The sequence below is a fragment of the Brassica napus genome, chromosome C7, assembly GCF_020379485.1.
Source record: "Brassica napus cultivar Da-Ae chromosome C7, Da-Ae, whole genome shotgun sequence".
Classification (NCBI taxonomy): domain Eukaryota; kingdom Viridiplantae; phylum Streptophyta; class Magnoliopsida; order Brassicales; family Brassicaceae; genus Brassica; species Brassica napus.
Window position 1 is genome coordinate 12,396,944 of NC_063450.1, and position 72,089 is coordinate 12,469,032.

At 40.8% G+C, this 72,089-nt stretch overlaps 1 protein-coding gene, 3 non-coding genes and 1 pseudogene across 4 annotated transcripts; 2 read left to right on the forward strand and 3 right to left on the reverse strand.

The window, feature by feature from the left end:
- Positions 1-15,788: 15,788 nt before the first annotated feature.
- LOC125590831 lies at positions 15,789-15,895 on the forward strand. The gene has a single exon (XR_007326833.1). It is a non-coding gene; the product is annotated as a small nucleolar RNA R71 (small nucleolar RNA).
- A 2,165-nt stretch (positions 15,896-18,060) lies between these two features.
- On the reverse strand, positions 18,061-21,969 carry LOC106432247. The gene is made up of 5 exons (XM_013873097.2): positions 21,769-21,969; positions 20,682-21,693; positions 19,892-20,626; positions 18,632-19,499; positions 18,061-18,538 (listed from the first exon to the last, which is right to left on the reverse strand). The coding sequence occupies exons 1-5, from the start codon at positions 21,967-21,969 to the stop codon at positions 18,061-18,063; spliced, it is 3,294 nt and encodes a 1,097-aa protein (XP_013728551.1).
- Positions 21,970-22,099: 130 nt separating this feature from the next.
- LOC125590914 lies at positions 22,100-22,206 on the forward strand. Its single transcript, XR_007326914.1, has one exon. It is a non-coding gene; the product is annotated as a small nucleolar RNA R71 (small nucleolar RNA).
- A 2,411-nt stretch (positions 22,207-24,617) lies between these two features.
- LOC125590865 lies at positions 24,618-24,724 on the reverse strand. The gene has a single exon (XR_007326867.1). It is a non-coding gene; the product is annotated as a small nucleolar RNA R71 (small nucleolar RNA).
- A 22,329-nt stretch (positions 24,725-47,053) lies between these two features.
- LOC106432258 lies at positions 47,054-48,434 on the reverse strand (annotated as a pseudogene).
- Between the last annotated feature and the right edge of the window lie 23,655 nt (positions 48,435-72,089).

The window sequence follows — 72,089 nt, forward strand, 5'->3', positions numbered from 1 at the left end:
TTGTTACGTAGCGACCGAGCGTCGCTCGAGCTCGGTCGCTACGTAGCGGCCTGGCGGGACGGACGCTCGGTCGCTACGTAGAGACCGAGCGGGACGTGTGCTCGGACTGTGATTTGGTTGTTTCCAGGTTGAAGACTTGGAATATGTCGGTTCCGAGAGAATTGCCAGAAACGAATCCCGTTTTAAGACGACGTGCATGTCTCTAGGTTTTTCTCTCCTTAGGAAGCGAGCTTGATATGCGTGGCAATCGTTTCTCGATTTTCGGAGAGTTTAGATCGGTTTGCATGATCTGGACGAACAGTTATGGGACAATATATCGAGACAGGAAAAATCACCTAAGACTTAGTTTGCTAGACTATCCACCTAGGTTTTACGTTCCCTAAAGTTCTATGGCAGTCTCAAAGGCGTTTTTATTTCTTAGTAATTTCCTAAGAAAACTCCAAGTCTGATTTCAAAAGTTTCAAGTCGCAAATACCTTAGTTTTCTTGAAGATGCAGTTTTGTCTCTTCTCAGTTTTGCTTGCTCATTTCCCCTTCCTCTTCTTGTGTATGTTCGCCTTTTTTGATATTGGTGTTTATCCTTTGAAACTTGACATTTATCTTCCGAACTTGACTGATACGAAGTCAATAAAAAGGTTCAACGTAATCGTATAGTTGAGGCGGCTAAGGTGTTAAGTTAACCGTTGCCGTATTATACGATTAATCTGAATCCACGCGAGAAAACTAGTTTTTGCGGGTTTTTATTTATTTTTTATTGTAAAGTTTCAATGGTAACTCCAATCAAGACGAAACAAGAGACGTTTCGATCGAGATTTGAAGGAGAACGCAAAGATGGAGGTAAGGGCGAGTAGGAGCAAGCAAAGGAGTTTAGACGAGTCTTATTTGTTTTCATCGTAAAATCTCAACAGAAACTCCGATTGAGACGAAACGAAAAGTGTTTCGATCGGGATTTAAAAGAGAACACATAGGAGGAGCTTTTTGAGGCCTGACAGGTCGCTATGTAGCGGGCTGGAGGTATGACAGGTCACTATGTAGCTAGTAGAAGTAAGCCAAGAAGAGTCCTACTTGTTTTCGACGTAAAATCTCAACGGAAACTCCGATTGAGACGAAACAAAAAGTGTTTCGATGAGGATTCAAAAGAGAACGCAAAGGAGGACTTTTCTGAGGCCTGACAGGTCGCTATGTAGCGAGTGGAGAGTTGGCTTGAGCTCAGTCGCTACGTAGCGACCGAGCTGTGTGCGTGCTCGGTCGCTACGTAGCGACCGAGCAGTGTGCATGCTCGGTCGCTACGTAGCGACCGAGCAGTGTGCGTGCTCGGTCGCTACGTAGCGACCGAGCAGTGTGCGTGCTCGGTCGCTACGTAGCGATCGAGCTTGGCTTGAGCTTGGTCGCTACGTAGCAACCAAGCCGTGTGCTTGCTCGGTCGCTACGTAGCAACCGAGCCGTTTCCTGGCTCGGTCGCTACGTAGCGACCGAGCTGCGTAATCGATTTGTTGCGCTTTCTTTTTCCGCGATTAACCTAGGGGTTTTCTACGGTTTTTGGGAGAACAAGTTTTACCCTTCAGAAATGTTTTCGGAAAACGTGTTTTGGTAAAACCCTTACGCATTGAGATTTCTTTTGTTCGGTAATGAGCCAAACTTACGGGGTTTGATAAGATTATCGTTTCCCTTTATGTTTAAAAAGAGAAATCGCGAGCTCGTTTCATTACACTTCCTGTGGCGAAAAGTCACAGCAAGATTTTCAATTTTCTCAAGAACTGTGGCGTTTGCATAGGCGTTGGCCATAGGCGCAGTGGTGGCTGGAGTTTTCTTACCAGCATTGTTGCGAACTGCGATTTTCTCTTTCGTATTTCTAGACATTGTTTTGATCAATCATTTTGCGGCTATGAGTTAGAGTAATCCGTACCTCCCCTCCTTTTAGCGCTAAACTGTGGGAACCGAAATTCGCACTGTCGATTTACGTTTAAATTAGGAAAACCCTAATTTTCCAGAGGTCCCGTATCTCTGCGAGAGCCAACGGCAAGTGACCAAATATATGCGGAAATCATGAAAAGATAACAAACGAGTTTAGAGAAAACAATAGATCTTATTTCAAGTCCGCGTGAGAGTGTTGTGATCATTACAAGAGATCATAAAAGATTTGGGCGCAAAGGCTGTCAGCGAGTTACCTAGTTCTAGCGGCCTAAAAGCTCAAACCTAGTTGACTCGCAGCTCGATAACAAAAGACGAAGAAAATACAGAAAAGGTTTTTGATTGATTTCGGACTGACCCTTATGAAAGGCTGCCTACGTACCCCTTTTGAGGATCAAGCTGAACGTAGTTCAAGAGTGAACCAAGAGATCGAACTACTTGTGCACGTTCGTCTGGTAATCGGGTGCCAGTCATGGAAACAGCATGTCGAGAATAATGCCTCAGAGTTTCTAAGTGCCGAGAGTTCTGAGTCTAAAAAGTTGTCCCTCATGCCTCTCGCCTAGGACTCCTTATATACTCGCTCCTAGGTCGGTTTACGCTTTTCCCCTTCTGCCCTTAGGCCGTCATAGCCTAAAAATGGAGATATTGCATTTTTCCCGATCTTCGTAATTATCTTCAAAATTTCGTATTTATTACGAACTTTCCGCGTTTATTACGACTTCTTTTGATAAAAACGAATTTTCCGCGGTTTTTATCGTAAATTTTGATTGATGACTTCGAATGGCGAAAAACATGAAATGGGTTCGCTACGGTCTTCGGGAGACAGCATCGAAGGGTAGATGAGAATACATGGATTCGTGTAGTATCGACGTTTCGGAAGAGCTCGGTCGCTACGTAGCGACCGAACGGAACGCACGCTCGTTCGTTACTAGCGACTGAGATTGGCTTGAACGCTACATAGCGACCGAGCGGGACGGATGCTCGGTCGCTACATAGCGACCGAGCTTTGCTCGAGCTCGGTCACTACCTAGCGACCGAGGGGGACGGACGCTCGGTCGGTACGTAGCGACCGAGCGGGACGTGTGCTCGGTCGCTACGTAGCGACCGAGCGGGACGTATGCTCGGTCGCTACGTAGCGACCGAGCGGGACGTATGCTCGGTCGCTACGTAGCGACCGGGCGGGACAGACGCTAGGTCGCTACGTAGCGACCGAGCTTGGCTCGAGCTCGGTCGCTATGTAGCGACCAAGCGGGACGTGTGCTCGGTCGCTACGAGGCGACCGAGCCTGGCTCGAGCTCGGTCGCTACGTAGCGACCGTGCGACCTTTTTCGGGCTTTTCTTCGATGTCTTGTGTTTCTTCGGCAGGGCTCTTCGTAAGAATAAATCTTTTCCGAAAATTTATTTTTTGTAAAAACGTTCATGCCGATTTTTACGGACTTTCAGACATTGATTATGTCATGACCGATTTTGACCCCAACAAGAACTCGAAAATCCAACTGGATGAGAAGCAAGAATCACTTAAAAAGTGTGAGAATTTAGGTTTTGGTGATGGCTTCAAAATCGCAAGAGAGGGAGCAGTGTACGGCTGAGTGAAAGGGGAAAGTGAAAGGGTGGAGCCTTAAACACTTACCTAGAACATGCGATGGGTTGTTCTACTAGAAGAACAGTCCTTCGGTTGTTCTGACCGAAGTGTTCAATTTTTCTTATTTTTGACCTGCAAACTAAATCTGAAAAGAAATAAAATAGACTATAGAAAACAATATATACACTCACCAGTGGGTTGCCTCCCACCAAGCGCTTAGTTAAAGTCATTAGCTTTACTTGGCTCAGCCAATCAGGTTGATGGTGGATCGCTTAGGGGAATTTCTTCACCCTCTGTGATAGTGAAGTCAGCAAGGTAATGCTTGATGCGCTGACCATTGACGACGAACTCGTCTCCGTTTCTGTCCAGCAACACAACAGCTCCGTAAGGTCGGACTTCCTTAACGGTGAAGGGTCTTGACCATCTTGATTTCAGCTTGCCTGGGAACAGCCTAAGTCTAGACTTGAAGAGCAAGACCTTATCATTTGGTTCGAAACGTCTGGCAATGATTCGCTTGTCATGGTAGGCTTTGGTATTCTCCTTATAAATTTTTGAACTCTCATAGGCGAGGTGCCTTATCTCTTCCAGCTCATGGACTTGGATCATACGCCTCTCAGTTGCTGGCTTGATGTCGAAATTCAGTAACTTGACCGCCCATGCAGCCTTGTATTCGAGCTCGACAGGAAGATGAAAAGCCTTACCGTAGACCAGGTGATAGGGGGTGGTCCCTAGCGGCGTTTTGTAGGTTGTTCTGTAGGCCCAGAGGGCATCGTTCAGCTTAAGCGACCAGTCCTTGCGCGAGGTATTGATAGTTTTCTGGAGAATGTTCTTGACCTCCCTGTTGGAAACTTCAACCTGTCCACTCGTCTGGGGATGATAAGCGGTAGCCACCTTGTGTTTCACCCCCATTCTTCTTCAACAGGCCCTGAAATGCCTTGTTGATGAAGTGTGTTCCGCCATCGCTAATGACCACTCTAAGCACCCCAAATCTCGGAAAGACGATGGAGCTGAACATCTTAGTCACCACTTTTGCATCATTAGTGGGACTCGCCACTGCTTCTACCCACTTGGAGACATAGTCAACGGCGACGAGGATGTACTCGTTCTTGAAGGACGGAGGGAATGGCCCCATGAAATCGACTCCCCAAAAGTCGAACACCTCAACTTCTAAAATATAATTCTGAGGCATCTCATTCCTTTTGCTGATGTTCCCAAGTCGCTGGTTGATGTTAGGAGTTTTCAAGGCTCCTAAGACAAATGCTGTAGTATAAATGATTGTCGAACCAGTTCTGAGGGATATCAAAGCACTGAGAATGCAAGTACTCACTTAATCTAAGTGCAACCAATGATTTAGATGGGTTTTAAGCTATGACTAAAACTAGAAAGCAATAACAGAATGATACTTCTTGACTAAGGGAAAAGAGAACTCATGGGCATAGGGATTAGACCTTGGGTGATCAAGTATCGAACTAAGGATGGCAAATGATCAATCAAACTATCAACCTTAAGCCTAGACACAATTCTAAGCAAGCTCTATGTCTAGATGAATGCTCATTTGCTAACATATCTCAAACATCAAATGTCTTTGGTTGAATAATATGAAAGCAATCATAACTAGCAAGTCCAATGGCTATCTTAGCACCTCTAACAACAAATGTCTTTGGCAAAGTATGCTAAAAGCTAAGAAGAGTTGTCTCGGGCATTTCCTCGAACACCTTTCGGGGGGGAAATGCCTAAGGTTCAACTACTCAGTGGCCAACTCAGAAGATGCTTTATGCTCACTCTACTAGCAAGGAAATATGAATGATCTACACTAAAACATCCTAGTTCTAACCTAATCACCCTCAATCTCCCTAACCCATGAATTCAAAAGGTGATTACTCACTAATCTCCATGATTCCTCTTAAACCCATGTTGGATTTCAGATTAATCATGTAGAGAAACACAGGAAATAGATAAGAACACAGAATTCTCAATAATAAACTGATCAATTGATTCAAAGAGATGACTTTCCAAAGGTTTTTGGGTGGTTTTTCTAAGAACAAAGATGATCCCCCTCTTGGTGGCTCCTAGAGTATTAAAACATAGGTTTAGAAAATAAAAACGTGCATAATGAAATGACCAAAAGGCCCTTGAGAAATCACAAGTTCGAGTAGAAATAAAACGCGCAGCGACCTCAGCCCGTCGCTCCGACAAGTCGCTCTAGGCTTCGGGAGCGACCTCGCTGTGTCGCTGCGAGAGGTCGCTCCGGGTTCCTTCTCGCGTCTCTGGGTGATGAAACCGCGAGCGACTTCTCCCTGTCGCTCCCATAACGTCGCTCTCAGCTGGAGCGACCTCGCTGTGTCGCTCCGAGAGGTCGCTCCGGGCTCGTTCTCGCGTCTCCGAGTGATGAAACCGCGAGCGACTTCTCCCTGTCGCTCTGGTTAGGTCGCTCCAGTAGGGTGATCAGAGCGACTTGGTGGTGTCGCTCCAGACTGGTCGCTCCCATGCCTTGCTCGCCCAATGACCACTCTAAACACTCATTTTTGAGCTCCAAATGCCTCCAAGTGCCTCCAAGAACTCCATGTGGTACTCCAATACCTGATAAGGACTCATGTATGCAAAATGCAACCTAAACATGGCTAAATCCTAATCTATATGATCAAAATGCACATGGATAAATGGATAAAACAATAGAAATATGCAAGATATCAACTCCCCCAAACTTGTTCTTTACTTGTCCACAAGTGAACTTTCTAGAACTCATAGGGAGAGAGGTTGAAGGTGGGAGCTCATAGCCAAAAGAAACACCACTAGCAAACACAATTAGCCCACTCTCTTATTACACTCTAGCTTCTCTAGGCCTATCTCAACTCCTTTTGTCCCTACACTCATCATCAAGCATCCACACATTCAAATCTGCCAACTCTCACATTCATTAAGCATAAGATATCAAGTGAATTCTTGCAAATGGTCAGTTGGTCCAAGTCATTTGGTTGGGTAAGGGAAGGTTTTTATTCAAGTGATTCAAGAGGTTCAAAACATATGATCTTTAAGGTGGTTTACTCTCAAAACAAGTAGCCTTGACATTGCACATAATATATCTAAGAAAGGGACCAACTCATGCATACAATGCTCAATCTCCATTGTTCTACCCTTTTCCCAAACATATAAGTTACACATTCACTCTCAAATGTCAAACCCAACTCACACCTCTCACCAAAAGATTCTAAAAACATCAGCTCTTTTTCCTTGAAATCTATAAGGGATTTTTCACAACCTCAAAATGTCTCTCAGCTCCTAACAACTTTGCTAGCCCCTTTTTCTTTTTTTTTTTTTTTTTTTTTTTTTTTTTTTTTAGGTTGGGAGCCAAGACTTTTCAAAACTAGAGCTGGAGGTTCTCTACTTATCCCAATAAATCAATTCACTTGAGCACAAAATCTATCCTTTTTATTTCTCCCAAATCATGATTACAACGCTCACCCTCCCACCTATAGCTAGACAATAGAGTGTCCAATCCAGCAAAAATGAAGATCAAGCATTGTCGTTCCCGATACTCTCAACATTATGCACATGTAAAACTTTCCGAAGAAGGCCTCACTCATCAAACAATGAAAGCTTAAAAGGAAGGAAAGGTTTTGGGAGTGGTCTACCACTAGAGTTTGTCAAAAAGAATGGCATAAAAGATGTGACAACTCAAGTGTGTATAGCCATGACTCAGTACACAAGAGACCCTAAGCAAGAAGCATTAAGTTCATTCAGTTCAAATAAGGTTGTAGCTGGCTTCAAAGACTGAGTTTCTACAATCAACAAGTTTCAAGAAGAGTTTTCAAGGCTCGAAACATACAAGTCTTTTCGAGAGGTGCATGGCTACTCAGGTGCAACGTAGTGTTCTTTACAAGGCATTTAAAATCATTGCTCCCAATGCAAGTGAATGCAACCTATATGCTCTAGACTCTCCTAATGGTGCAAATGATGCAAACTAAATGAAAAATCTTTTTTTTTTTTTTTTATGCAAATAGGTGTGCAATGCATGACTCAAATGAAACACAATCAAAGCAAACATGATCAAATGCTTGGTACCTCCCCCAAACTTGAGATACACAGTCTCTGTGTGGTCAAGGAAAGAGAGAGATACCGAGAAGAAAAATAATATGCAAAAATGAAATGGTATATACAAGGGAGAGAAAGAAGTACCTCCTATGGATAGTAGGTGGGGGCAGATGCCCCAGCATCGTCGTCGTCAGGAGGGAAGGTGGTGTAGTAACCACCAGATGCTGAACCGGAGCCTCCATACCATGGTTGGCTCTCAACCTCGTCAATCTCGTCCTCACTGTCTGAAGAAGCGAGGGATGGGGATTTGTTGCCGGAAGTGGAAGGTTGAGTGGGTGGGTTCCTCCACTTACGCTGAAGCTGCGCAGCAGTGAGGGGGAAGCCAAGAGCATCAGGCGGGGGTGGAGGCTGGGGGTTTGAGGTGTTCGCGAAAGCGAAATCGGCTGAGCTACATCCAGCTATTCCTCCCCTAGTTAAGACATCAGCTACTTTCTTCATGAACTTTGCTGAAGTCTTTGCCTGCTTCTTCACAGTCTTGCTGAGCGCCTTGCACTTATCCTTCAGCTTTTCTATCGTTCTGTCCTGAGCTTTGTTCCACCTCTGGAGACGACCAATGTGGTCATGAGCATCACGGAGAGCTCCAGGGGGAAGGACTCCGTCATGGGGCTTGAAGTAGTAGCGCGGAGGTCCATAGATATGCTCAGATGTGTCTGCAACAGGCGAATCAGGTTGCGTAGGGACACTCCTTTTCCTTGATGGAGCTGCTTGAATTGGATCGAGAGGCCCGTGTTCTCCGAGAAAGTACTCCTGGGGAATGTTGAAGCTGACAGCTCCAGGTATCTCTAAACTCGTCAGGTTCCGGTTTGGAAGAACCACCTCGACTGGCTTGCCCTGCAAGTAGTAGTGGTAGACGTAGTCCTTCCCATACATCCCACTGAAATAGGTGGCAATCCTCAAGTAGGTGCCATCAATGAACCTAGGCCCCGCTGCGTCCTTTCCCAAGGGAACATTCAGAAATTGGAGCAGTGGTGTGATCATTCCGCCTATCCCCATCTTTGGGCGTGAATCAGTGGTGTACCACGCCCAGTCTCTGTAGTGCTCGAGACGGCCCACAAAGAAACTGACCATCCCAAAGGTAGCATAGATGTCAGTGCTGGGAAGGGGTAACACTCCAGGTTGAGCGTAGGGACGGATAGCCGGACAGAGCAGTCGCATGTCTTCCTCAGTAACCGTACCAGCTTGCTTCCGTGGGTAAAAAGCATGGACTAGCAATCTGTGGAGGTAGCGTACAGACGGGTGTCGGATGTGTGAGTTCTTGTCCGCCCCGGTAGAGTGCTTGTTTCCAGTGATCAACTTCCAGAGCTCTGTGGGGAGGTTCTCACACTTGGGAAGTGAGTGGTCTTCTAGGTCTTGGAACCCCATGACCCTCCCAATGTCCTTGAAGTTCATGTTGTATTCTCTTCCATTGACCTTGAACCTGATTTTTCCCCATCCTTGTCTCACATGCGCCGTGTCGTGGTAAGTGACCACAAGAGAGGATAGGAACTGACAAGTGACATCCTTGTAGAAAGGATAAGCCATGGTGAGGAGTTTTGGCATCTTCAAATGTCCCAGCATCGCCTCAATATCAGACTCTAGACCCAACTCCTTCAGCAAATCGAGGTCGGCAAACCTGGTTGGAGCCCAAGTGACTCCATTCTTCAAATGATCATATAGCTCCTCCACAGATGGAGTTTTCGCTCTGTCTCGATCAACAGCAACCCCTTTGCCCTTTGACATCTTGGCTTTCTTCGTAGGTGCCGGCTCATCTTCACTCTCAGTTTCACCTTCCTCATGGGTGGGAACTGGTACACTTTTCCCTGCCCTCTTCTCGTGTTCTTTCGATTTCCTTGCAGCCAACGTCTGCTGTCGCACAGTCCTCTGCGTCCCTGAGCCAGTTGGCTCGCTGGTTAAAGCTTTTCCTCTTAGGGCAAACTCTTGACTTTCGGCTTCTTGCCTCTCAGCTTCCAACCTTCCCTTTGTCTTCTTAACCATTTTCACCTGAAAAATTACAAACTTGGAAATGGATAAGTAGATGGAAGTAAAGAAAAGCAAGACTTTGCAAGTGAAAATTTTGCAAAAGTGAACTTAACAGGTGAATTTTTCAGTTTAAACTCAAGTTCAACACAATGCAACAATGTAACATCTTAACGCATCTAGTCCACCCACAAACACACCCAATTAAGATCAAATTCGAAAACCCCCAAATCCATGAACCCTAATTTTGCCAAAGTGCAATTTAAACTCAATTTCACCATTAATTCAACAACCCAACTTGATAGATAAACTTTCCCTAGTCTATTTCACCACACTCTAGCAAGAAAAGGACCAAATTTCGACTTTCAAATTCTAGGGTTCATGGACCTACGAATTTGAATTTTAAAACTCAATACCTTGCTCTGGATGAAAGGAAATGGTGAATGGGTAGTGAAGAATAGACTACAGGGGCGAAAGCTTGGATTTAGAAACAAGAACTAGTTGATTTGGGTGAGAATTGAGAAGGTTTTGGGAATTTTGGTGTGGGTGAGTTTGAGAGAGTTTGTGAGTTTGTGAGAGGAGGGGAGAGTGATAGAGATGGAGTCGCAGGGGTTGGGGTAGGTTTAGGGTCGTCCGGTTCGGTCTAGGGTGGTTAGGGTCGGTTTACTTGAATTAAACCGGGGTTTAGAGTTAGGAAACTTACCTGGACCGGTTCGGGAGCGACGTGAGGGTGTCGCTGGGAGAGGTCGCTCCCGAGTCGTTTCCTCGCGTCGTGTTTCGACTAAACGCGAGCGACCTTGGAGTGTCGCTCTAGAAACCTCGCTCTGAGCTGGAGCGACTTCAAGGTGTCGCTCTAGGACGTCGCTCCGGGTCAGTTTTTTTTTTTGAGCTCTGTTTCGTCGAAACCGCGAGCGACTCCGAGGTGTCGCTCCCATAACGTCGCTCCCATCTGGAGCGACCTTTCGACCTCGCTCCGAGACCTCGCTCTGAGGCGATTTTTCTTGATCCGGCGACGAAAACGCGAGCGACCTTGGAGTGTCGCTCTCGAAACCTCGCTCCCAGCTGGAGCGACCTTGAGGTGTCGCTGTGAGACCTCGCTCCCACGCACGACTCCTGCTCAAAACTGAACCGATCAAGCACCTGCACACAACTTCTCTCTTTTTTTTTTTTTTTTTTTTTTATGCAATAAGATGAAAAATGAAAATACCAATGCAATATATACAAGGATACGCATGGGACTTCCTCCCAAGTGAGCTTGTTTTAAGTCCCGAGCTTGACTTTGCCTCCTTTTAGATTAGGCCGGGGTAGGATCAGACAGTGGAGTTGAAACTCCATCTTCCTCTGGTGCAGTAGCCATGTAGAGCTTAACCCTTTGTCCATTGACTGTGAAGTCTCTTCCATCAGTGCTCCACAAAACTATTGCTCCATATGGCCTAACCTCCTTGACTTTGAAAGGACCGGACCACCTTGACTTAAGCTTTCCTGGAAACAACTTCAGCCTAGAGTTGTAGAGAAGAACTTGATCTCCTTCTTTAAACTCTCTCTTCAGGATATTCTTGTCATGGAAAGCCTTAGTCTTCTCCTTGTAGATTCTTGAGTTCTCAAAAGCATCCATTCTTATCTCATCAAGCTCGTGTAGCTGAAAGAGCCTTTTCTCCTTGGCACTCTTGATGTCAAAGTTCAGCAACTTTATTGCCCATAGTGCCTTGTACTCAAGCTCCACTGGCAGATGGCAAGCTTTCCCATACACTAGGTTGAAAGGTGTGGTGCCCAGTGGTGTCTTGTACGCTGTCCTATAAGCCCAAAGTGCATCGTCAAGCTTATTGGACCAATCCTTCCTTGTAATCCCCACAATCTTCTCCAGAATAGATTTGATCTCCCTGTTAGAAATCTCAACTTGGCCACTTGTTTGGGGATGATAAGGAGTTGCCACCTTGTGCTTCACACCGTTCTTCTTGAGAAGTCCCTCAAGCAGTTTGTTAATGAAGTGGGAACCTCCATCACTGATTACAACTCTTGGAACTCCAAACCTTGGGAAGATGATGCTCTTGAACATCTTGATTACAACTCTAGCATCATTGGTGGGGCTTGCAATGGCTTCCACCCATTTGGAGACATAATCAACAGCCACAAGGATATATTTGTTGCCAAAAGATGATGGAAATGGTCCCATGAAGTCAATACCCCAGACATCAAACACTTCAACTTCAAGGATTGGATTTTGAGGCATCTCATTCCTCTTGGTGATGTTTCCTCTTCTTTGGCAAGAATCACACTTCGAAACAAAGTCTTGTGTATCCTTGAACATATGTGGCCACCAGAATCCAGCTTGTAATACTTTTGCAACTGTTTTGAAGGTGGCAAAGTGACCTCCATAGGATGATCCATGACACTGTGCAAGGATCCCATCAATCTCCTCATTTGCAACCACTCTCCTATAAAGCTGATCCTTGCAGAGAATGTAGAGGTAGGGCTCATCCCAGTAGTATCTTTTCACATCCTTATAGAACTTCTTCTTGGCATAGCCCACAAGATTCAGAGGTTCTTTTCCTGTGGCTAGGTAGTTCACTAAATCGGCATACCAAGGTTCTTTCTCCTCTGTTGCTTGGACTTCTTCCAGCTTCCTACCAGTCTCACAGACTGCTATCACTGCTTCGATAGCCATGATCTGCTCCTCAGGAAGTCCTTCGTCAATAGGGATACCAGACTCTACCCTCAACCTGGACAAATGATCAGCTACTCCATTCTCAACTCCGGGTTTGTCTTTGATTTCCATATCAAACTCTTGGAGCAAAAGGATCCACCTCAAAAGCCTGGGTTTTGCATCCTTCTTGGCCAAAAGGTGTCTCAAGGCAGCATGATCGGTGTAGACAATGACTTTAGACCCAACCAAGTAGCTCCTGAACTTCTCAAAGGCAAAAACAATTGCCAGCATCTCTTTCTCTGTTGTGGCATACCTCATCTGAGCATCATTGAGGGTTTGGCTGGCATAGTAGATCACATGGGTTTTGCCATCTTTCTTCTGCCCCAAAACAGCTCCCACAGCATAGTCACTGGCGTCACACATGATCTCAAAAGGAAAATCCCAATCAGGTGGCTGGACAATTGGGGCACTAACGAGTTCACCTTTTAGCTTCTTGAAAGCTTGTAGGCATTCCACATCAAAACTGAAGGTAGCTTCCTTGCACAGCAGCCTGGTCAAAGGTCTAGTTATCAAGGAGAAATCCTTGATGAACCTCCTGTAGAATCCAGCATGGCCAAGAAAACTCCGGATGTCTTTCACTGTCTTTGGTGGAGGCAGACCAACCATAACATCGATTTTGGCTTTATCCACCTCAATCCCCTTCTCTGAAATCTTGTGTCCTAGCACAATCCCTTCCTTGACCATGAAGTGACACTTCTCCCAATTCAGCACAAGGTTGGTGTCTTCACATCTCTGTAGGACCCTGCACAAATTTGACAAACAAGCAGAAAACGAAGATCCATAGACAGAGAAATCATCCATAAATACCTCCACAACATCCTCAATCAGATCAGAGAAAATTGACATCATGCACCTTTGAAAGGTGGCTGGAGCATTACATAGACCAAATGGCATCCTTCGATATGCAAAGGTACCATATGGACATGTGAATGTCGTTTTCTCTTGATCATTGGGATGTATGGGGATTTGGAAAAATCCTGAATACCCATCAAGGAAACAATAGAATGGGTGATTTGCAAGTCTCTCAAGCATCTGATCAATAAATGGTAATGGAAAATGATCCTTTCTAGATGCAGAGTTTAGTTTTCGGTAATCAATGCACATTCTATGACATGTGATGGTTCTTGTTGGTATCAATTCATCCTTGTCATTCTTAATCACAGTGATACCACCTTTCTTTGGTACAACATGCACAGGTGATACCCATTTAGAATCTGAGATAGGGTAAATAACACCAGCATCTAGGAGTTTAAGAATCTCTTTCTTTACAACATCCTTCAGGTTAGGATTTAACCTTCTTTGATGCTCGATAGAAGTCATTGATTCATCCTCAAGATGTATCCTATGCATGCACAGAGAGGGTGATATCCCCTTGATGTCATCTAGTGAGTAACCTATTGCCTTTCTAAATCTTTTAAGTGTTCTCAAAAGTTCAGATAGCTCACTTTCAGTAAGTTCACTACTCACAATGACAGGGTAAGTTTCATTAGGACCAAGAAATGCATACCTTACACCATGGGGAAGAGGTTTAAGCTCCACTTTAGGTGCCTTAAGTTCACTCCAGTCATCTTGCTGGTTGTCCTCTTGTTGAGTGACTGAGACTTCTTGGTGAACCATCTGGGGAAGCTCCTCGTACTGATCCTCACTGAAAAACCCCTGGTGTGAATCCAGCATCATCCCATAGGCAGTACTCTCCAGGTTCTCAACCACCTCAGCCTCTTTCTCTACAGTCAAAGCATGCTGTAGAGGGTCCTCTAGTGACAACTCTTCAAGGATTTCATCAGCAAGGGCGTCCATCTCTTCAATGTAGAACACCTGCCCTTGAACTGTTGGCCTCCTCATTACCTCCTTGATGTCGAAATGGAGAACGTGCCCTTTACCCAGATGGAGATCAATCTTGCCTTCTTTCACATTAACAATGGCTCCAGCTGTGGCTAAGAAAGGCCTTCCAAGGATTAAAGGGTCTTGAGCTTCTTCACCCATTTCAAGCACTACAAAGTCTGTAGGGATCTCATAATTTCCAACCATCACTGGGAGGTCCTCTAAGATACCCACAGGGTACTTAACTGAACGATCAGCCAATACCAGAGAAAGTCTACACTTCTTGTACTGAGTGAAACCGAGCTTCTTAGCAACAGATAGGGGCATCAAGCTGACACTAGCTCCCAAATCGCAGAGACACCTATCGAATACCATAGGCCCAAGAGCACAAGGTAATGTGAAGCATCCTGGATCTTCTAGCTTCTTTGGTATGACCAGCCTCTGAATGATAGCACTGCACTCATGAGTGAGAATCACCATGCCCTCCATCTCTTTCTTCTTTGCAGCTACAGCATCTTTTAGGAACTTACTGTACTGAGGAATCAGCATGAAAGCATCAATAATGGGCATTGTGACCTGGACTTCACTCATTTGCTTGTCAAACAGAGCTTTGTACTTCTCTAGCAACTGCCTCTTGAATCGACCTGGGAATGGAAGCTTAGGTTCATAGGCAGGAGGAACAAAAGAACTTTCACTTGCAGGAGTGACAACTTCACCATCTTTAACTGTTTTCTTCTCTTCTCCAACCTTTCCTTTTCCTTTGGCTTCCACTATCTTTTCCAAGATCTCGTCATTGGTCTTCTCATCAACAATCACCACTTCATCATCTATGGTGATGGCAACCCCCTCACTTTGTTTCTCAGCATCCTTGGTGAGAGCTCTCTGAGGTAACTCCTTACCACTCCTGAGAGTGATAGCTTTCATGGTTTCCTTGGGGTTTTGCTCAGACTTTCCAGGTAGAGAACCTTGTTGGCGATTTTGTTGAGTGTTCATGGCAGCAAACTGGTTCTCCAAAGCTCTGAACTTGTTGTTGAGCTCATTGTAGCTCCCATCAATCTTTGAGTGAAGATTCTTCAACTCATAGCCAACATGCTTCTCACTTCTTGTTTGAGATTCCAGGATTTGTTTCAGTAGAGCATCAGTGCTGCTGACTTGAGGGGTGGAGGTAGAGGGATTAGATTGTTGTTGGGAAGAATTGTTGCCTTTGTTGTTGAAACCAGGAGGAGGGTTTTGCTGTGGTTGATAGCTGCCTTGCTGATTGTTTCGAGGCTGGTAACCACTCTGATGGTTGTTGGAATAGGATTTCTGTTGGTAGTTGTTGTACTGAAAGTTGGGCTCTTTCTTGTACCAGCTACCATTGTTGTTGATGAAACACAACTCTTCCTGACCTTCCAAACCTTCAACTTCATGGACAACAGCTGGTGTCTCTTGGGTTGGGTTGCCAACAAAGTGCAGCTGCTCTTGGGTAGCTTTATCAGCAAGGAGGATGTCTATCTTATCTTGTAGAGCTTTCAACTCCTTCCTCGTTTGCTTATCATCAGATCTACTGCCTCTGTCGTGGTCTCCACTGTAGACTGCATCACTCTTAACCATGTTGTCAACCAGCTCCTCTGCATCCTCCTCAGTTCTCCCCAAGAAGAATCCATTACTAGCTGTATCCAGTCTGGCCCTGTACTTAGGAAGAGCACCACGGTAGAATGTGCTCAGCAAGCTCTCTTTAGAGAAACCATGGTGTGGGCATTGAGCTTGGTACCCCTTGAATCTTTCCCAGGCTTCACTGAAACCTTCCAAGCCCTTCTGTTGAAAGCTGGAGATCTCGTTTCTCAGCTTAGCAGTTCTTGAAGTAGAGAAGAACTTCTCCAAGAATGCTTTCTTGCAGTCATCCCAAGTGGTGATGGAGTCGCTTGGTAGAGACTTCTCCCACTGACGTGCTTTATCCCCTAAAGAGAAAGGGAATAGCTTGAGCTTTAAGGCATCTTCGGAGACACCATTGGTTTTTGACAACCCACAGTAGCTGTCGAACCTGTCCAAGTGATCAAATGGATCCTCTAGAGCCAAGCCATGATACTTGTTGTTCTCGATCACGTTGAGGAGTCCTGACTTGATCTCAAAGTTGTTGGCTGCCACAGCGGGTGCTCGGATTCCCAATCGATAACCATGAATGTTTGGACGGTCGTAAGTGCCAATGGGCCGAGCTGCTCGCTGTTGGTTAGGTGGACCATTGTTGTTAGCGCCATTGACGCCTGCATCTTCTTGATGAACGTCTCCCATGTCAGTGTTCAGTCTCTGCAATTGAGCCTGATGTTCTTCTTCTCTTCTCTTTCTAGCACACTCTCTCTCTAAAGCTCTGATGTCTGCTGCTCTTGGAACTAGGTTTGATGGACCCCTGCTCCGCAAGTTCATACACCTGTAGATTAAAGGGAGGTGAAGAAGAGTCAGTAACAAAAGAAAATAAAAATGACTTAGTCTCAAGCAATTGACTAAATCTCAATGTTTAAATCTACTCAGAAATTGGCAACGGCGCCAATTTGATGTTAGGAGTTTTCAAGGCTCCTAAGACAAATGCTGTAGTATAAATGATTGTCGAACCAGTTCTGAGGGATATCAAAGCACTGAGAATGCAAGTACTCACTTAATCTAAGTGCAACCAATGATTTAGATGGGTTTTAAGCTATGACTAAAACTAGAAAGCAATAACAGAATGATACTTCTTGACTAAGGGAAAAGAGAACTCATGGGCATAGGGATTAGACCTTGGGTGATCAAGTATCGAACTAAGGATGGCAAATGATCAATCAAACTATCAACCTTAAGCCTAGACACAATTCTAAGCAAGCTCTATGTCTAGATGAATGCTCATTTGCTAACATATCTCAAACATCAAATGTCTTTGGTTGAATAATATGAAAGCAATCATAACTAGCAAGTCCAATGGCTATCTTAGCACCTCTAACAACAAATGTCTTTGGCAAAGTATGCTAAAAGCTAAGAAGAGTTGTCTCGGGCATTTCCTCGAACACCTTTCGGGGGGGAAATGCCTAAGGTTCAACTACTCAGTGGCCAACTCAGAAGATGCTTTATGCTCACTCTACTAGCAAGGAAATATGAATGATCTACACTAAAACATCCTAGTTCTAACCTAATCACCCTCAATCTCCCTAACCCATGAATTCAAAAGGTGATTACTCACTAATCTCCATGATTCCTCTTAAACCCATGTTGGATTTCAGATTAATCATGTAGAGAAACACAGGAAATAGATAAGAACACAGAATTCTCAATAATAAACTGATCAATTGATTCAAAGAGATGACTTTCCAAAGGTTTTTTGGTGGTTTTTCTAAGAACAAAGATGATCCCCCTCTTGGTGGCTCCTAGAGTATTAAAACATAGGTTTAGAAAATAAAAACGTGCATAATGAAATGACCAAAAGGCCCTTGAGAAATCACAAGTTCGAGTAGAAATAAAACGCGCAGCGACCTCAGCCCGTCGCTCCGACAAGTCGCTCTAGGCTTCGGGAGCGACCTCGCTGTGTCGCTGCGAGAGGTCGCTCCGGGTTCCTTCTCGCGTCTCTGGGTGATGAAACCGCGAGCGACTTCTCCCTGTCGCTCCCATAACGTCGCTCTCAGCTGGAGCGACCTCGCTGTGTCGCTCCGAGAGGTCGCTCCGGGCTCGTTCTCGCGTCTCCGAGTGATGAAACCGCGAGCGACTTCTCCCTGTCGCTCTGGTTAGGTCGCTCCAGTAGGGTGATCAGAGCGACTTGGTGGTGTCGCTCCAGACTGGTCGCTCCCATGCCTTGCTCGCCCAATGACCACTCTAAACACTCATTTTTGAGCTCCAAATGCCTCCAAGTGCCTCCAAGAACTCCATGTGGTACTCCAATACCTGATAAGGACTCATGTATGCAAAATGCAACCTAAACATGGCTAAATCCTAATCTATATGATCAAAATGCACATGGATAAATGGATAAAACAATAGAATTATGCAAGATATCACTGGTATGCATCACATCGAGCTATGTAGGCGTGAGCATCCCTGAACATAGTTGGCCACCAGAAACCTGCCTGGAGGATTCTGGAAACCGTTTTGAATGTGGCGAAGTGCCTTGCGTAATGATGTAGAATCCCTGGAATATCTGCCTCTGGAACACACCTTCTGAATATGCCATCCTTGCAATGTTTGTACAAGTATGGTTCATCCCAAACATACTGCCTCGCTTCTCTTAAGAATTTTCTCTTCTCGTTTCCAGTGAACTTAAGTGGTTCCTTTTCAGCAGCTAGGAAGTTCGCAATCACAGCAAACCAGGGGAGGTGAGAGTACTGCTTTTGGATCACGGCTACTGGTTGTTCCGGTACGCGAGAACAATCAGATGTTATGCTCAGGGGTTGTTCCGCGAAGCGCAGACCAATCGCGTTGACGTGTTCCACTGTGTGTTCTTCATCAAGAGATGAGTCATCCTCAATCTTCATTCTGGACAAGTGGTCTGCAACCCCATTCTCGACTCCCTTTTTGTCTTTTATCTCGAGATCAAATTCTTGGAGAAGAAGAATCCACCTCAACAACCTCGGTTTTGCATCTTTCTTTGTGAGCAAGTACTTAAGAGTAGCATGGTCTGTGTGCACAATCACCTTCGATCCCACCAGGTAGGATATGAACTTCTCGAATGCAAAAACAATAGCCAGGAGTTCTTTCTCAGTCGTAGCGTATCTGCATTGAGTTTCATCCATGGTTTTCCTTGCGTAATAGATCACATGAAGTTTCTTATCCTTGCGCTGCCCAAGGACTGCTCCTACTGCAAAATCGCTAGCATCAGTCATGACCTCAAAGGGGAGATCCCAGTCTGGCGGTTGTACAACAGGTGCGCTGACTAGAGCTCCTTTGATCGTATGGAATGCAGCTAAGCACTCGATGTCGAAATCAAACTTGATCTCCTTGCAGAGCAGTCTGGTGAGTGGTCTCGCTATTTTTGAGAAATCCTGGATGAACCTCCTGTAAAACCCTGCGCGACCCAAGAAGCTTCTGATAGCTTTCACAGTTGGTGGTGGTTGCAAGCTCATCATCACCTCGATCTTTTCCTTATCCACCTCAATGCCTTTCTCGGAGATCTTATGCCCTAGAACAATCCCATCTCTGACCATGAAGTGGCACTTCTCCCAATTTAGCACCAGATGTTTCTCCTCACACGTTTTGAGTACCCTGCACAAGTTTGACAAATAGACACTAAAGGAGCTTCCATAGACACTGAAATCGTCAATGAAAACCTCCATAATGTCTTCAATCAGGTCAGTAAAGATCGACATCATGCAGCGCTGAAATGTTGCTGGCGCATTGCACAGGCCGAATGGCATTCTCCTGTATGCGTACGTCCCATATGGGCATGTGAACGTCGTCTTCTCCTGATCGTCTGGATGGATAGGGATCTGAAAGAAACCTGAATAACCATCTAAAAATAGTTATATGGGTGGTTAGCCAATCTCTCAAGCATTTGATCAATGAAGGGAAGTGGGAAGTGATTCTTTCTAGTGGCTGCATTTAATTCTCTGAAATCAATGCACATGCGATGTCCTGTCACTGTTCTAGTAGGGATCAATTCATTATTTTCATTTGTGATAACAGTGATCCCACCTTTCTTAGGTACTACATGAACAGGGCTAACCCACTTACTATCAGATATGGCATAGATCACACCCGCTTCAAGAAGTTTCATTATCTCTTTCTTAACAACATCTTTTAGATTCGGGTTTAACCTCCTCTGATGTTAAACAGAAGTCATTGATTCATCTTCTAGGTGTATTCTATGCATGCATAAATCAGGTGACATGCCAGGTATGTCAGCTAGTGAATATCCTAATGCCTTACGATACTTCCTAAGCTCACACAAAGGCAATGCAGTTTCCATATTATTGAGTTCATCGTTCACAATGACAGGGTAAGTGGAATTCAGACCTAAGAAAGCGTACCTGAGCCCCTTAGGAAGGGATTTTAGCTCAACCTTGGGAGCCTTCAACTCGATCCAGGGATCATCAGGTTGGTTCGGCGGAACAGGCGAGTTCGGTAAAGGGGTCGCTCTAGTTGGAGTGTTCTCGTCCTTGTAGCTCTCTTCTCTAAGACTTAGACTCGCCACCATTCTTCCCATACTCCTTACGGAGTCAAGCATCTTAGCATACCCATCTGCGTCAATGTTCTCGACACTCAGCTTAGCCTCAGCTCTTACTAGTGCAAGCTCGAGTGGATCTTCTGTAAGAATCTCCTCGATCATCCCTTCGGGAGGTTGCAGTGGATCAATCCCTTCATCCACCTCGAAGGTCTGTCCATCCAGCATCGGCTTCTTCAGCAGCTCATCCATCTCAAACTGCATGACTATGTCCCCCAGATGGAGATCAATCTTCCCTTGCCGCACATCAATGATGGCTCCAACAGTACATAGGAACGATCTTCCTAAGGTGAGAGGGTCTTTGGATTCCTCTTCTAGCTCTAGAACTTCGAAGTCTGCTGGAACAGAGATGTTCCCGACTTTTACTTGGAGATCCTCTAGAATACCAACCGGGGACTTATGATCTATCCGCGAACACCAAGGACATCCTAGTTGGTTTAAAATGCGTGTATCCCAGACGTCGTGCTACAGAGTAGGGCATGAGATTTACGCTGGATCCCAGATCAACCAAGGAGCATGAGAAAATTGTCTTCCCAATCTGGATAGAGAGGACGAACTTGCCAGGGTCTCCTCGCTTCTTTATCTGCCTGTTCTGAAGCACTGCGCTGCACTCCTTAGAGACAGTCATGAATTCGCTCTCCTCTGATATTTTTCCTGAGATCAATCCCTTCATAAAGCTGCTCATAGAGGGCATCATCTGGATCGCATCAATCAAAGGGAGTCGGACGGTTAGGTCCTCCAGCATCTTTCTGCACTTCATCTCTTCTCGGTCCTTACGAGTAGCCTTTGCTGGAACAGGATAAGGGACTTTAAGAGTGTATTCGCGAGCAGGAACAGGCCCTGGAATCGGGCGGACAGTCTCAGCTGGTTGTTCTAGTCCTGGCGAATTGGTTCCAACTGTTGGTTCCCTCTCCTTCTCAGCTGCCGGGGCATCGGCTGTTGGTTGTTCCGACTCTTTCTGCTTCCCCTTCTCAGCCGCAGTGAACCTCTTCTTTACCGGCTCAGATAGTTGCTTTCCACTTCTCAACTCAACCGCATTGCACACCTTAGGGTTTTTGTCGGTTTTCCCAGGTAGAGTACCTTGTTGTCTTTTGACGCTCTCAGCAGTCTGAGCAATCTGAATGTCCATCTGCCTCATATGACTCGCGACATTTTCGTATTTGGTGCTCAAATCGCTGAACATATGGTTCATTCTGGTATTGATCTCAGTAGTAACCTGGTTTAGAGCCTTCCCTTGGAGATGTTGTCCTTGGAGCAGTTGCTGCAACATAGCTTTTGTCTCATCTTGCGGAACAACGACAGGAGCGGAGGTAGCTGGCTGAGTGTTCTGGTGTTTCTGCATCTGAGGTGGATTGTTCTGCGGTTGGCTTAGAACATAGTTCTGGGGTTGGTAGTTCTTTTGATACCTAGCATACTGACCTTGGTTACTCTGTGCAGGATCAGCTAGTTTGTCTTGTTTAGGCCAGAAAACCTGTGGGTTTTACCTCACGTTAGGGTTTGGGTGGAAGTTTTTGAGCTGCCATCCTTGCCCATTCACGTAGCTTACCTCTTGCTGTTCGTCTCCTGATATTTCAGCATCAAACGCCAGGTCACCGGCACTCTTCTCAGGAGCTGTTTCTTCCATTATGAACACTTGGCTTTGGTTTCCCTTAAGCAGTTGGTCCACCTTTGCAGCGAGATCATCTATGCTGCTAACACTCTTCGAGCGGTCATGCTCCTTGTTCTTGTTTAGTGAACTTGAAGTCATGTTCTCAATCAGCTCGAACGCACCAGGTGTGGTTTGAGTCATGAAATCTCCATTACTCGAAGAATCAAGGGTGTTTCGAAACTCATAGCTCACTCCATCATAGAACACCTACAATATATAGTCATTGTCAAACCCATGGTGCAGGCATTCTCTCTGGTACTCCTTGTACCTCTCCCAAGCTTCATGAAAAGGTTCATCGGACTTCTGCTTGAAATTGGAGATCATGTGCCGTAGAGCCGCGGTTTTAGACTTCGTGTAGAAGTGGCTCAGGAACGCTGATCGGACCTGGTCCCAAGAGGTAAGAGAACCGGTCGACAGAGATTGGAGCCAGCGAGAAGCTTTCCCTTCAAGAGAGAATGAGAACAGTGTGCATTTGACATAGTCTGGTGGCACTCCGTTAGAGCGAGAGAAATTGCAGATTCTCTCAAAGGCTTCGATGTGGTCCATCGGGATGTCAGTAGTGAGACCGCTGAACGTGCTCTTCTGTACCAGACTTATCAGTGCAGGTTTGATCTCATAATCTTGCCGAGTGCAAGGATGAGGATTGATGGGGGAGCGGTTAGTAGCGAAGTTCCGCGGAAGATTCCGCTCCCCAATAGGAGCACCACGCTCTTCTCGCGCGGCGTTCTCAGCTGCTTCTTGAGCAGCTTGTTGCTGATTTTGGATGGTCTGCTGCATCTGCAACATCTGTTGTTGCTGAGTCTGCATTTGTTGTTGAATGATTGCCATGGCAGCAGTGAGGTCATCCTGATTGCCGTGATCACCCATGTTGGTGTCGGTTGTTCTCAGTTGTTGACGGTTCTGTCTTTCTAATCTTGCGAGTTCGTCGTTGGTCAGTTGATGTAGTGGTCCTTGTGCGTTGCTCCGAGTATGTCTACTGGTCATGCACTTGGATCATCTTTTCCAAAAAGAATTAAAAGCAAGTTAGATATCTCAGACTAAATATTAAACCGAAAAATAAAGGTAAAAGCCTGGTCCCCGGCAACGGCGCCAAAACTTGATACACTAAAAATGAATCCTTGCTACTGTCAAGTTTAACAGTTGTAATTGTAATATTTGAGATTCAATCCAAATGACCAGTTTACACTTTACTCTTAATGAGTTTGATATTAAGCTAAGAAACAAGTGGGGTTTTGATTTGCAATAGTGACGCAAGTAACAAGTAAATTAGAGATTTAAATTCAATTCAATTAAAAATCTGGCTTAGGGTATTTCATCGGGTGTCAATGTTGAGCGAAACATTTATTCAAGCGCATTGAAATGCAGTCTAGAATTCGGATCATTCAGCTGGAACAACCCATTGTCGTGGTATTGCTCCCTTTGCAGATCGATCATGTTTCCTAAGCTCTCGCTTGGAACAAGACACGATAACAAGCCTTGCGAGATCAGGTCCGATCTGTTCACTTAAAACCCTAATATCTACTCTCGCTGATTAGGGATATGAAGCTCATTCAATATATATCAAGCTATCTCCTACGCGGTTAGCTAGGTGATTAATCTTAAAATCTAACATTAAGTGATCATTTTAATGCAAGCAGTAAGAACAATATGAATGAAGAATAAATGAGATCGCTTATTTATGTTTAGCTCACACGAATGACACCCTAAAACCCTAAGCAAGCTTAGCCGACTACTCGATCATTATGAAAGGTAACACAGACATGATTTCTGAATAATACTGCATAGAAAATAGAGTAGAAAGACAAGGGTTCATGATGGTTTTCTCGTGATGAGAGATGAGGTCTTCTCCCTTACAAGTTGCTAAATCGCCCAAATAGAGTTCTAGTTCTCTTGACAAACTAGCGTCCGAAATTAGAAAATGATAGCATGGGCTTTTTATATGGAGGCGCCAGTGGTAAAGAGAAAGGAGAGAAAATATAGGGCGAACCCCTGAAATCTTGGAGGTTTCCTTAATAGTCGGGAACAATCAGTCGCTTGCTCTCTTTGGGAACAACCTTCGGATTGATCTGACGAGCTGTTGTGCGTAAGATATTCCAAAATGTCATCTTCCTTCATGGCACTCTCTTCTTTACTCTTTCACCTGCTCCAAACCTGGAATGATATCAAATAAGCATGAATTAGGACTGAGAATTAACTCAAAGAACACATATAATGATATTAAAAACACCATATATCAGTGATCACGGAGGCCAGGATGATCTCACTACTGCAATGGCGCTCATGCAACAACATATGCAGCAGATGCCACAGACCATCAACACACAAGAACCTGCTCGCCAAGCAGCAGCTGAACTCGCTGCTCAGCAAGCTGAGCAACAAGGCGCTCCCATCGGAGAGTGGAACCTTCCGCGGAATTTCTCTACCAATCGCTCTGCCACCAACCCCCCTCCCTGCACTCGACAGGATTATGAGATCAAGCATGATTTGATCGACTTGGTGCAGAAAAACATGTTCAATGGTCTCGCGGCTGAAATCCCTTTGAACCACATCGAGAACTTTGAGAGAGTTTGCAACTTCTCTCGCGTGAATGGAGTGCCACCAGACTACGTCAAATGCACATTGTTCCCATTCTCCTTGGATGGGAAAGCATCTCGCTGGCTAGCCTCTCTTCCGACTAGTAACTTACTACATGGGAACAAGTCAGAATAGCGTTCTTAAGCCACTTCTACACGAAGATGAAAACCGCAGCTCTGAGGCATAAAATTTTTAATTTTAAGCAAAAGACCGACGAGCCTTTCTATGATGCTTGGGAGCGTTACAAGGAGTACCGAAGGGAATGCCCTCACCATGGGTTTGAGGATGACTACATACTGGAAGTGTTCTATGATGGAGTGAGCTATGAGTTTTGCAATGCCCTTGATTCCTCGAGCAATGGAGATTTCATAACCCAAACAACACCAGGCGCATTCGCACTGATCAAAAATATGCCGTCAAGCTCACTCAACAAGAACAAGGAGAATGATCACTCCAAGAGCGTAAATAGCATAGACGATCTAGCGGCAAAGGTTGATCAGCTGTTGAAGGGCAATCAGAGCCAAGTGTTCATCATGGAGGAAGCTGCAATAGAGAACAATGTTTCAGACGCCACACCTGAAGGGGACAATACCATGGATGATCAGCAAGAAGTGAGATACGTCAATGGACAAGGATGGGAGTACAAAAACTACCACCCGAACCCCAACGTGAGGAACAATCCTCACCTTTTTGCGTATCCTAAGACGGACAAACCGGTTGACAACGCGCAGAACAGTCAAGGACAGAACAGCGGCTATCAGAAACCGTACCAAGGAAGAACATATGTCCTGAGCCAGGCGCAACACAACCAGTTCCAGAACCAAAAGCAGCAGACTGCTGAAGAAACCGCTCCTTCGCCAACAACTGCTCCCCAAGACGAGATGAAGGTTCTAGCGACGATGATGCAGCAATTACTCCAGGGTCAGCAATTCAAGGGAAAGCGCTGAATCAAGCCACCACAGACATCAATTCCAGGATGAACCACATGTTCAATGACCTGAGTACCAAATACGATAATGTAGCCAGCCATATGCGTCAGATGGACGTTCAGATCGCGCAGACAGCCGAGAGCGTCAAGAGACAGCAATGTACTCTACATGGAAAGAGTGATAATAATCCTACGGAATGCAGTGTCGTAGCACTAAGAAGTGGAAGAACACTACCAGAAGCAGTCCCTAAGAAGTTATCAGCGGCGGAAAAGGGCAAGCAAAAGGAGGGTGAGCAACCACGATCTGAAGCACCCCCTTTGTTCGACGAGGAACCGGAACACGAGTTTAGAATCACCCAAGTTCTTTAGCCTTAGATTTTATCGGTAAGAACATATGGGTTTGATGAGATCAGTTTGGCTTGAGCTTCAGTTCTTGTTAGGTAACCAAAATGATTTGGTATGTTTTTGATCTTAAACCTATCATGGATATCTTGTCCTGATCAGGTTAGACGTGTGTTCAGCTTGAAGTTTATATCAACAAAGTTCATCTTAAAGCTTGAGGAAATCGGTAAGCCATAGCTACAAGTTCAGAGAAGTTTTCTATGGAACAAGTGGACTGATTTGTTAAGCTTCCTGTCCAGGTTAGTTTTTAAGCCCTTATGTGGATTGATCTCTGTTCTGTTATGTCGCTTAGATATTTTTTTTAAGGGCCTAGCTCAACTGAATTATCCTTGAACCGAACTGAACTGCTTTGAACTAAGCTGAGTACAGTTTCTGTTGGAATCGACCTTACTGATCTTGTATCCACACGTTCTGAATCAGGAGTGAAATGGAGTGTTATTAGTTGAGCTCGAGTCTAGTCTTCCCTAGCCAATCTCATAGAATCAAAGGTGAGTCTAGATAGATGATTAAAGAGGTATGAATTAGTGTTGCATGATTGAAAATGTAGATGATTGATAGGCTTTGTCTCTTGATCAATATTGAATTGGTGAAGTGTTTACTTAGTGTAAACACTTAATAAATATTTATGAATGTTCGTAGAGGTTTATTCTGAACCTTAGTACTTGTTCTCAAGTACTAATATATTATATTATTAAATATATGAGTATAAATGATGTGAAATCTTATTGTATACTCACTCTCCCGAAAGTTCCCGCATTACCGTGAATTGTTCATGCGATACGGAACAAGGTCACGAAGACACGATGATGGGGTCGCATCCTGGAGGCCGTGTAACTGCATGCAGCGCTAGATGTTGGATCTTGGAATATTTAATGGAGATGGTGGTTATATTCATTTCCTCGCTAGGCTCGGTTATCCTTTGTGGTTTTCCGGGTTTAGTCTATATATATATTATAAGTATGAGTGAATCGCGGGTGTCGTGGAGGTGATGTTTAAGATAAGATTCACGTCAATGGAAGGATAGGCCTTAAATATGTATTTTTATTAGTTATGGAACATATTTCCACTGCATACAAATGGAGTTGATTTCTTGAGATATTATTAATATACATTGGGGTGGGGGACTAGGCTCACTGAGTAAACTAGTTACTCATGACTCATTTGTGATGCAGGTAACCAGTAGACGGGAGACCTTACTCTAGGACTGGAAGGAACATCATTAGAAACCGGTAGTTTTATTATCCTTGCAAAGGCGTTTTGATATTTCTTATATATAAGATTTGTTGACCGAAAACCTCGAGGTTAATTTATAACAATTTTTTTAAGATGCTTTTGAATGATATATAAAGAATGTTTTTAAAGTACGGGTTCCATATGATATTAGTCCTTGTCCGGATGAAATAACTATCAGGTATTGCTTTTTCGGGTTGAAAAGCCTAGAGTGATATCTGATAGGAGCGTTGGTGTTCTTTGGTTGTTGGTCTAAAGTGATAGGAAGTATTCTGAGAACCTCGGATCAACCATCGAGGAACATCGACCGTGTCATTTCCGGTCATCTACGATCGGGGGTGTCACAGATTGTATTATAGATGCTGAAGTGGATCATCATGCCAATTATTCACACTTGCTGAGAATGTTTGAAAGAACCAAACTGACCTCCAACCTAATTGAGCTCAACTTGCTTGTCTTGGGCTCGGTAAACATTGGATCGGAATCCTCTTGCAAGTCTGGAAGGTATTAGACTTAGTGTCCCTGGTTTTTCTTCCACTTCTCTTTGGCATTCATATATATTTACAAAAGATTGAAATGATTTCTTGCGGTGTAGAAGGGTAGGAATGTCTCCTGTGACCCCATTATTTTACATTAATAAAATGATCACACAATGTTTGGAAGCGAGGGGTAGATACATTAGCGATGACCCCACTATTCGCCTACAACTTTTCCAGTAAAAAAAAATTGGATTCAGAGAAGAGAGAAGAGAGCAGGGGAACCAGAAAGGTTACATGTAGTTACAGTGGTGAAAAATTATAAGGACGATCTGGAGATTAAGCTAGGCAGTAAATTAGAAATAAATAAATAAGTAAAGCAGGGTGAAGGCAATCATGATTACAATGATATAGAATGCTTAAGGTATGCAGATAACAATCCTAGAACTTGATGTCTAATGGATAAGATGTCCAGCTTTCGCTTCAAATCAAATCTGTTACTAAGTCCAATATCTCAGCTTTCTTTTGTTGACATAGATCGAGCATTGATCGATGCTATTGAGTTAGCGTTCGATCGATGCTACCTTCGAAAAATGTAAGTGAGCTGATCGATATATTCACTAGTCTTAACTAAATCAGCAGTCTCTTGTTTCTAGCAATCCTAATGATAGGCCATGGATTTTAAGCAATTTTAGCCATGGTTTATAAAAGTTTTAATAACTAATTACTATGCTTTAGAGTCTATTTAGTATATTTATAGGTTCATGAGTTATTTGGAAGAAAGTGATGATTTTGGAGCATTTTTGGAGATAAAAGGAGAGGACATCCGAGCTGACCATCGAGCAAGACCAGAGGTCGAAATTCAGAGGAAATAATCAATCGATGCACACCTTGTGACATCGATCGACAGTGAAACGCGCAGAAGCCCGTTTGGTTCCAGCCGACTTAGAGCCCAAGACTTCACCAAATTACAAGATTGCCCCGGATGATTTTTAACCTAATATTTATAGTTTGCCAAAGTTTTTTAGGCAAAGTATGCTTTCTTGTTTTCTAGTTTTGACAGCAAAAAGGTTTTCTAAGATTTTAGTAGAGTTGGAGAGAAGATCCAAAGAGATTTGTTATTGGAACTCCATTATTATCTATTATATATCTATGCAGTTTTTATACATTACTGTTGTTATGAATTGCTTAGCTATGTCTGAGTAATTCTACTGTTAGATTTAGGGTTCAAATAGGTTATGAGGGATTAACACCAACTATAGATTGCTAGTGGTGATATTCATCATTAGGATTGTCATTAATGCATGTTTCTCGTTTAGCTAGCTATAACCTTGACCTAGGAGTTCTAGGCACAAGTTAACACTTGAATCTTACCCTGAATCCGTCCTAATTGAGCTAGGATTGTTAGAGTAAGGCGAAAACTGATCTAGTAAGCCTAGTGAGCATTATTCCACCCGCGCGTAAAGCTTGACTAAGAGCGCATTGATCGATATTCCTATAGAATAATCGATCGACGGTGCAAAGATGTATCGATCGATATTCCTCTAGAATCATCAATCGACGCTTATATCTGGTCAATAGACATACTTAGAAAGCGAACGCCGATCAGTTGTTCATAAGTGATTGAGCTCTATAATATCATGCATACAACTGTTAAGCATCTGTAGGATTATAATCCTAATTACCTTAATAGAAACCCTAAATCTAGCTATTTCATTTAAGTGTAAAACACCCAATCAAAGCAATCGAGCAACAACCTTGCTCACAACCTGCTATTTACATTTAATCATAATCAACCTAGCTTAATCACTGTGATTAGATTTATTAGGTTCCCTAGCTCCTTCTGGATTTGATCCCTAAATACTACAATTGAACCTCTTATTCGAGAGAGCAATTCACTCCTTAGGGTAATTTGAGTGAGATCAAATTTGGCGCAGTTGCCGGGGAGCTTTGATTGCCTATAGATCTAGTCTGATTTAGTCTAGGTTACTTATTTAAACCACTTTCTGGCATAATTTTTTTTTCTTGTTTTTTCAGGTGCATGCCTAGGAGTACCAGAAGCAACAAGGAAACACCACTGCTATTCTCATCAGATCTTGCAAGTTCGATCCGCAAAGAAAGACGCTCCTCATAGATCGACAACAACACTAGTTTATTGATCGACGCTCGCCAACCAACAACGACCCCGACACCAATTTCATCGTCCGACATTCGCTGACCACCACCGACCGAAGCTACTCTTCCGTCGACCGATATCTTCTATACGACATCGATTGATACCTTATCCTGAACATCGATCGATACTGAGCCGCGAGACATGGTTGCGACTTTAGTTCTTGTGGGAGATGAGAATGGAGACCTGCATGACCAGGTGGGTCATCTGCGTAATGCAGCAGGTCAGAGGATAGATGCTCAGGGGACTGTAATCCCTGAGCCTGATACTGATGCTACAGGAGCTGCTCACCCTGTAGATGAGGCTGCTCACCCTGTAGATAAGGCTGCTCGACCCAGAACGTTGGCTGATTACAACTATCCAGATCAGTTATATGCCAACAGATCAGCTATTCGTCCTCCAGGTATCCAGAGCGTCGATTTCGAGTTGAAGCTGTAGTACTACACACTCGTGGGACAGACACTCTTACATCCAAGGCCGACATCAAGAACGCATTCATGCGTAACTTCTTTGATGAGACACGTGCTGAAGACTTGAGGAACAAGATTGCTACATCCACGCAGGAGCCTACAAAGTCATTCAGAAGCTCTTGGATCAGATTCAAGTCTTATCAAAGGGATTGTCCATACCATGGATTCAATGAAGTGCAGTTACTCATCACTTTCTTCAGAGGCATCGCAGTACAGTATCAGATGTCTCTTGATGCGTCTAGCGAAGGAAAATTCAACAGTAGGAATGCAGAAGAGGCTGTGAGACTCATTGAGAACTTGACATCCAGAAATAGCACCCTGTAGATGAGGCTGCTCACCCTGTAGATAAGGCTGCTCGACCCAGAACGTTGGCTGATTACAACTATCCAGATCAGTTATATGCCAACAGATCAGCTATTCGTCCTCCAGGTATCCAGAGCGTCGATTTCGAGTTGAAGCTGTAGTACTACACACTCGTGGGACAGACACTCTTACATCCAAGGCCGACATCAAGAACGCATTCATGCGTAACTTCTTTGATGAGACACGTGCTGAAGACTTGAGGAACAAGATTGCTACATCCACGCAGGAGCCTACAAAGTCATTCAGAAGCTCTTGGATCAGATTCAAGTCTTATCAAAGGGATTGTCCATACCATGGATTCAATGAAGTGCAGTTACTCATCACTTTCTTCAGAGGCATCGCAGTACAGTATCAGATGTCTCTTGATGCGTCTAGCGAAGGAAAATTCAACAGTAGGAATGCAGAAGAGGCTGTGAGACTCATTGAGAACTTGACATCCAGAAATAGCACCAAGAACATTGATTTTGAAAGAAGGAAATCTGCAGCTATCCTTGGGAAGGAGCAGATGGATGTGGTGAAAGCAAAGTTGGAGAGTGTTCACAAGCTTCTCAGGAAGCAGGCTTGCTTAGTAGAGGATGTAGATGTTGTAGATACAGATGATAGAGTAGGAGTAGAGTAGGATGTGAACTTCATCAGTGGAGCTGGATTCCAGAGGTCTGGAAACCATAGTGGAAACGAGAACTTCTATGGCAATGGACAGAGGAGTAACTTCAACCAGAGTTCGCAGTATTTGAAACTGTATAGCCAAAACTACAACAGCAACAATAACAGGAGTTATGGAAACTCATCTTACCAGAAACCACCACCACAGACTCAGGAGAGAAAAATTGAAGCAATGCTTGATAGGGTCCTTGAAGGACAGCAGAACCTGATGGTGGACTTCAATGGGAAGATTGATTTTGTCTACAACAACATGAACACAAAGTTTGAGACTTTGAGCACTCATGTGAAGAAGCTGGAGATGCAAGTAGTTCAGACAGGAGAAGCTGTTAAGAGGCAAGAAGCCTTAGCAATGGGGGTAAGAGATGATGCAATGAAGCACCACGTGAATGCCATCATAGATGATGATTTCTGGCAAGTGGTGAAGCATGAGAAGCTGCAAGAAGGTGATTTCGAAGTAGAAAGTTTGATGAGTTTTGGCGGATCACATTGGTGTCGATCGGCATCAGACTTCGAACATCGATCGACGGGCTTCAACCAGAACCGAGCGACACGCTTTCCAGAGCATCGATCGATGACACCTACAGAGTCGGCTGCATCGTGCAATGTCGTGAGGATCATGACCCACGAGGAGTTTGCAGCAAGACACCCACATCCGCCCAACCCTATTCATGTCAACATTGATCGGCAAACTGAGCCAGCCATCGATCAACAACGAGAGACCACCACCGATCGACAACCTCCAGTACCCATCGATCGACGAGCACCTCTCACATTCCGAGTGCAGTTGCCAAAGATCGATATCGCACGAATCATTGCACTCAGGCCACAACCAAAACCTTCAGCTAACCCACCAGAGACCACCAGTACACATTCAGAAGATGCACCAGAGCCTATGCATGTTGATAAGAATCCGATGGGGGAGAATCTTGAGGAAGAGAAAGGAAGAGGTTGCTAAGCATCTGAAGAGGGGAGCTAATGAGAAGAAGATGGACAGTTTTCTTAAGCGAGTCCTTAGGATTCCACTGGAGAAACCATTCGAGGAAGTCTACTTCACCCACATATTGTGGATGTTCTTTAGAGAGACCAAGGAAACTAAAGAGGACATTAGGAGAATGTTCCATGAGGCAAGAGATAAGATGAAGAATAGGATGCGACATGCATGCATGATCGCTCATGCAGAATTAAGAGGTGGCATTCTTATCATGTGTGATATTGACGCGTTGACGTATTTATTCTTTACGTATATATGCACCAGCTCCTTCACATTACTAAAACATTTCAAGAAGACATATAATTAGCTTACCATGTCTGGTGAAGGGTACTGAGTTCCCACATGCATTATGCGACACAAAAGCATTAGTCAGCATTCTACCTAGGATTATGGCAGACCATCTAGGTCTGAAGGTAGATCCCTCCAGGGAATCGTTCACTTTTGTGGATTGTTCTCAGAGGAACTCAGGAGGAATTGTCAGAGACCTTGAGGTGCAGATTGGTAATGTCCTAGTTCCCGTAGATTTCCATGTCTTGGATATCAAGTTGAACTGGAACTCTTCTATATTACTTGGAAGAGCTTTCTTATCAACAGTAGGAGCAGTATGCAACATGCAAACCAACAAGTTATGCATGACGCTCATAGACCCTCACGTCTACTATGATCCAATTCCAGTCATAAAGCCACAACGTCCTCCAGAAGAATCGAAGATGATCAAGGACTCATAGCAGCATGTCACTGTGGAGCTGAGTACGAGACAGACTATTCTGTGTCGATCGAAACTCACACCCCACATCGATCGATAGTGCCAATCAGAAATCGATCGACAATCACCTCGAAGAATCGATCGACAGTACTCCAGACGACGTAATAGAAGATTTCAGAAGGTCCTATTGACAGTTGGAAGAATGACTACTACAATCCCACTTTTGCAGTAGACACTGCAACACCTTCAGACAGATCTAATCTGCAGGAGAATCGATTTTCCAGAAGAATCGAAGATGATCCATGACTCTTAGCAGCATGTCACTGTGAAGCTGAGTACGAGGCAGAGTATTCCGCGTAGTCATTTTGTTAACGAATAGCAACCAAACACAAAAATGTAACGTTCGTAGCTAAAACGTAGCGCTTTTATAGCTATCTAGATATGGATGGGTTCCGTAGCCATTTTGTAACAAATAGCAACAAATTAACTAGGAATGGGTGATCGCCAAAAAATATCTATCTTTGAACATTTCCATTGTTGGTTGTATACAAAATCTTAACTATCTTTTTACTCAATTCACATCTCAATTCTATCTCCTAAACTACATAAATCAAACACTATTATATCCTAGCCATATATTTCAAACGCCAAAACCACATCATATCACATTTCATATACACTTTCCTAAATTTCAAATATTTTTTTGCAAACTTTAACTCCAAAACTTAAACTTGAAATTATATACTTCAAACACTAAACCCACCTCAAACCTTATTTCCAAATACTCAAACTCTATTTTCAAACTCCAAACCCTATAATTTAATACAATCTTTAAACTTCAAACTTAAAATAATTTTTGAACTAAATCATAAATCATAAAACTGAAATGTAATAATTAATATATATATATATATATATATATATAATATGCAGACAAAATCAATATATTTTAAGTTTCGGCAAAATCAGTATATTTATTTTCCCTGATTTTTCACTTTCCCTCTTAATAATTTGCATTTCCCACTTAATAATTTACCCTTTTCACTTTCCCTCTATTTCCAGTTACCCCCTCGAATTTCCAAACCCTAATTTTATCTCATTCGTTTGCGACACGAGACAGAGAGACATTAGAGATGGAGAGAAGAGAGAAGAGAGGAGACGGAGAGAAGAGATGACAAAAGAAGATGAAGAGTCGACGGCGGGAAGAAGCTAGACAGAGCTTGGAGATGACAGAGGAAGAAGAAGCAACGAGCTTCACAGAGAAGGATTCAACCTCCAATTTCTTTCCCCCTCTTCACAATGTGTCTCTTTCCCTCTGTCAGGTCTCGCTCATGTGTAATTGGTGGCGGTAGAGGAGAGGAACCGAAAGTTAAAGAAGAAGAGACCTTTTGTGAAGCTCAAAAGCCACAAGATAAGGGTGGTGGATTTCTAACGCCGTAGCGAGAATTCTGGGTATGCTCCATCTCTCTGACTTTATTATTTTACTTTCTTGGGTTATTCATAGATTGGTGAAACTGGCAGGTTATTTGATATTTGTCAGCGAATTTGAAAGCGGATCTGAGAGAAGCAGAGATAAGCTCGTTAAAGTGTTGGCAGGTATTAGATCTTGACTTCAATTACCCAAAACCTTATAACGTTTAGTTCCGAATCTGGAAGTAACTATCAGATATTCGGATTCTAATTTCTCTGGTTTCTTAGCCTATCGGAACCAGATGCTTAAATACAAGGAGAATACAGTGAGCCCAACAATTATCTCCCAGCACTTTATCTATCTTATGTTGTAAGAGCAATCGACACAATGACTGGAATGCCATGGGAACTCCCGATTTCAGTCCTGGGTATATTCTGTATGTTCCATTGCTAGGTGAGATCCACACTTCCTCTCCCTTTTATTTGATTATAAATTTCTGTTTAACTATATTTGAAATCATCTTCCGAGTTATGAGAGGTCTAATGTCTCAGTCAATAGATTGTATTTGCTATCTTAACTATGTAATGAGTCTATATTCATATCTCATTACCTTTATTATAACTTATCTGGTCCTTGGTGGTGATTTTTGTTGAAATACAGATATTTACCCACTACATAACCAAAGGGGATCACTTGACCTACAATTACCTGTAAGAACATTTCCTTATTACATTTTCAATATCACTGGCTATTATGTGAAGTAGCTGTGACACTTAAGGAAAGTAGCAGGTTTTTCAGATTATGGGCAGAACAGCCACCTCGTCCGTCTCAGCTGCCTCACATCTAGACAACTCCAACTGAAGCGGCAGCTACACATGCCTTGAACGACCTTTCCCTATCCCAGAACCAACAGTCATGTTTTCAGTTTTAACTTTGGATGTCTTATTCTTCTTTTCCTTGTTTATCTCTTTTGTGTAAGTTGTATTATCCATGACGATTTTATTATGTTTAAAGATTTAAGTTTTCTGTTATGATCTAATATATATTATGAAATAGTTTAATTTATATAATTGAAAATTGCAAAATCTATAATCAAATTTGTGGCAGATGTAGCTACAGATTTGTTATGGAATTGTTGTTAAAATTGGTAGCCACATGTCCACAGAAAATTTGTGGCTAAAGTTGTCACTAATTAGCAAAGAAACAAGTCATAGCTATATTGTTGCTATTAGCTACATAAATCGCTCTCACTAATCCGTCGCTAATTGGCTACGAATTGGAGACAGAACGAAGTTAGCGTCGGCGCTGAGGCCAAAGAATTGATCCGTCGCCATCCGTCTCTAACTTGATTTTAGCTATAGATTGTGTCTGATAGCTACAAAATAATCGGTAGCTAATTTCACAATTTCTTGTAGTGTTATCAAAGATTTTCTTGCATCTAGCATCGTCCAAATAATGTTTGGCTTTCTTTGGTTTCTTAGGATAAGGAATTTTGGTTTTATAGACTTTCTCTACAGCTTGTTTTGAAATATTAGATGGTTGAGGATCCGACTAAGTAGGGCGTCGATCAAAGTTTGTATGTCGTCAATCGACGCATTCGGAAAATTTTGGCTCCGCCTCATCCTCATTGTCTGGTTGCGGAGTTTTGGACTCTTCAACATCATTTAATCTTTCTTGTTCAGGGTATGGCGTCGAACGGTGCTCTTGAGCGTCTAACGGCGCTGGCTAAGGTTATGCGTCTCCATCATTTTCGAGCTCAATAAATTCATCTATAGTGATGCCTTTGCCTAAGTTTGGAGCTAGTTGTTTTCCACTTCTCAAGGTGACAACACTTGCAGTACGTCTTGGATTAGTGTTAGTTTTCCTTGGAAGAAATCCTTCTTCCCTTTTGAAAGAATCAACAGTTTGTGCAACCTGATTATCCAACATGTTGACGTGGTCACTTAAGGATTCAAACTTCTTTGTCAACTCGGAGTATATGGAACCTATCTTCCAATCGAAGTAGACAGCCATCTTCTGCTGTCCTACAAAGACTTGATTTATCTTTGATTCTGATTTAGAACCGCGTGAATTCATGTTTTCTTCTCGCTTATCAAACTACTGACTTTAAAAAGGGAACTGGTTGACATCTTCTTCTTCTTCATGCGAGGAAGTCTTAGCTTCATCAGCTGGCTGGAATCGAACTTGTCCCTCCAATAGAGCCTTAACATAATTTAAGCAAGCCCTTATTTCAGCTATTTGTTCTTCAATTCCTCCTTTAACCAACCCTTTCCTTCTAATATAAGACTTTGAGACCATCGTTAGAAGTTACGTTTTCAATCAGGGTCTTAGCTTCCTCGGGGCTTATGGTATTAAAATTTCCTTCATTGGGGACATCAAGATGTGTATGATAATCCATATTGAGATATGGTTGGATTGATTTTCCTCACTTAAAAATCAACATGTTGGGAGAATCACAACTCAGATATAAGATCACGATAAGTTTGCTTGTATTTGTTTAATGTGAAACCGGTATAACCGATTAATCGAAATTAAGCTTTAAACCATAATTGGTTACATTCTCAAACAGAAGTATGGTGAAAGGCTAGATTGGGAAGTGGAGCAGAGATAAGAAGAGATTTTTAGTTATAAGTATTATTATTTTATAATATAATATAATTGTTAAATGGCGTCATAGTTCAGTGGTTGAGTTACAATTTGAATGTTATATGGTTGTAGGTTTGATTTGATTATCTCCAAGTTAAAAAATGATTTTTTTTAGTTAAACACCAAAATGACGTTGGTTTAATATCAATTTAAAAAAAAAATGGAAGCCAAATCAATAATGTTTGAAATTTGATAGTGATAATAGGTTTTCTAGCATAATGAATAGATTATGCATGAAATTTGAATGTTATGAAAAATGAAATATATTTTTACACCGCCATATACGCTATGTATAAATTGAACACATGGTTGTTTTCTCAAAACTTCACGCATAGCAAATGGTTATAATTAAGGATCGGCACGAATCAGATATCCAGATTTTTGAAAGTATTAGTAATCTGATCCGTTTTTTCCAAATAATCAACTATCAAATCTGTTTCGACTTGTTGCCATTCGGATGTTCGGTGTCCTGTATACCTTGAAAAATTTATATTTTTAACCGGATATCCGATCCGATCAGTAAAAATAAATTAAAAATCTAAACTAATATAAAATAATAATAGTTTATTACAAAAAAAAAAGTTATTTACCTTTAAAAATTCTGAAAAGTAATATATAAAGTTAGTAAATAACTTAAATATATAATTCTTTAAATCTATGTATATATATATATATATATATGTGTGTGTGTGCATATAACGGATCAGATCAAATATTCGTTTTTTTAATATTAATATTTTTTATTTATTTCGTTTCATACGTATATTGCATATTAGTATTGGTTTTGCTTCATAGAGTGAAAAATATCATATTTTTCTGTTATCTTTTCTTTTGGTCACGCTTCAATACTTTATCCATTTTTGCATTCAGCTCTTGGATGGCATGGGTGTCCCCGGCCAGAACCACACGTGCAAGTTGGGAAAGATAGCATGTCCCAAGAGCGAGGCGAGTTTTGGAACCCTACAGCGAGAGGGATGCCTCGCGAGCAGGATCAAAGTAGCTTCAGTTTCACGTCCTTCTTTGCCAAATAAGTATCTCAAAGCCGCGCGGTCAGTGTGCACGAACCGAATCAAAAATTACGTATATTTTACTTAGTCCTAGTTATAATGGAAAGTTGTATATGTGTTTGAAATCATTTAAATGAAACAAAAAGACGTTACTGAAAATATTGGTGTCAGAAGGATGTGGAAGAGTCAGAAACGTGGGTGCGTGGTATTGAAGATACTGTTTCTGCAGTCTTCCACAGTTTCTTCTGCTCCGTTTATTTGTTTTTTCCTTTCTCTTTTTCTTTTTGGGGTTTTAGGTTTCATGTTGCTCTCCCTCTCTCTCTCTGCAAGGATCTCTTTAAGATTCATCACAAACTTTTCAGAACATCTTGAGTCAATTGATTATTATAAGCAAATTACATATAAAAAGAAAGTAGCGTTTGCATTGTGTGAGAAGATTTAAATCGAAACCAATGTCTTATAAAATTTACTTTGATGAAAATGATAAGTCATCCTTCTATCTCTTTGAGTCAGAGCAAAAAGCTTTTGATTTGGTGTGGTGCTTTTCCAGACCTGACAAATGTCAGAGAACAGAACTCAACTCAACTCAATGCAACCCTGTTTTTTTCTCATCACTCCTGACTCTCACACAATCATTTCTTTTTCTTTTCCTTTATTATGTTCTTTATATTGTCTTTTTCACTTAATATGTAGAAGATTTCTATTTATTGTTATTAATTTGGAAAGTACAGTGAATAGCAAACTTATAAATAGAATTACGTGTACGTATTAATAGGTAATATGAAATTTACGTGTGATTTAACCAAATAGAATGTTAATTCAACAGACAATATGCTTACATGATACCATTATACTTATGATCTTACATGATACCATTAAACTTATGATTTCTGCACCAACCTTTTGTTTTGGTTTTTCCTTATATTTTAAGCCAATGAGTCTCCCCATTCTGCATCATAATTATAGTAGGTAGATATTATTAGTTTACTTCGCAAGCAATAAATCATGTATATTTGTATCTCATTGGTACTACAAGCATCAGTCTGAAATCATGTATATTTACTGTTTTATCAGAGAAAAAAAAATTCTTAAGACCAACTCCAATGAAACACCAAAATAACAAATTTGGTATAATTATTTTGTTTTAATGAAATTTCAAATTTATTGATCAATTAAGCATTTACAAGTACAATAATAAGAGTTTTGACTTAGAGAATGGCTACCTATCTATTAAAAATCGCACGAGACTAAGAGAAAAACTTTCATCATCCAAACATTTCAAACAACCTTCTTAAGAGTCCCTCGAAATTTGTTATAATTTCATCTCTAATAAAACACGGAAGTTACATATTTCCACCAATTTGATGTTAGGGAATTTACCAAATATGACTCAAAACTTGATTTTAAATGCAAATTATACCCAAATTTGAATCAAATGCAAAACTAATCTAAAAGCTTTGTGAAATTACAGTCAGCCCATTGTGACCAAACAAAAAAACAAAACTCCTTTTTACGAATATAGCCCCAGAAAGTCTTCTGGGTCTTCTTAGATAATGTAAGTTATCTAGACGACGTCCAAGGAAGTCTTCTGGTATAGTTGATCTTAAAAGTAATTTATAAATTAAGTAAAAAATATTTTGATAAGTGAAAAATTAAAATCATGTAATTATAAACAGTTTTAAATGATATAAATTAAGTTATAATAAAATTGAATTGTTTTCAACATAGATGAGTGAAAGTAGTGAATCCACTACAAGAAAATAGAGGGATTCTGATGGCCGAAATCGTCAGAAATTCGTCGGAATAGACTGATTCCGACGAATTTCTGACGAACCAATTTGTCGGTATCTTTTTGTCGGAAAAAAAGTATTCGTCGGAATTTCGTCAGACCTTCCGACGACTTTCTCACGAATACCGAGAAACGTCATTCTGACGAACTTCCAACGATATTCCGATGCGGACACACGAGACCAGAGTTCATCGGAAAAACTATATACCGACGGAGAACGTTCCTCGGACTATTCCGACGAACGTAGTCCTCGGAAAATACCGACGGACTATGGTTCGTCGGAATTTTTCGAGGAATCCTCTCCGTCGGTATTTTCCGACGAACCATAGTCCGTCGGTATATTCCGACGCCCACAATTCGTCGGAATATATCAATTTTAAAAACGAATTAATTTTGCATTTTTATATATTTTTTATATTAAAAATTAATTAATAAATAAATAAAATCTGAAATTTAAAACTAATTATATTATAGAATTTAAATTCATACAAACCGAAATTGAAAAAAACATTCAGAAAGTTTAAAATTCATACAAACCGAAATAGAAAAAAAACATTCAGAAAGTTTTAAAAAGCAGAAAAAAACTAAGAACTCGAAGACATCAAACGATCTAGCTTCTGCATTATCTCGGTGTTGAACTTCTTCTGGGATGCCAGCTCAGCAAGGATAGTGGCATTCTCCGAACGGATAGTGGCATTCTCAGAAAGGATAGTGGTGTTCTGCTCCTCCAATGCCCCAATCCGTTCATCTTTGTCATGTAGCTCCTCGAGAATCATGGGATCGACATACGGAGCTTGCGAAGAAGATGCCGGATACGAAGAAGCACGGCGGGCCAACCCAACTAAACGGCCTCCTTTCCTTTTAGGAACCGCCTACAAAAATATTTAAAGTTAGTAAATAAGGACAAGTTAGTAATCGACATTATAAAAAAAATATATTAATAAAAAAAATTACCTTTTCAACCATCTCATTTATTTGCAATAGAGACAAGTTGGTTACTAACTTGTCCTTATTTACTAACCAAGTGCTATGTCCTCGTCGTGGGTTGGGTTGGAGAACGGGAGATGCTCTCGACCTGGTTGTTGAACCAATAGTTCAACTGGCATGACCCCCGGATCCTGTTGAGCAGCAGCGGGAGGGGCAGCGGGAGCTGGAGCGGGAGCTGGAGCGGGAGCTGGAGCGGGAGCTGGAGCGGGAGCTGGAGCGGGAGCTGGAGCGGGAGCTGGAGCGGGAGCTGGAGCGGGAGCTGGAGCGGGAGCTGGAGCGGGAATATATGCGGGAACCGAGTTTTGTTCGTGAGACGATCCCGATGCACGGGAACTGCTCACCGAACTACGTCGAAGACGGGCTGCGGGGCGGGGTTCATCCTCGGACCTAAAAAAAAAATTAATACATCAAAAATCTTTTCAAATCATTTCTATTTTTAATGTTTTCATTTATATATTTACAAAAGGTTTTATAAACGTTTTAAAAAAAACTATTAAACCTTTTATTATACATAGTTTATTACTCAAAACTTATTAAAAATTATAAAAAAATTAAAAATTTTTATTAAACCTTTTATTATACATAGTTTCCTGATAACGAAGTTTCCCACAAAATTAGCATACATTTCGTGTCTCATCCGCTCTCCAGTAGATCATGCAGTTGTCAATACATACATCTATCACTTCGTACGGTAGTTGAAGACCGGCAACAAGTTTCTGAACCTCGTAGTATGAACCCAGTGTAAGGTTATCCTCAGGTAGAATACCTTTGACAAAATCAGTAATCAAATCCATACATTCTTCATTCAAATTATAGTCTGTCTTAATACCCATTAATCTAGTTGCAGATGATAAGGCTGAATGACCATCTCTACAATTTTGATACAAAGGCTGTTTTTCTGCATCCAACATGTCAAAAAATCTCCTAGATTCGGGATTTGGTTCTTCCCCTCTATAATGATCATGTACCGTCTGCTCAGTACCTACACCATAATCTATATCCGTTCTAGATTCTTCTAACCTAATATTAGGCTGAAAGTCACTAACAGGCTGAGGTTCGCTAGTACTACCATATTCATAACCAGTTTCCCCATGAAGGTACCAAACTTTATAATTACGTGAAAACCCTTTCATATACAAATGAGTCCAAACATCAAATTCTTTTATAACCTTATTATTATTGCAAGTAGAGCAGGGACATCTTAACATACCACTTTTTGCATCCGGTTGCTGTTGAACAAGCCTCATGAATTCTCCAATCCCTTGAACGTATTCTTTCGTAAGCAAATTGGTGTTGGGATCCAAATGAGGTTTATCCATCCACGAACGATAATAAACTTCTGAAGACATGATTTTCACGGAATTGTTATGACTAAAGAGAATGAAGAGAGAATGAAGTGTGAATGAGTTGAATGAGGAGGGGTTGTATTTATAGGAAATTGCTTACGACCATCCGACGACTTTCCGACGAAATTCCGACGAATGTAAAGCAGTCCGTCGGAATACCGTCGGTATTTTCTAATCTCAAACGGCTATACAACGGTCATATATATTTGTCGGCAATGGTCACATGGTTCGTCGAAAATTCGTCGGAAAATTCCGACGGAATACCGACGACGGTAACAGTTATATTTGTTAATCGGAATGTCGTCGGAAGTTCGTCGGTATATTCCGAGGAATTTCTGACGACTACAACGGTTACATGTTTTATCAGAATGTCGTCGAAAAGTCGTCGGAAAATTCCGACGAGCCATGTTTCGTCGGAAATGGCCGACGGAATTCCGACGACTTCAAATTTTTGGTTTTCGTCGGAAATTGGTCGGAAATCCGTCACAAACGTCCGACGACATTGAAGTCTGTCGGAACCTCCGTCAGAATTTGGCGTGTTTTCTGGTAGTGATCATGATATTCTTTGGTTTAGGGTTTGGCAACATATGTTGTCGTATTGTATGTATTCTTAGGGTTAGATTTTGGAAAGCTTAAATGTTTTTTTTGAAAAATTAAATTTTTACCTATATGTGTTTATTTCTGTGTATAGTAAAAGCTTTTAAATTTTAATTTGAATTTATGAAGTGTTTAGTTAGTTAATTTAGTTTAGGGGTTATGTTTAGGGTCTAGACGACTTATAAGAAAGTCGTCTGTTTATTAGTATTATCGGTTAGAAGACTTCTCTGAAATCTTTTAACTCCCACTAAAAATATTTAGTTTTCCGCTAAAACATTTTTAGTTTCCCGCTAAAAATATTGACGTCTTCTGGGCGACTTGCAAGTAAGTCTTTTAGGAAGTCTTCTATTAGAAAACTTACTTGAAAATATTTAACCTTATTCGGATTTTTGTCTCTTTATATAAAGAAAAATTTACACATTTCCTCTCCTCCTCTCAAATGCCTGCAACAAAAATATATTGTTCCTCATTCTAAAACTTTCCAACCTCTCTCTAATCTCTTTGAACTTATAAACACTTACCTTTATATCAATTTATTGTTTTTGTCTCATGTTTTTCTTACTAATTTATCTTGTTTTTGCAGGTTTTTTCATCACATGGTTCTCATCTTCCACTCTTTTAAAGGTAAATTTATTAATTTTAGATATACATTTTTGTGTGTTCTATCTAATCTTCCACTCATTTTCTCTGTTTTTAAGCCATTTGAACATTTTTGGATATGCAGGTTTTTCAGATCTGGATTTGGATATGCAGGTTTTTCAGATATGGATCAGACTTTGGAAGACTTCTGAGAAGTTTTCTAAAATATAATGCGCTAGGAGTCTTCTGACGGAGTCTTCTGCTATGTCTCCTTTTCATAACAGATCTGAGTGTTTTGGTAAGTTTTTATGTCTGATTTTCTTTATTTGGTAACCTCCTGTTGCATAAAGTTCTTACCTTTTTTCCAAATTAAAACTTTCCAAACCCACTATAATCTCTTTGACTTAAAAACACCAAACTTTATATGATTTTTTCTTATTCTTGTCTCATGTCTTTCTCACTAATCTATCTTTTTTTGTTGCAGGTTTTTAATCAAATGGTTCTCATCTTCCACTTGGATATGTACTTGGTGTGTTCTGTAAAAGTATATCTATCGAATCTTCCACTCATTTTCTTTGTTTTTAAGCTATTTGAACGTTTTTTGATATGCAGGTTTTTCAGACCTGGGTTTGATATACATGTTTTTCAGATCTGGATCACACTTCGAAAAACTTATGGGAAGTCTTCTCGGAAGTCTTCTAAAATATAATGCTAGAAGTCTTCTGACGGAGTCTTCTTCTATATCAAGTGGAGTCCAAGCTTGTCGTAGAGGAATGATCTATAATAGTTTTGTTTGTGGTTTGTTTTTGTGATGTGCATGTGTACTCTTTTAGTTGTGATTTTTTTTTGTAAATTTGAAGAGATATTAATGAAAAATTTTGGTAAATATGTTCATTGTCCACAATATTATCTTGCCAAAATTACTTGACATAATTGAAGTTATTGATACAACTTCAATAGCAAAACACAATAACACAAAAATTAATCAAATTTATTACAACTAAGGGAGAAGAATTCTCAAAAACACTTAGTCATTCACATAAGATAAAACATTACATAAGTTCAAAGATAGAACACTTTCATTAGAAGTCTTCCCGGAAGACTTAAATTTAAAGCGGGAAATTGAAATATAAGCGGCAAATTTAAGCGGGAAACTCAAAATTTTAAGTGAAAATTGAAATTTCAAATTTCTTGAAAGTTAAAAAGTATATCTTATGATCTAAGAAGACACATTAAACCATATTACTTGATATTCTTGAAGTTACTTAGCACTTTTGAAAATTAAATAAACATATCTTAAAGTTACTTAAAAAAATTACAAAAAACTAACAAGTGGTAATCCATTTAAGTTATGAATTTCATTAATAATTAAGCTGGAAACATTAATACACATGAATGTTGGTAAACTCATAATTAAAACCAATTAAGTTATGAATTTAATTCAAGAGCCTAAATATCGACTAATATACATGAATTAACAAGAAACTGTTAAAATTTCTTTATAGTTTTAGAGAAAATGAAAGTTTATAAACATTGACGTAAAATACTTACACGGAAGTCTTCTGGTAGTCTTCTAGGAAAGTCATCCATTTAGGTCATTTTTGCAATTGACCGAATTGTGTCAGAAATTTGAGTTTTCCTAGACGACTTCGCGGTTAGTCGTCTAGAAATTTGACTTTTCCTAGACGACTTTCCGGTAAGTTGTCTAGGATAAACAAGTTAGTTTTTCATTTGACCGGATTGTGTCAGAAATTTGTCTTTTCTAAGATGACTTACTTGTAAGTCGTCCAAAAGAAAAATAAAACTTTAATATTTTATTATAATTAGACGACTTCCATGTAAGTTGTTTCAGGTTACTTTTGTAATTGAAAAATAAAACTTAAATATTTAATTTTATCTGGACGACTTACATGGAAGTCTTCCGGTAAACGACTTACACGGAAGTCTTCTGTAATAACCAAGGTTTGACCAGAATCTCGAAATAAAATCCAAGAAGACTTCCATGTAAGTCGTCCAGATAAAATTAAATATTAAGTTATTTTTCAATTGCAAAAGTAACCTGAAACGACTTACATGGAAGTCGTCTAATTATAACAAAATATTGCAGTTTTATTTTTCTTTCGGACGACTTACAAGTAAGTCGTCTAGGAGAAGTCAAATTTCTGACACAGTCTTGTCAAATGCAAAATAAACCTGTTTATCCTAGACGACTTACATGGAAGTCGTCTCTGGTATTCTCGAGATTTTTTTTTAACAAACAAAAACGGACAACTTCCATATAGGTCGTCTCTGAAAACACCTTTAAAATTCAATTGGAAAACTAATCTCTGCATTGACCAAACGACTTCTGTGTAAGTCTTCTACTGCCAGAAGACTTACACGGAAGTCTTCTGACGAACATATCTGGAAAAAAAACTGATTTCATAGTTTTAACCAGTGAGATAACTTGTTTAGCACACAAAAGTCTTCTCCAAGCACCCTGAATCTCAAACAAAAGTGACCCACCAAGAATCGTAAGCTTCAATGGCTCTATGAACCATAAAAAAATTAGAATCAAAATCTTGAGTTTTTTTGGATGAATATAGAGAGAAAATGAAAGAGATGTTGTTTTTAGTTTATAAGAATTGAGAAAGAAGGAGTGTAAATCGATTTGAAGTGCATTAAGAGCTTCAATTTGGTTTTTCATGGTTGTTGGTGTATTGATGGCAATGTCAATCTTGTAAATACTTGAAGATGATGAGGTTGAGAGAGTAAAAATACCATTTTCAAAAAAAAAAAAAATTAATGGCATTTTCGTGAATAATCTGAACTTGTGGGGTGAATAGGGCACATGAAATTTCCAAAAAATAATAGGTTAGTTTTGTGTTTAACTTTGAGTTTTGAGTCAATTTTGCAAATAGCCGTTTGATGTTTTGGTGTACCACTATTCATCATACCAAATATTAAAATAATATATTATATTATTTTAATTTAATTATATGTTGATTAATATTAGTGATATTTTATTTATAGTTAAAATAGATATTATTTTTATTTTCAGTTTTATTTAACATAACTAATATTATTTTTATTATAAAATTATCAAATTTTAACAAATAAACATAAAATATAACTAGTCAACTACAAATAATAAATGTATTAAATTATTAAAACTTAAATATTAATAATATACAATATATTTTTGGTGCAAAATTTAGTGTTGTAGTCAGAAATGGAAATTAAAGCTCAACATTAAAACACCAAATTTGGTGTCATGGTTGGAGTTACCATTAATTAGTACTCTCTCAGTTTCCAAATGTAAGTAGTTCTAGCAAAAAGAGTTTGTTTCACAATATAAGTAGTTTACATATTTCAATGCATCTTTTCATTTATTGGATATTGTGTGACCAATGAAATAATGTTAGGTTTTTTATAATTGGTTGAATTAATTGATTAAATGATATATTTTTTTCAAATTACAGCTTCCTAAATATTTGTGCTTTTAAGCAAAACTACTTACAATTAGAAACGGAGGGAGTATATTTTTAAAGAATAAGGTTCCAGAAAATTGAATGGCTAAATTTCTTTCTAATTAATGACAGATTTGGTTTGCAATAAGCAAATAAAAGAGCACATACTTATTTTCCTTAATCCTTAGATAATTTACTTAGTGAGATATATTATTAACAAGAATGTTTCCTTAGATAATCACATGTTGTTCTTGATTTTTTTGCAACATGTTTGTTGTGTTGTACGAACAGTTTTAGGCCAGCAAAATAATTCTAACACTGAAATGAAATGGCATCACTAGATCACAAAGGTAATATTATTCATTATTGGTCTATATAAGGGAAAAGAACTCTTAATAAAGTAGAAAAGTGAGAGAATCTCCATTAGTAACCAAATAAGAAACAATGTTAACATTAATGAAAACATAATCAAATGAAGAGTGAGGTGCTTCCAGAAGACTTAGAAGAAGGCCATTCATCAAGAAACTTATAAAATATCTTACTCCGTTGCTCTTCTTCTTCATAATCTTTATCATCTCTTTGTTTTTGCTTCGCCTCAAGCATTAATGGCCTCTCAAGCGTCCCTAACTCAGTGCCAAGGATAAAGCAACTTCGATCAGGCTGCTTCTCCCTTTGTTTCAGAGACTCATACTTAGAAGAGCCACCGTCCTCTTCCATTGCTAAGCCAGAGCAGCTTTTGATTGACCCGGAAGGCTCTATGGAGAAGAAATCATTCATGTATCCAGTTCTTTTACTTTTTGCCCTTCACATTAAGCGAAAGCAGGGTCAAGTTTTATGTTGCCATTAGAATGAAAAACAACTAAAACAGAGGAGTGTTAGTGTCCAAACCTGGAGGAAGCGAGAGAAAAGTCTAGAAAGATACTTGGTGTAGAGGGAACAGAAAATTGAGGAGGAGGAGGCAGAGGCTTTCTTGATGAACGGTTCTTGCCTCTATGCATATGTCTTTCACAGTACTTAGAATCTGGAGAAGCGTCTTTAGAGCATCTCCATTTCTTTCCATCAGCTCTTCGGCACCTTCCTGGCTCTGCGTCTATCTTTCTTTCCATCCCGGCCCATCTCGTACACATTCCACCCAACTACACAAACACGTTATAGTCTTTTACATTATGACCAAATCAACCCTAAAGATACAGCCTTTATAAAAAATATAGGGGTCAAAGCAAAGAAGAGAAAGTTTGCTTACAGTGTGGAGAAAAGAAGTTGGAAGATGAGGAGTAAGAAGAAGAAGAGAAGAGAAAGGGTCTTCTGATGAGGAATAGGAGATAAGGTGGAACTGGAATGTTTGCCGCTAAATACTTGAAGACAAGAGCTTGATTTTCAAGCTCTTCCCATTGTGACTCAGTGAAAGGGATCCTAGTCGTCATGAAGAGATAGAGAAAATTGATGATGAAGGAGGTCTGATGAAGAGAAGAGAGAGAGAGAGATATTACACAAAGAGGGTTGTATTGCAAAATTGAAAGTGTAGAGAGAGTAGTAGGTAAGTTTTTATTAATAATGTTGTTCACACCTGCAGTCTGCAGAATCTCTGTGCTTCATGTCCTCTTTTTGTTAATTATTCCTTTTTCTTCTTTTATTTTCTTTTTACCCTGTTTGGGTTTCATCTTAAGCAAGTACCATTTATGAAAGCTAAATTTGCAAAAATACAAATGACATACAAGTTTGGACTCAAATATCAAAAAGGCCAAAATGGATTTCATTAAATAAGTAAATGACAATTATATATATATATATATATATATATATAAAGAGAAAATCACAGTAAAAGCCTTCAAATTTATAGTCACTAACACTTGAAGTTATTTACTTCGCACTTTTAACCATTAAAATGATATATATATATATCATAAAAAACTTCAATCATGTTTATTTATTCTTCAAGTTAAATATGTGGTTGGTACTATTTATTTTCGGTTAAAATTGATGATATGCCAGTTTTTTTTTTTTTAAAAAATCGAATTAATAAATAGCAAACACTCAAAATACATTAAAAATTCAAAAAATTGGATTTCAAAAATCTAAAAATTCATAAAACAATTGAAATTTTACAATTCAATTTTTTTTAAAAAAATAAAGAATATTGATTTTTTTTAAGAAATCAAAAAATAATTTTAAATAAAAATATTTAAAATTTTAATATTTTATTTTGAAGTTAAAATCTATAAATTTACCTATATGTCTCCCATGACAACGATTGTTTCTGGCATATCTTCGAAGAATGGTTTATGATATATCGTCATTTTTTTTTTTTTGCTAAGAATGCTAATATCATATTAATGATGTTCAGATTTTACAAAAAAGTTAAATCTAGATAGTACTCTACCTTGGCAAAAAAGAAGAAAAAACAAGATAGAGCAAATGTGCTGAGTAGCCTAAAGATCATATAATCCAACTTGACAAGAGGTTTTGAAATTTCTTTCTATCCCTTCTTGCCATGATAGTGTTCTTGACTTCTCGATATATCATCCTTGCAATCACCACTGGTCCAATGATGTTGTTGTTATGATACACATTGTTTCTCTGCTTCCACAGGTGATAGACGGTTGACTGGACAGCTAGCTTTCGAAGGATGATAGGGCTTGAAACGGCTGGAGATCTGATCCAAGATAGCATTTCATTCCAGTCACGGAAGGGAAGAGTTGGTGGGTTGAGCCTAAATATAACATGTTGCCAGACCTCCCAACTAAATGGACAATTCAACAACAAGTGATCTCTTGTTTCTGTGGAACCTGAGCAAAGACAACACGATGTAGGAATTTGTAGTCCCCACGATGAGAGCCTTGCTCTAGTTGGCAACCTGTCAGCATTAGCAATCCACATATTAAATGCAATCTTAGGCACAGAACCCTTGAACCATACACAATCAACCCAAGGTTTCCTCTCTGATTTTGGTCCCAGGCTTTGCCATGTAGCTGCTGAAGAGTAGACCGATTCCTGGACTCCTTCGACTCTCCATTCGTACTTGTCAGGAGCTTCAGAGAGAGGCAGAGTAATCGTGGTAAGATGAATATGAAAGTCCAGGTCCGCTTGGCTGCGGGGTTGCACAAGGAGCCAGGAAGTTGAGTTGCAAGCTTCGGAGACAGTTGCTGTAAGGGGAATCCGCAGGTCACGAGGTCCAGAAGGGCCTATATACTTCAATAACTGCCCCGTAGGTGTCCATATATCGTACCAGAAACTCAGACTTCGCCCAGAATTTAGTACGCCTTTACAGAAGTTTAAGGCTTCACACCTGAGCTTCAGTAGCTGTTTCCATGTCCATGAATCATTTGTAGACTCTTCAATGGCCCAAAATGACTTGGTTGCTAAGCGATAATGATGCTGCCAAATTACCCAAAGAGAGTTACTTCCCGAGAATAATAACCAGATGAAACGAAGTAGCAACACTCTGTTCCAAACCGAGAAGTTCCTTAACCCCAAGCCACCTTCCTCTTTAGGTAAGCAGCACGTTGTCCAAGCAATTTTTGCCGATTTTTGTTCATCAATATTACCAGACCATAAAAACCTGCAGCATAACGAGTCAATTTTCCGGATGCACCCTTTTGGCAACCTGAATGTCGATATCCAAAAATTAACTATTCCGGCAATCACTGTGCTCAGTAGCAGAAGTCTTCCAGCAAATGTTAGCGTCTTTATTGCCCAGCTACGGAACTTAGAGATGAGCTTGTGCATCAGAGGATCATATTCTGAAATTCGTAGTTTATGGCTCATGAGAGGAAGTCCCAAGTACCTGATTGGAAGAGAGCCTGAGTTGAAACCGTACTGGGCAATAGCAAGAGTTTCAGAGTCGCTCAAGCCAGATGTGAAGACCTCTGTCTTATTCCTGTTTAACCTCAACCCATACCAGGTACCAAAATCGTCAAGGCAGTCAGATATTTCATGGAGGGAGTTTGGACTTCCATCGAAGAAGACCATTACGTCGTCCGCAAACATGAGGTGTGTCAGTTTAACTTCAGATGTCATCGGGTGATACCCAATTTGTCCACTCTCAAATCGAGAAAGTAGAAGTCTGGAAAAAGCCTCCATAGCAAGGACAAAGATGTAAGGAGAAATGGGATCTCCTTGCCGTATACCGTTAGTGCTTTCGAAAACTCCACTGCTGCTGCCATTAACCGAGATTGTGAAGGAGGCTGAAGAAATGCATTGGTGAACCCATCTGATGAACTTATTAGGAATTGAGAGCGCCTTGAGGGTCCCTATGATGAAATCCCATCTGAGTGTATCAAAGGCCTTCCTCAGATCAACCTTTAGCATTGCTCTAGGGGTGGTATTTGCTCTGTTGTACCCTTGCACCAGATCAGTAGCAAGCATTACGTTCTCAGCCAGTAGTCTGCCTGGCATGAAAGCTGATTGAGCCTGTGAAATGATCTGAGGCAGGATCGACTTAAGACGCGTAGCTAACAGCTTAGATATCACTTTATAAACTGTATTTAGGCAAGAGATTGGCCTAAAATCCGCTGTAGATGAGGCGTTAGTGATCTTAGGAATTAGAACCATTGTTGTGGCATTCCATTGCTTTAAGAGACTGCCTGATGAGAAAAATTCCAAAACAGCTTGCGAGACTTCCGGTCCAATGATGCTCCATGTAGCTTTGAAGAACTCTGAAGTATAGCCATCCGGACCGCTGGCCTTGTTGCTTGGGAGGGAGAAGAAAGCGTCTTTTATTTCCTGCGGTGTGAACTGCTTACAGAAGCCATCACTCACCTCGTTAGGGCAGGAGAAATCAAAGAGTAGGTCAAGGTCTGATTGTTCAAACTGCTGCGAAGATACAGGGCCGCCCAGTAACTTAGAGAAATACTCGACGCAATGCTCCTCAATCTCTGATTGGTTTTCGATTCGTCCACCATTTTCGTCAGCTAGGAAATGAATATGGTTCGCCGCTCTCCTCGTGCTGGTTAATCGATGGTAGTAGGATGTACTTGCGTCCCCCAGACCTAACCAAGAAATTGAGGCTCTTTGCATGAGGAAACTCTCTTCCGCCTTGGACAGAACTTGCCATTTTCGGGAGCATTCAAGCTCTTTCTCTGCATTTTCAATGGTGGGGTTGGCGAGAGTCATGTCTTGTGCCAGCAATAGCGCTATATGGGCTTCCTGCGTTCTCAACTCAATACCAGAGTAGTTGAGCCTGCTAAAATCTCTGATAAATTTCTTCAGGCATTTCAGTTTAAGGGAGACGCGAAGCATTGCAGAACCAGTCACATTAATTGAGAACCACTTTTCAGCTATCATCGGTAGGAACTCACTGTTTTGCAGCAAGAAATTAAAAAATCTGAACAGACGCTTGATAGAGGGCGAACTGATGCTCAAGGAGATAGAGATCGGCGCGTGATCTGAGAAGCCTGGTGAGCAGAAAGAAGCAACTGCAGTGGGGAAAGAATTGCCCCACTCATCATTAACTAGAGCCCTATCTAGCTTCTTTGCAACAGGAAGGACCTTACTCTTATTCCACCAGGAGAAAGTGTTTCCTCGGTAGTTCAAATCCTGCAAGTCAGCCTCTAGAAGACATTCCCGAAATAGTCGCATACGGCTGTCCACTCTCGAGGACGTGTTGAGTGAGTGCTCCTGTGGAGATAGTGTCTGGTTGAAGTCACCGAGCACAATCCAAGGCTTACCATTAATTACTTGAGAGCATCCCAGGTCTGAAATAGAGTCCCAAAGAACTTTCCTTTCATCATGGCAGTTGGATGCATAGACAATAGAGGCGAAGAAAGCAGTGTGACCAGGGATAGTAACTTCACATGTGACCATCTGAAGTGATTTATGCACCACTGTGACAGAAACAGAAGGATGCCATAAAATCCAAATCTTACCAAGATTAGAGAAACCGTAATTGTCTTCAAAAAACCAGCCCGGGAGCAAATTATTTACAAACTTCTGCCTCTTCGACTGCTTGACATGGGTTTCTATTAACCCTCTGAAAATAGGTTTATTTACCTTTATCCATTTTTTGAAACCGTTGCGGTGACAAGCCGCGAACGTTCCAACAAAAAAGTTGTGCCGACATAAATCAAGCTTTGGTGGGGCCCTTGCCCTGTGGATCATGAAACTTTCCAAATTTCTTCTTATGGACAAGTCGGTAATCCTCCTCCTCGTCTTCCAGGATTTCGCCCTCCTCTTCCTCAGATGATTCCTCAGATGATTCAATGTCGGAAGAGTCAGGTTCTACACCAGATGAAATTTCGCTTTTATTTCCTTTAGGCTTGGAACTATCTCCCTGGATCCGTAGCTCCAAAGATGATTTACTGCATTCACCTGTCACAAAATCAGAAGCTGTTCCAAGCTTGGACGGAGTGTCCTGGGTTGGCGGGTCTTGGTGCTTAGGATTAACTAGTAACCATTGTTTCTCCTTCGGTTTTGCTCTACGTGTCTTTCTCCCTCTTCCTTCTGTAATCTTGAGTTTGGGACAGTTGAGAGGGCCATGAGAGGAAGAGTTACAAGGGATGCAAGTAATAGGATCCAGCTTGCATTTGCTCGATGTATGGCCTATCTCCTTGCAATGACTGCAAACAGGAGGCATCCATGGGCTCGAGACAAACACACGACTTATTTTACCAGCTTCGAACTGAACGTTGACCGCTTCCGGCAGTGGTTTCCTTGGGTCGATGATGGTGAAGACCTTAGCGACCTCGAGGTTTGTTTTGTTGGCGGTGGAAGGGTGTAAAAATTTAGGATCTCCTACCAGACTCGCTATACGTTCGAGCCCATCTTCATTAAAGAACTGAAGGGGGACCTGACGCAACTCGAGCCATATTGGAGCTTCGGATAGTTCAGGCTTTGAAGGAATTACACCTGGTTCCCATTTAGCAACAAACATTGTTTTTCCATCAATTTGCCACAGTCGCTGGTTGATGACACGATTCCGAGTGGAGACGTTTGGGATTTGGAACAGGTAAGCGAAGCCCTCCATTTTCGATACAGCTATATCTCTGTATTGCTTACTCCAAATCCCATTAACAATGTTGTGGATTGTTCCCTGTGAAGGCGGGTCGGCATAGAATTGACCAATGACAAAGCAATCCCATGATTTCCTATGTTTCTCTATGACAGAATTTGGTATCTTCACACAAGCTTCTCCTGACGGAAGTATGTAAGAATCACAATTCTTCTTGAGCTGCCTGGTACCTTTGACCGTAGAACAATAAGTAGTCTTTGGTGGAGAGGCTGGTAGCTTCGAATCAGCTTCCTTTTCAGGCACTGCGGTTGAGTTTGGAACTGATGTCTTAGGAACAACAGTACCTGGATTTTCAGAGACTTGTTCTTCCTTTTCAGTCTCAGCTTCATTCATCGGTTCCAGATCTGCCAAAGCGATCTCAGGAGTGACTGGTTTACTGACCGGAGTCATGGTGGTGGTTTCATGTTGCTCTTCATTTGTGGTGTCTGGATCTGCTTCAATAGCGATCACAGGGACATCTGAAGGTTTCGATTGGGGGTCGAGACCTGTAAGAGCTTTATTATCCAGCTGAACAGTGGACAAATTCTTCGGCGTTGCAGGGAGATCCGCAGCGGCGCTTCCGGTCGGAGAGTCTAAAGAGGCGTCTGTAGGCGGCATCTTTGGAAAAGAGGTTGAAACCTTTGTAGATCTGCTACCTTTTGGAGGAGATCTGTGCTTTGGCCCTTTCCTTTTACCCATCGGTGACCGAGCATTGACAGAGGAAGATATCAGGCGTCTGAGACGCCGGCGAGCGGCTGCTAGTGGCAACACGGTGGAAAAGTCGCACTTTATCGCTCAGAGAAAAGTCGCACTTTATCGCTCAGTTGAATTTCCTCGATATATCGTCATTGACGACGGTAAAGTTTGTTGATGACTTCTGATGTCTTTGTTGACGATGGTGATTTCAAATATATACCCATTGATAGTGAAAGCTTCTAATATTTCGGCAGTTACTATGATGGTTTTTGACCTTTCCTCGTTGACAATGACGTTGTCCAACATACGGCCAACAACGATGACGGTTTTGACATATCATAAACTTGGTTAACGTTTCTGATATATTATTACTGATGACGCTGATATGTCGGTAATTATTTTGTGTTTTTTTTTTAAATTTAAGTCAAAATAAAATTTGAAATTTTTAATAATTTATCAAAATTTATCTTTTGGATTTTTAAAAAAATATGTTTTTATTAATTTTGTAATTTTTTTTAAAAAAAAATTAAATGTTTACAATTTTAAATATTTGTTTTAGATTTGTTAACTTTTTTTTTGGAATTTTCAAAAGTTTTGAATTTTTATGTATTTGGAGTATTTTATTATTCATTAATCTGATAAAAGTTAGAAGAAAAAAACTGACACATCATCGATTTTAACCGGAAATGAATAGTACCGATCTTGAAAACCAGTAAACTTGTTTGGAAGTTTTTTTATGACAGTTATATCACATTGATGGTTAAAAATGCTAGTCAAATAACTTCAACGTTAAAATGTCACTAACTATCTCTTTTAACAGTTTTTATGCAATTTTTCAAATTTTAATTGTTTTTTTTTCTAAAATTTAAATTTTTATTTTTAGTTTCATATTTTTCAAAATGATTTTTATTTAAAAATAGAAAGACATTTCTAAATGTGTATGTATAATATTTTCCTTAATTCGAGTTTATGAATACCTTTCCGAATATAAATAATATCTTCCAAAATGTTTATAAGATATTTATAAATATGCATAATATCTTCATTAAAATTTAGGAAAATTCTTATAAATTTATATCTATTACAATAAAAGACGCTTACCTCTCTTCACATGCCTCCACATCATCAAGAAGGATGCGTTGTTGGACACGTGGCACTCTCAAACACAAGGCGAATCTGCGTTTAACTGCGTTTGCTTGGAGTGGGTCGGATGAGCTTTGTAAACAATTTGCTTAGACTGTTTTTTTTTGTAACAGATTGTGGATTGGCTTTATTAACAAAATAGGATGCCCAGTCAATATCTAGGTTTCCTCATCGTCTTCTTGTCGACTAAATTTTCAGAGATCCCCTTTCACCTTCCAGTAACGTCTCAGCCTTCCATTATTATGTGCTTAACTCCGATCTTCTGCGTGATTATCCCATTCCTTCAACTGGGAAGCAATCAATCGACCTCTTCGCATCCCACAGTAACCGGCTGAAGGTTTGAGTATAAATATCCCACCATGGACACCACAACTCAGACGCGATCCAGAAGAACAGTTAGTTCTACCAAACAGTTCCGACGATGGCGACTTATACACCTCTCTCTCAAGCTCCCTCCAAATTCTATAAAGCTGATTTAGTTTCATTTTTTAATCTTTCATCTCGCTTTCAATTACCGAAACGCCATCACAGGTTAATTTTTTTCAATGGGAAAAGTGTGATTCTTAGGAATTTTTTTATGGGGATGATGAATACTTATTTATCTTGGCTGTGTTTTAGAAGTGATCTGATAAGTACGTGACGTTTTGGATTCTAAGGTTTTCACTAAGGAGTTTGCAGTGATTTTTAGGTTAGCTTTTGTTGTTAAATTTGCCTTGAGTCTGTTGTTGGGTTTTTGTTTTATGATTTAACTGCATAAGTAAATTTCAAAACCTTTTTTTGCTCTGCTCAGTTGATTTTTCAGAATGATAACTACATATTTATGGATACCGAAAAGGGCTCCAAAGGCGATGCCTGATGATGCTGAACCTCATTCTGAAGAAAAAATCAATGGGCTTGTCTATAATGGCACTCTCAAGAAAAGGTGAATTATTTTCCCTTTCATGTTTCTACTACACTTTTGTTATAAATCACCCTTTGATTTGTGGTTATATGGATAGCATATACTATCTGAGTGACATGGACGACGTAGACAAACGGATGGAGCATGAAATAGATAGTGGTGAAGTTGCTCATGCCAAGGCTGTAGGCACATCTTTTGGAAAACATTGTTCCAAATACAAGTATAATTCTAAACACTGTCAATTGACCATCTGATTGTCATTGTTCTCTCATTCATCAGAGTCAAATGAGTTTGATTGTTCTTTGTACCAGCAAGCTGATCGGGCGTCAAACTGATAGCGGATGGTGTTATATTTCATGGTAAAAATTCTCGACGAAGTTATAGCGAGTGGTGTCTTCCAACGATGTCGGTGTCGTCAGGTTACAAACATATTACTGAAGTTATTCTCAAATTTCTTAGTTACTAAATTCACCAAAGGGAACTAGATGAGAGTAAAAATTAAAGTAGTCTTTTCTTTCCAGGTTTCTGATGATCAAAGAGAGAGGTTGGCAATGTCAGTAGAGAGGCTCTGTCTAGAGATAGAACTAGAGAGTAGAAAAACCATGATGGAGACGGAAGATCTTGGTGTCTCAGCTCTTCAAGATCTGAGCCAACACTCGCATAGCAAGGTATGGTACCAGACATTACTGATGTTAGGAGATTTCAAGGCTCCTAATCAAATGTTGTAGTATAAAAGATTGTCGAACCAATCCTAGGTGATTCTAAAGCTAAGGGAATGCAAGTTCATGCTTAAGCTAAGTGCAATCCGGTTTTAAAGATGGTATGAACTAAAAATTAATAAGTTAATGCAATAAAGTAATGATCTTTCTTTCTCAATATGAAGCAAGAGGACTCATGGGGCTAGACATTTGATCTTGGGTGATGTAGATCCAATCTAAGGGTGGCAAGATATCAATCAAACACTTTTCTTATGCCTAGACACTAAGCTAAACAAGCTCTATCTCTAGATGAATCTTCTTTTGGTAAAGCAACTGAAGCATCTAATCTCTTAGGTTGAATGTTACTAAAGCAAACATGGAGAACAAGTCTAATAGCAATCTTAACTCCTTTAGCAACTAATCTCTTAGGTAAAGCAAGCTAAAAGCATTGAAGAGTTGGTCCATGCATCTCATCATACACCTTGTGGGCAGGAAATGCCTAGAGATCTATTTTAGTATGATCAAGACTAAAATAACATTGAGAACCCTCAACAAGCATGGAAACAAATAAATCTAACACTAAACACCCTAGATCTTCTCTAATCACCCTTAATCACCCTAGCCCATGAATCCAAGATTAGTCTACTCACCAATAGACATGAATAACCCCAAAACCATGGATGATTCAAGGTTAAACATGATTAGAGAGCAAGATAATCACACAAATACAAAGAATATAGATGGAAAATGATTCAAGATCCAAATTTTCTTTAAAGAGGTTTATGTGTTCTTAGAGAGAAAAGAAAATAATTTCCAACTTTGGGATTACAAGGGTATTTATACAATCCCTAGAAAACATAATGGTTTCCATTAAAAAGTCTAAAAAGCCCTTAAAAATTGTTGAAAATCGAGTAAGGATAAGTCTAGACTCGGGTAGAAATCGACGGCTACAACCCGCGCTAGCTTCCCCGCGTCAGCCCGTCGTCGCGCCTTTGGTTCATGCGCGCGGGTGCAACTCCCCGCGTCGCTCAACCCGGGTTGGCTCATCGTCGGGCCTTCGGTTCATGCGCGCGGGTACAGCTCCCTGCGTCGCTCACCCCGCGCTGGAGTTCTTCGTTGCTTTATCTCGCTTCGGTGACACGGGTAGGTGAACCCGTGTTGGTTTAACCCGCGTCATGATCGTCCAATACCGAACCAACTTCATTTTCCATCTCTTCTTGAACCACAATGCTTCTAAACACCTCCAATCACTCCATAGGACACTCCAACACCTAATAAGGACAATGCATGCAATATGGATTCTAAAGAGGCCTAATTCCTAATCTATATGATCAAAATGTACAAGATATGAAGACTAAAAACATGTAAATATGCAAGATATCAATTACATCAATCGCATCGCATTTGTTGTCTCAATAATTAGATGTATCTAACAGAAAATTAATCTATTCATACTATAGTGTGAAAACCATAAAGATCAAGACTATTTACTCATTAGGTGCAAGTGCATGACCATATACCTTTCATATGTAATTGCAGCTTTATGGTTCTGTTAACGCTCACCGTCTCAACACATTCAGACACCTGTTCAGTGAAAGTTCACTCTATTCGATAAGTGGGTTCGAAGCTAAACCGAGCAACAACAAATTCAAAATCTCTTACTCCCCTCTCTATATCCGCTGCGTTTCATCTGTTGACGGAATCAGTTAATCCAATAACTGATGCAGTGTTCAGGTTTTCCAAATATGACCAACTACTAGCATTGGCTAACACAAACCAAGGGATGTCGTTGCTACTCTGCTGAATAATTATAATTAGACCATGTGTTATTTTGCTGTCAGTAGTGTCCTAAGGTTCCTCTAATGTTGGCTCATTTTGGGCAGGTTGCAAGGAGCTTTATGCATAACTTCTTATTATGTAAAAGGTTCCTTAAGAGTAAGAAAAAACTCTGATACCATCCTTTCTAAATACTGATTTAGTTACGTCTTTTATGTCTCAATAAAAAACAAATGTGGAGAGAAAGCATCAGCAACATCAGACGCATACACAATTTTCTGAACATAAAATCAACAACAGAAACGACAAAGTGAATGGGTCGGGTTCACAGCAACAGAAGCATAAGCACCATTAGTGGTTGCTAAAATACATGACTCTGGTGGTCAACAAGGCTGTGTTATATTCCTTCAAACATGATGATCCAAAAAGCACAGGCATTTACATTTTTCTTTCTCAAACATCAATTTTACTTTATATGTTTAAATTTCAACTAAATTAACTTTTTACGAATACCGGCTTTTTATTCTAATGGATCAGTCACAACCACTTATGCTATTCCACTTTGAATTAACACAACTACAAAACATAGTAATACACTATGGTAGCCAACCACAATCAAATGGATTAGGAAAAATATCATTCTCTTTCAACATATATTCATCTTTATATTTTAAAAATATTTTCTTTACTAAGATCATAAAATAAATAGTAAATTCATGTATAATAAAACATACGAACCTTACGCGCCGGAATACCACTAGTTTAAAAATAAATCTTAAATGTGTATTCAAAAGAAGCTTCTTGATATATATATTTATTAATAACTGACCGAATTTGAATTGTATGTAAATTTAGAGAAATATTCTTAATATTACAACATCTTCCTAACGTTTTAGTAAGATTTTCTTGAATTTTATATCTAAATTGTATAAATATATTATACATATTTTTTAAAAAAATTCATAATCTTTTTAAAGATGTTATATATTATGTAATACCTTTTTAAGTATGCAAATAAATCTAATTCAGAAAGATATTATAAACATTTAGAAATAACTTACTAAATATACATACAAGTTACATTCATGAAATCTATTTACACATAACTCAATTCACATTTTTTATAAATTTAAAAAGATATCAGACACGTTCAGAAAGGTGTTTTATTCCCAAGGAAAATGGTTTTAAAAACAATTTTTAACAAATATTGAATTTTTTTTAGAAGAAAGGAAATTTCAGAAAACTAAACTATAGATATTTATTTAATTTTACATATTTAATAAATAATTAATTAAAATTATAAATAAAGATAGAATTTTCATTAAACCTTTTACTAAAAACTAATTTGGCCACTTTAACTTTTGTTTTTTTTAGGAAATTTGTTTTTTTAAAAGGCTATTTGAAAGATTTACCCTTTTATTTGTATGTGTTTGTAACTTCCATTTGCTTAGAAAAAAATTCTTCTTTCTTTTTGACAAACGAGAAAATTGGAAAAGAGGATATGTGAAGTCATGAAACTAAGCTGCGAAAGTTGTATAAAGTTAAGTAAATAAGCTCTGATATTCAAAATTTGCATGTATTAAAACGCAAAAAAAATATTAATAAGTTTGTGAAAGTAATCTTGAATTAAAATCCTACAAGCTTATTAACGTTAGATAATTATGCTATTTTACATACTATGAAAAAAAATATTACATGTGATTTTATGTTTAACAATACTCTTTGCGCCATGCTACAATTTTTTTGTAAACATATTTTTCAAATAATTTCATGTTTTGTCTTTTACGATACTCACTATCCAATTTTTTTTGTATAAATCATTAATAAATTCTTAATCAAACCAATATGCCAAGGTGGATTCCACAACCCCCCCAACCCCCCCTCCCCCCCAATGTTTACAAGGCATTTATTTATGATCCTCAATATAATTTCTATATGGCCAAGCGCGTGATTTATGTCTAATTATTCATGAAAGTGGTCTTAAATATTTTTTGCTTTGTTTTCGTTTATCGATTTGGTCTTGGATAAACTATGTAAGTATAAACCCCCCTCCCCACCTAACACCAATAAACATGCAGGTTGTAGATGAGATATATATTGTATTCTACTTCTAGGGATTCGACGAGCATGTTGTCTATGCAAACTTCTATGGTCTGGCCGATTTTCTTGGCAAACATCATGTTTACCAATCTCTGGTAAGTGCAGCCGGTATTCTTCAGGCCAAAATGCATAACTTTATAGTAGTAGATTCCCATGGATGTAATGAAGGAGATTTTCTCGTGGTCGTCCGAGTGCATCGGAATCTGGTTGTATCCGAAGAAAACATTCATGAAGCTCATCAGCTGGTGTCATATTGTTGTCCACTAGCTTGTCGATGTAAGGTAGAGGAAAGGGATCCTTTGGACAGGACTTATTGAGAATGGTGAAGTCTATGCAAAATCGCTATTTTCCATTTTTTTACGAACTACTACGTTGTCCAGCCATTCCGGGTATTGCAAATCTCTTATAAACCCCATAATCTAGTAGATTCCTCACTTTGTCGTTGAGTGATGGTGTCCTGTTCAGGAGAAAATTTCCTCTTTTCTACCTCACGAGCTGGTGTAGAGAATTAACCTGTTGCTTCTTCATAATGATTTCCAAGTCTATTCTTGGCATGTCTACATGAGACCATATGAAGCAATCGGAGTTAGAGATGAGGAAATCTATTGATATGTGCATCAGATCCGCTAAAAGTTTAGAGCATTTCTTCAGATTCATGCTTGAATCTCCATAAACCAGAGGCACCTCAGCAAGTTCTTCAACCTCCGGGTCCTCTGTATGTGGGACCGGGGTTTTTCCTATGATTGCTATAAGACGTTGGTCTTACCCTTGATAGTTGTTTGATAGCAAACGCAAGAATTTTCTTGATTGCCTTTTATCTCCTTGATGCCTTAGGGAGTGATATCACTCAAATTACCCTAAGGAGTGAATTACTCTCTCAAATAAGGTTTAGATGTAGTACTTAGGGATCAAATCCACAGAGACTCTAGGATTACATAGTAGATTTATAGTCTTCAAAATAAAGCTAGATTAATTGGTTTTAAGCAGTAAATGAAATGGTGAACAAGGTAGTTGTTCGATTGGATTGATTTGAGGTTGTTAACAGTTGGAGAAATAGCTAGATTCAGGTATTATCTTAGGTATGATAAGTAAGCAACTTATTTCTGTTATTAGGGGTTAATATATATTAATTGTTCTCGAACTCAAACTTAGGTAAAATCAATTGGATTATCTATATCTAGATCTCGGATTTCAACATTCGTATATCAATCACGAGAAAGTGTCGATCGATGATTCTTAAAGAATTTCGATCGATACACCTTACCAAATATCGATCGACACAACGATTGTCACGTCGATCGATGCTTCTTCTAGAAAACTTTACGAATGGGTTTGATTAGTGTTCTCTAACTTATTAGAAAAACTTTTGTGAGTGTCTAGTCAGTTAGATCATACTATTTTAGTTTCAGGTATTGGGTCAAGATATTACTTGTCTCAATTAATCCTAATATCTAAGTTAAAGGGTGATCAATCCTAAACTTAGCATTAAGAGCAACTAGATGAAAAACTATATTTTAAACACCCTGGTAACAATTTAAGTTAGCAATACATAAATCAACCTTATGAGAAACCTAAATCTAACAGTTAGACTACTCAGACATATATATAAGAGACATGGTTATGATGATGCTCTGAATAGTACTTAAATAAATGAATAGCAAGAGAAACAATAAATAGAGTAATGAAAGCAAGGGAGTTCAAGATCGTCTCTGTTATGCAATTCAGATCTCTCTCTCCAATCCTAAGCTCTCTCCAATGGTAGAAGGGTTGCTTCTCTCCAAACTAGGTCTAAAAGGTCTCTAGGAAAGTTTGCCTCTAAAATGATACAAAACCCTAATAATATAGCCTAACAGGCGGCCATGGACTTAAAATGTAATTATTGGAACTTTTGTGAAACTTGCAATCTTCTTAATTTGTCATTAACTCGCGGGTGGCTTCACTTTCGATCGATGGTAATAACCCACCATCGATAGATTATTCTTGGTGATCGTCGGTCGATATTCTGACTCAATAATTGACTCATTCTTTGTTTCCAGCAAAGCTCTCAAGAAGTCTCCAAATTGCCCCAAATACATCATTTTCCTCATGTAAGTACATGAACCTTTTTTGTTTCCGGCATGTGAAATGGGGTTGTTCCTAATGGAGTTTTGAATGCAGTCCGGTAACCCAAAGTGCATTGTCCAGTTTTCTAGACCAATCTTTCCTAGAAATTCTTACGGTCTTTTCTAATATTTCTTCGATTTTTCGATTTGAGACTTCTACTTGTCCACTTGTTTTTGGATGGTAAGGCGTAACAACTTTGTGGTGAACTCTGTTCTTCCAGAGTAATCCGTCAAAGAATTTGTTAATAAATGGGAGCCACCGTCACTTATGACTACCCAAGGAACTCCAAATCTTGGGAAAATAATGCTCTTGAAAAGCTTGATAACTACAGACGCGTCATTTGTTGGGGAAGCTACTGCTTCTCCCATTTGGAAACATAATCGACAGCAACTAGGATATATTTGTTCCCGTATGAGGAAGGGAAAGGACCCATGAAGTCTATCCCCCAGCAATCAAAGACTTCAACCTCTAAAATAGATTAATGTTCCATATCGTGTCTTTTGCTTATTTTTCCTCTTCGTTGACATCTGTCGCATTGTGCTATGAATGCATGAGCATCGCGAAACATAGTTGGGCACCAGAAACCTGCTTGAAGAATTTTGGATACCGTCTTAAAGGTCGCAAAATGTCCAGCGTAGTCGGATCCATGGCATTGGAATAAAATGTCTGGAATTTCAGTTGAGGCAACACAACGTCTATATATCCCGTCAGAGCAATGTTTGTAGAGGTATGGTTCATCCCAATGATATCTCCTAACCTCTCTAAATTTTTTTTTTCTTGTATAACCCTTGAGCTCTTCAGGTTCCACGTCAGCAGCTAGATAGTTTACTATATCAGCGTACCAAGGTCTATCCCTTAAACTTCTTTCGACTGCGTGCACCCCCCCCCCCCCGATTTAAACTTCTATCTCCGGGAGAATCGTGTTCGGGATGCAAGGTGTTGCAGGCGACACTGACTTTTATATCAATAGTAATGGTTATGGATGAACTGTCTTGGTCCTGATCATCGGGAATGTCAATCGACATAGCATCGCCGGTGTCGATCGATGGCTCCTCGGATGTAAGACATACGTTACCAACGAATGATGAATCAGTTTGGTAAACATTCTCTGTTGGCAATAAATCGTCAATGGGGACGTCATCCTCTACTCGTATTCGGGAAAGGTGATTTGCGACTCCCTTTTCTACTCCTTGTTTGTCTTTAATCTATATATCAAATTCTTGGAGTAGCAGGATCCATCGCAAAAGTCGTGGTTTCGCGTCTTTCTTCTGCATCAAATATTTTATTGCAGCATGGTCGGTATGAACAATGACTTGCGAACCAACTAGGTATTGGCGAAATTTTTCAAATGCATAAACTACAGCAAGTAGTTATTTTTTTGTTGTTGCATAATTCCTTTGTGCCTCATCGAGAGTTCGACTGGCATAGTAAACAACATGTAGCTCTGTGTCTCTCTTTTGACCTAGAACTGCTCCTACAGCGAAATCGCTCGCATAACACATAATTTCGAAAGGAAGATTTCAGTCAGGTGTTTGCACGACGGGGGCAGTTATTAAGGCTTTCTCTATTTCTTCAAAAGATTTTGTGCATTCTGGTGTGAAGTCAAATTTGACTTTCTTTGCACAGGAGGGCTGTAAGCGGTCTGGCAATTTTGCTGAAATCATGTATAAACCTCCTATAAAATCCGGCATGTCCGAGAAAACTTCTGACATCTTTTACATTTGTGGGTGCAGGTAAACCGGTCATTACCTCAATTTTGGATCGATCTACTTCTATACCGGCAGCAGATAATTTGTGTCCTAGGACGATTCCATCGTTAACCATGAAGTGGCATTTTTCCCAATTTAGAACAAGGTTGTTTTCTTCACATCTTGCCAAAACTTTACATAGGTTATCGAGGCAGTTTTTGAAACTGGATCCATAGACTGAGAAATTGTCCACAAAGATTTCCATGAAATCTTCTATCATATCTGTAAAGATTGACATCATGCATCGTTGGAAAGTGGCAGGGGCATTACAAAGACCGAATGGCATTCTGCGGTATGTGAATGTTCCGTAAGGATATGTAAAGGTGGTCTTTTCTTGATCGTTAGGATGTATAGGGATTTGGAAAAATCAAGAATTTCCGTCAAGAAAACAGAAATATTGGTGATTCGCCAATCTTTCCAACATTTGATCATTGAAGGGTAAGGGAAAGTGATTTTTTCTGGTGGCGGCGTTAAGCTTCCTATAATCGATACAAATTCAATGTCCAGTGACGGTTCGCATCGGAATGAGTTCGTCTTTATCATTTTTCACCCTTGTAATACCTCATTTTTTAGGTACAACGTGCACAGGGCTCACCCAGTTACTATCCAAAATTGGGTAAATGACTCCAGCATCTGGAAGCTTAATAATTTCCTTCTAAACTACTTCTTCCAGATTTGGGTTTAGCCTTCTACTTACGATTTGGAGTCATCTTCTAGGTGAATTCGGTGCATGAACAGGTCTAGAGAGATACCATGAATATCCTCGAGAGAGTACCCGATTGCTTTCCTATACTTGCGCAGTTTATTCAATAAAAACGCAACTTCTCAGTTAGTCAGGTTGGCGTTTACGATTACGGGGTAGGAATTGTGGGAACCGAAATTCGCACTGTCGATTTCCGTTTAAATAAGGAAACTAGGAAAACCCTAATTTCCTAGAGGTCCCGGATATCTGCTAATACCACACGCCAAGCAATCAGAACACAAGAATAACAACGATAAAGTATAAGAAATCGAAAAGAGAGCAAAGTAGATCTTATTCCGAATTCGCGTTTGGGCATTACAACAAGGTAAGAGCCTGGGCTATGAGAGCTATCGGCGAGATTCCTAGTTTTAAAACCCTAAGACGGCAATAACCTAGTTGAGTCACAGCTCGAATAACAAAAACAGAAATATGCCTAATTGCTCTAAGTGCTAAGTTTGCTCTGAGAAAAGTCCTCCCATGCTTCTCGCCTAGGACTCCTTATATACTGGCTCCTAGGTCGGTTTGCGCTTTTCCTCTTCTGCTCTTAAGCCGTCATAGCGTAAAAATGGAGATATTCCATTTTTTCGGATCTTCGTAATTATCTTCAAAATTTCGTATTTATCCGCAGAAACTTGACATTTATCTTTCCTTGCGAACCAAGCGTAAACCGTCATGCGGCTTACGGGCTGTTGGTTAGGAAATCGTAAGTTGGGCCTCGAGTCATGTCTTAGGTCCCTTTGGGCCGTCTTCTGATTCGAAGCGTTTATTACGGCTTCTTTCGATAAAGAACGAATTTTCCGCGGTTTTTACGGTAAAGTTTGATTGATGACTTAGAATGGCGGGAAACATGAAATGGGTTCGCTACGGTCTTCTGGAGATAGCATCGAAGGGTAGCCGAGAATGCATGGACTAATGTTGTATCGACGTTTCGGAAGAGTTCGGTCGCTACGTAGCGATCGAGCGGAACGAACGCTCGGTCGCTACGTAGAGACCGAGCTTCAGCTTCGTCATGAGTGGTTCGGAGAATCTCCATTTGTAAATTTTGCCGTCCACTGTTACGTAGCGCACAGCCTATGTTCGGACTTTGCGGGCCACCCATTTCTCGGTGGGCAGGTGTCCGTTGATAATGTAGTCTCGAATAGTCTTCAGCCATGGGGTATCGCAGCCGTAATCTGATTACTCCGGCTGCGGTTGTATCGTAACTTCTTCTTCTTCGTCATCTTGACCTTCTATGAGGTTGACGACCATTGGTGGTCCGATGCTCGGATGTTTGATGAACTTGACCGGAATTACCGTTTTAAGTCCTGGGTCAGAACTTGATGCTAAGGCCGCGAGAGCATCTGCCTGGACGTTTTCGGAACGGGGAATTCGCGTAAGGGCAAAACAGCAAACTTTTGAGCCAGTTTTTGGACCAGTTTGAGGTATGCATCCATCCGTTCGTCCCTGGCTTCATACTCTCCGCTGAACTGACTTGCCACTAACTGGGAGTCGCAGTAAGCGTGGATATTTCGTATCTTCAAGCCGTCAGCCAAACGCAGCCCTGCGATGAGTGCTTCGTATTCGGCCTCGTTGTTTGAGGCGTGGAATTCCAGCCTGAATGACTGCTCTAAGATCTCGCTCGTCAGAGATGTGAGGCGAATTCCGATGCATGATCCCTGCTTGGACGAGGATCCGTCGACGTGGAGGAGCCAAGTGGAATTTTGTTCCTCGTTGGTTATGGTCTCTGTCGGTAGTTCGACCAAGAAGTCTGCAAGCACTTGTGATTTTGCGCTTGTTCTCGGTCGGTACTCGATATCATACTCGCTCAATTCGACCGCCTATTTGGCCAACCGGCCCGATTGACTCGCACTATGCAGAATTGTCCGTAGGGGAAAAGTCGTGAGAACGACGATCGTGTGGGATTAGAAATATGGTCTTAGTTTTCGGGCCGATGTTACGACCGCGCATGCTAATTTTTCCATTAGCGGGTATCTAGATTCGGCATCCAGCAAGGTTTTGCTTATATAAAAAATAGGTTTCTGTTCGCCGTGTTCTTCCCTTATCAGCACGCCGCTCACAGCTGTTGCCGATACAGCGATGTACAAGAACAAAGGTTCCCCCTCCACGGGTTTTGCGAGGACTAGGGGAAACTAAATACCGCATCAGCTGTTGGAAAGCGTTTTCGCATTCTTCCGACCATTCAAATTTTTTATTTCCCCGTAAGACATCGTAGAAGGGCAGGCACTTGTCCGTTGATCGTGAAATAAACCGGTTAAGTGCCGCGACTCTACCGGTCAGCTTTTGGACTTCCCGCTTATTCTTCGGTGAAGCCATCTCGATCAGTGCAATGATCTGTTTTGGATTAGCTTCGATGCCGCGGAATGTGACTAGGTAGCCGAGGAATTCCCCTGATGCTACGGCAAACCTGCATTTTTTCGGGTTGAGCTTCATGTTATGGGAATTTAGCTGCGTGAAACATTCCTCGAGATGTGAAACGTGATCCTTTGCTTGGAGGGATTTGACGAGCATGTCGTCGATATAAACCTCCATCGTTTTATCGAGTTGTTTGAAGAACATACAGTTCACGAGTCATTGGTAAGTTGCGCCAGCGTTTTTGAGGCCGAAGGGCATTACCTTGTAGCAATAGGTTCCGCGATCGGTAATGAACGCAGTCTTCTCGCGATCGTCAGGGTTCATCATAATTTGATTGTAACCTGAGAAGGCGTCCATGAAAGACAGAAGTTCGTTACCCTTCGTTGCTTTTACTAATCGATCGATATGTGGCAGAGGGAAACTATCTTTTGGACAGGCCTTGTTTAGGTCGGTAAAATCCACACAAACTCGCCATTTTCCGTTTTTCTTTTTGACTACTACAGGGTTAGTGAGCCAGTCTGGATACCTCACTTCCGTTATTGACCCGACTTTAAGCAAATTTTCGACCTCGTCGTTTACCGCAGAAGCCCGTTCAGGTCCTAGCTTCCGCCTTTTTTATTTGACGGGTTTGAAGGTCGGATCGATATTTAATTCGTGACACGTTATGTTAATGTCGATCCCTGGCATATCTTCCGCGGCCCATGCGAAAGTATTGAGGTTCTTTTTTAGACAGGTTATGAGCTCTGTCCTAAAAGGCTCGCGGAGATTGGCTCGGATCTCGACGCATCGTTCCGGAGATGCTTCGTCGAGACAGACTGTGACCACAGGTTCGCAAGTTGGTTCACGTTTTTCCTGTAGGGCCGTGATGTTACGAGACTGACAGAAGAGTTCAGCCAAATCTTGACTTCGCGAATCCTGGTTGGAGATCTTTTTCTCCGTTTTTCTAGGAGTGGTCTCGAGGTCTGGTCTTTTTCGTTTTTGTTCTACGGCGTAACACACCTGTGATACTCTTGGGTTTCCCCATATTACCTCGACTCCGTTAGGGGTTGGAAAATTTAGGCAAATATGGTACGTTGATGAGATGGCACACATGGTGTTCAACCATGGCGTTCCCATGATAACGTTGTAAGATGCGAGACGGTCAATGACTAGAAACTCTGTGACTCTTGTCACAGTTCCAGCTTTGACTGCGAGATTAATCGACCCGTAGGCCATGGTCGTTTCTCCCGAAAGTCCCAGTAGTGGGCTAGGGTATTTCACGATTTCGGATTGATCGATCCCCATTTTCTCGAGAGTATCTTTGAAGATGATATCGGCCGAACTTCCGGTGTCGATTAGCACCCTATCGACGTCGACATCTCGGATCGTCAGTTCGATAACAAGGAGATCATTTCGAGGTTTGGTTCGATCGACCGTTGCTTCCCCCTTGAACGAGATGACGTTCGCGCACGTCGAGTCTTGCATATCGTTCCTGATCGTTGAGTGGCTTTTGCGGGTTAGATAGATCCGTAGATCCCCCTCCTTCTAGCGCCAAACTGTGGGAACCGAAATTCGCACTGTCGATTTCCGTTTAAATAAGGAAACTAGGAAAACCCTAATTTTCCAAAGGTCCCGGATATCTGTTAATACCACACGCCAAGCAATCAGAACACAAGGATAACAAGGATAAAGTATAAGAAATCGAAAATAGAGCAAAGTAGATCTTATTCTGAATTCGCGTTTGGGCGTTACAACAAGGTAAGAGCCTGGGCTACGAGAGCTGTCGGCGAGATTCCTAGTTCTAAAACCCTAAGACGGCAATAGCCTAGTTGAGTCGCAGCTCGAATAACAAAAATGGAAATATGCCTAATTGCTCTAAGTGCTAAGTTTGCTCTGAGAAAAGTCCTCCCATGCTTCTCACCTAGGACTCCTTATATACTGGCTCCTAGGTCGGTTTGCGCTTTTCCTCTTCTGCCCTTAAGCCGTCATAGCATAAAAATGGAGATATTCCATTTTTTCTATCTTCGTAATTATCTTCAAAATTTCGTATTTATCCGCGGAAACCTGACATTTATCTTTCCTTGCGAACCAAGCGTAAACCGTCATGCGGCTTACGGGCTGTTGGTTAAGAAATCGTAAGTTGGGCCTCGAGTCATGTCTTAGGTCCCTTTGGGCCGTCTTCTGACTCGAAGCGTTTATGACGGTTTCTTTCGATAAAGAACGAACTTTCCACGGTTATTACGGTAAAGTTTGATCGATGACTTAGAATGGCGGGTAACGTGAAATGGGTTCGCTACGGTCTTCGGGAGACACCATCGAAGGGAAGACGAGAATGCATGGACTAATGTTGTATCGACGTTTCGGAAGAGCTCCGTCGCTACGTAGCGATCGAGCAGAACGAACGCTCGGTCGCTATGTAGCGACCGAGCTTCGGCTCGAGCTCGGTCGCTGCGTAGCGACCGAGCGGAACAAACGCTCAGTTCTTCGGCTCGAGCTCGGTCGCTACGCGCTCGAGCTCTGTCACTACGTAGCGACCGAGCGGAGCGGAACGAACGCTCGATCGCTACGTAGCGATCGAGCGGAACACGCGTTCGGTCGCTGCGTAGCGACCCTTTTCGAGCTCTTGTCTGATGTCTCATGTTTCCTCTGCAAAGTTTTTCGTAAGGAAAAATCTATTTCGAAAAAGTATTTGTCGAAGAGGGTTTTTCGTTTTCTTCTTCGGACGTTTTGAATGTTAACTTCGTCGTAACCGTTTTTGACCCCAACAGGAATTATTGTAAAGAAAAGCATATTTAAGTCTGGCGGGCAGTTGCTGATATACCATGGATTTTACCCATTATTAGCCATGGTATATAGGTGTTTTAAGATATATTTACTACGATATAAAGTCTATTTAAAGTGTTTACAGGTTCAAGGATGATTTGGAGGAAAGAGGTGATTGTGGTGTCTTTTGGAGCCTTTTGAGGTGCAGAGCTGCACAGACATGTCAGATGTTTAGATATCGATGGAGACCTTCCCTTGGTGCGATTGAGCTTATATTTTGCCAGACGATAGAGATTTGAGTTAGCTTTCCAATGCCACTGGCTTGAGGTCAATCCAACGGTTAGATCCGATGTTATGCCCATTTTACTGAGGAGTGGTCAGTCTGTCTCGCGAGAGAGAGCTGTCGACGGAACGAATGGAATGTCGATCGACGGTGAACCCTTACCATCGATCGACGGTGATGCCAGTATATGGGTTGAACATATTTTATGACCGATTGAAGCCCAGAAGCCACACAAAGTTACCAAAATGCCCATGGACGACCAAAAACCCTATTTATGTATTTCTAAGCCATTGTTGACGGCTACACGTTTCCTATTATCCTATTCTATTGTTTTCTCTTAGGTTTGGAAAGAAGATCAATTCTCCTTCAGAGATTGATTGGAACTCCATTGGTTTTATCATCGATTTCTTATCTATTATATTATTCAGACTATGATTTGTGTTATTGTTTCTATGTCTGAGTAATCATCTTGTTAGGTTTAGGGATTTCATGAGCTTAATGTCAAACTGATAATAAATTAGGATTGCTAGATTATCTATAGATCTCTACACCAGGGTGATTTGTAATACTAGGATCTGGAATAATTAGAATACCACGACAGTGTGACTAATTGTTTGAACCTGGAATCATAGGATAGTTGAGAGGCACGAAAGTGCAATCAATTAATGGAACCCAAACTCTTCTGGATTAGATACCTAGGCGCATACGAGAGTTGGTCTAGGAATCTAGTTGAACTTAATCGATTAGGTCGTTAATGCTTTTCTGAGGAAGCATCGATCGACGCTCAGGCCATAGCATCGATCGACGCTCGCTCCAAGTCAATAACCGACAGCTGAGTGATAGACCATGGATTTGACCAATTTTCATCCATGGTTTATAGGTGTTTTTACTAATAATTATTATGTTATAGAGTCTATTTATTATATTTATAAGATAAGGAGTGATTTGGAGATATGTGATGATTTTGGAGCATTTTGGAGATATTTGGACCAAGCACTCGAGATGACCATCGAGCTCGACCATCGATCGATATTGAAGAGGAATAATCGATCGATGTTCATATCTTGACATCGATCGACAGCGAAGCACGCAGAAAGCCCGATTGGTCACAGCCGACTTGAAGCCCAAGTCTTCACCAATTTACAAGATTGCCCCTGATGAGT

Coding starts and splice junctions, on each gene's coding strand:
- LOC106432247 (XM_013873097.2), bottom strand. CDS start 21,969: ATGACTTCAAGTTCACTAAACAAGAACAAGGAGCATGACCGCTCGAAG. Junction 20,627..20,681: donor GCCCTACTCTGTAGCACGAC/GTCTGGGATACA, acceptor GTTCGCGGATAG/ATCATAAGTCCCCGGTTGGT. Junction 19,500..19,891: donor TTCACTAGCTGACATACCTG/GCATGTCACCTG, acceptor ATGGTTATTCAG/GTTTCTTTCAGATCCCTATC.